Source organism: Watersipora subatra, chromosome 5 (assembly GCF_963576615.1).
Source record: "Watersipora subatra chromosome 5, tzWatSuba1.1, whole genome shotgun sequence".
In the NCBI taxonomy this organism is placed as follows: Eukaryota; Metazoa; Bryozoa; class Gymnolaemata; order Cheilostomatida; family Watersiporidae; genus Watersipora; species Watersipora subatra.
Window position 1 is genome coordinate 63,662,522 of NC_088712.1, and position 72,089 is coordinate 63,734,610.

The 72,089-nt window shown below is 34.5% G+C and overlaps 2 protein-coding genes across 2 annotated transcripts; both read right to left on the reverse strand.

The window, feature by feature from the left end:
• Window positions 1-16,380: 16,380 nt before the first annotated feature.
• On the reverse strand, window positions 16,381-17,541 carry LOC137397581 (4-galactosyl-N-acetylglucosaminide 3-alpha-L-fucosyltransferase 9-like). Its single transcript, XM_068083874.1, has one exon. It carries the CDS (start codon window positions 17,539-17,541, stop codon window positions 16,381-16,383), a length of 1,161 nt encoding a protein of 386 aa, XP_067939975.1.
• Window positions 17,542-24,814: 7,273 nt separating this feature from the next.
• On the reverse strand, window positions 24,815-48,057 carry LOC137397582 (CUB and sushi domain-containing protein 3-like). The gene is made up of 14 exons (XM_068083875.1): window positions 47,913-48,057; window positions 46,286-46,456; window positions 44,628-44,798; window positions 43,648-43,818; window positions 40,360-40,530; window positions 39,599-39,769; window positions 39,189-39,359; window positions 37,520-37,690; window positions 37,153-37,323; window positions 28,803-28,973; window positions 27,895-28,068; window positions 25,569-25,739; window positions 25,273-25,356; window positions 24,815-25,101 (listed from the first exon to the last, which is right to left on the reverse strand). Exons 1-14 carry the CDS (start codon window positions 48,055-48,057, stop codon window positions 24,815-24,817), a joined length of 2,400 nt encoding a protein of 799 aa, XP_067939976.1.
• Between the last annotated feature and the right edge of the window lie 24,032 nt (window positions 48,058-72,089).

Sequence of the window (72,089 nt, forward strand, 5' to 3'; positions counted from 1 at the left end):
AAACCAATGCAGCTGAGAAATATAATTTAAAGTAAACTTCAAAAAGTGTTTTTATGTTAAAACTATGATGGTAAGTTCAGAGTTATATGAGAATTAGCTAATGGCAACCCTTTCACTTGTTTTACATTTTTCTCTAATCAACGTTCTGCCTGTTAGTAAAATACTTGGGCTTAGATACTATGTCACATTCACACAGTCACTAATTCTGATTTAAATTTCACAAAACTACAAAAGCTACAACTATTGTTAGAGACATAACGATTAGCTGATAAGTTAAGCTGACTACAAACAATACACACAGTATAAAGCTTTACATAAGCTCCTTGCCTTATTCACACTTCTGTTTGTATATATATACAGATGAATTCATCATCAGACAGTTGTGAAGGTGTTCAAATTGTTTTGAGCAGAGTGAGTTATAGATGGATTTTAACTGGATAGCTGGTAAGTTGAATATGTTTGATTTACGGCTGCTAACTGCTAAAAATCTTTTGCTAAAACACAATGCCTAGCTTAATCGCTCTGTCTGTTCTCAAACACAATAGAGTTATTGTATGTGATTAGCATTAATCTTTATATTTCAGAAACTTTATTGCTGATGTGCAGTGATTGAATAGGAAGAGTATTGAAGAAAGGTGAGTTTGTTACCATTAGCTCTTATTCAGTTAATTACCTTCAACTTGGTAGGTTAGCACAGGTACAGCCAGTTTGTTTTTCTTCTGAGGCCTAGTTATAATATTTAATGAAGTTAATTTTGCAAATTTATCAAGCATTAATAAGACAATATAAACTTGATCTGATTGAAAATCTATACCTTGTTTTACTATTGAAAAATTTGTATTTCCACTTTAGATTTAATTCGTATCACCAAAGCCTACAGGGGCTAATTTTATTCTAAACAGTGTCCCAAGTTGATCTGGATTCGCATTGTTACGATTAGTTTTTAAACTTCATTTGAAATAATAGCTTACTCATAGCTGACTATATTATCAGTATTTGACAACTAAATGTACCCTTTTTCGATGTAGTTTTCAAATATGAAATGATGTTGAGATGGGTAGAGTATAACTGACCTCAACACTTGATAGTTGTTTGTGTTTGTAGAAGCTGAAGACATGGTGTAATGTGATGCTTGAGAGACCCATCTAAATATCCTCGACGGAAAGGTCAAGAACAACTAATCTGTCTTACTATTTCTATGGTACTATAATGATAATTTTTTGCTTCCGGTTTTATATTTACACTCATTTCTTGTATCACATTATACAGTATCCTCAGCTAAGTCAGAGTCAATAAAACAGCAGAAGTTTAACAATTGCTTGAGTCGCTCACTTTAACTATTTTAGAGTAGTCAGCAGCAATGTTGTTTTTGATCAATGTCAAGTTAGCCATGTGAAATAACAAATGGTAAACTTGTTTACCTTTTTGGTTGTTTACAAGCCAATCTTTGTGGGTTTTTGTAGAAATTTACATATGATCTTTAAAAGTCTTTTTGTAACAACTGCAGTTAGTAGCACAACTTGTACTGGTTGTGGGAAACTTGAGGTTTACGCTACTTATATATATGAGACTGCATAGGTCCAAACTCCATTGTACTATGCATGCAATGTATAAAAGGTCCCTAAGCAAAAACCTGTAAAAAAGTTTTTCCAAACTATCCAGATGACTAAGTAGCCTTAACAACCAACTTATATGAGAAGTTGAGTCAAGGCTATATGTCAAACATTAGTAGATTCTATCAATAATTTACACATTTAACTCCATCATGTATCCTTAGGTTTGTGTCGGTACACATGCGCGTGTGTGTACACGCACGAGTTTGTGTGTACACGTATGTGTGCGTGTTTATGTGCATGTATATGTGCATGTGTATGCATGTGTATATGTATGTGTGGAAGTGCATGAGTATGTGTATATGTTTGTGTATATGTATATGTATGTTTATATGTATGTATATATGTATGTGTATATGTATATCTATGTATATGTGTATCTATATGTATATGTTTATCTATATGTATATGTATATGCAAGTGTATGTTTATATGTATATGTATTCGTATATGTATATGTATATCTACATGTATGTATATGTATGTGTATATGTACACATAGGTGTATGTACACATAAGTGTATGGCAGTATAGGCTAGAGTAGTGACCCATTTAAGTAATAAACCCAGTCATTATAACATTTGCTTGAAGTATAATCGTCCTGAGAATTATTTCATTTGTAAGAATTGGTACTTGGAAACAAAAAAATTGTGATATCAATGTTAAAATTTCTTAAAACTTATTTGATATTAGTTTTTCTTTTGAACCATATAAATACCCTGGCGTATTTTCATGAAAGGATGATACACTGTTGATGCTCATAGCGTGGGCACCTCATGCCATGCACACACTACTTTAGCCTGTCTTGACAAACTGTTGCTTTTTGCTGAGTTGTCCCCCGTCGAGTGGGCGAGCAACAACAGCTTGTCACAAGACTTACTGCACCTGATGCATCAGCTGCACTTGTAGGGAGTTGTTCTCTTCCGTTTATGCGGCTTGGTTGCGATGTTATGTCGATCGCTCCATTGGTAATCAATTAATCATAACGGAATTCGCGCAAAAATTTATGTAGAAAAGTTAAGATAAGAACGTTCAACTAGCGACCCGTCGCTGCACTAAACTTTAGTAGAATTTGAGAACTTAGGTAACAACAGCGTCTAAACATCTCGTTATGTGTGCGCTCAGTCAGTTTTATTTCTATTTTTGTATCAGTCAGTTTTATTTGTTCTTATTGATTTTATTTTCAGTTTATTTTATTCTCAAGTTCTACTAAAGTTTGTCACAAAGACTGGTCTTTTGTTAAGCGTTATAATCTTATTTTTTCAACGTAAATTTTTGCGTGAAATCTGTTATGATTACCAATGGAGCGACCGACATAACATCGCAGCCAAGCCGCGTAGACGGAGGAGAACAACTCCTTATATGTGCAGCTGATGCATCAGGTGCAGTACGTCTTGTGACAAGCTGTTGTTGTTCGCCCGCTCGACGGGAGACAACTCCGCAAAAAACCAACAGTTTGTTTAGACAGGCTAACACTACTGCTGCTTATGGGAATGGTAAAGTTATAATAAGCAATCATACGAACATAAAGATCTTAGCATTAGTTGCTGCTAAAATTAAACTTACACTTTGTTGTAGATTTTATTGAATATGGCTGTATTAAATACACCCAGATATTTCTATCATTTGCAATTGTTTTAATATTTGAGGTGATCTAATTGCCAAAAATTTTTAAATTAAAGTTGATAAAGCTTCATCAAATTTAAAATTCGCAGAAGAAAAGTAGGTGTAATATGACGTCTCTAGGTGTTATCGCTGCAACAGTTGATATCAGCTGTTGCATTTAAGTTGAAGTGTTATGCGTCTCTATTCTTCCAATTGCCTTACAATTATAGGATTCATAACTCATTTTAATTGGTCTGAGCATTTTTATCGTGATCAAGTTTTATCGATTTCTCTTGAAACATCCTGGCAATCGTATCACCTCAAACATCAAAACCCATTTGCAAATAATAGAAAAATACTAATAATACTGACATTGAGCCACATGTTGTTAGAATAATAGTTGCCTCAGATTTTCAGAAGTTTCTTAAGTTTCCATATAGCTACATCAAAGTTTTGGGCAGTAACAAAAATCTTCAAACAGTGCTAAAACCTTCACTGGAATAATAAGGAACAGGGCAAAAGTTGCTCATGAACAAATCTCCGTAATTCTTTTGGCAGTTAAGCTTCCTCAGCTGGTTATCGATAAAAAATAATGAATAAATAATGTTGTTTATTACTTTGCAAATATATTATCACTATCCTTAACAGTTGTTAATCTAGCAAAATTTTTGTGAGTGACTTGCTTGTGATAGAGAACAAATAACCAAGATCAGATACTTTTTCTGGCAACCAATTTGCGCTACACTGCGCTTTTCATAAACAACAGTTTTATATTCCCGAGCCAGTAGATATTTCTGGATACTATCATACCTTTTTAATTTGTAGCACTAGACATCTGATATTTGATGCAAATCAATTCATGGCTGTTCGTGAAAAATCTTTGTTGTAATTATTTATGCAAGTCATCTGAACTGTTGAGAGAGTGTGACAGCCATTGAACTTTTTGCTAATTTATTGGTTCTGTCACAGCTGAAAATACTGCATAATGTGATGCAAGAAATGAGTGTAAATATAGAACATAACAATAGTATTGCATAGGAAGGTTGGCATAGTAGGAATTAAGGCGGATTAGTCTTTCGTGACTTTTCTGCCAAGGTTCATTAATGGAGGTCTTTCAGGCAGCACAGTACGCTAGCTCTTCAGCTCTTGCATCTGCAACAGCAAGCACTTTTAAATTGGAAACCATGCATCAAGTCATTTTAGTTTCAAAACATCTTATTTAAACCTATATTGAAAAGGCTACCAAAGAGATATTCATGAAATACCATGGCAGAACTATCAACTAAAATAGTATTTCAACTGTGAACCATCAACAACGTTAGGTTGGTTAACAGTACAGATGCAGTATGTTATGATTGGCTTCACCAACAGCAAAGCAACAGAAAAAAAGGCATTCGTAGTTCTATATCATTGTTACCATAAGAATTAGTACTAGTTAATCACGTAGGCTTGTTATTTCTTCAGGGATTCGCAATCTATTCCAAGCCAGCCCTTATGCATTTTACTAGTTAGGATACGGAAGAGGGCAATATTGTCTCAACACGTTTTCTAGTCATGATCACATTTATCACAAGTTCATGAACATGTAGATACCTATTTTCTTTACTAGAAGGGTGGGGCTACAATGTGAGTAAAAATCTATAAAACCAATAATAAGTACCCCCTGGTAAACTTTTTCATGAAAAAAAGCCTCAAGGGCTTCAAACCCAACTATATAGTAAGATTCTATTTTGAATTGTAAACCAGTTTTGCATTTGTAAAAAGATATGTAATGCAATGAATGGCATTAACAGATTTTTTGACTTCAGACTTTACTGATTTTTTATTCACAAAATACACTTTATGCAGTTTACATTAACAAGTTAAATGCCTAATGTCTATATGATTACCAGAATTTATGAATGCTAATCATCAGACATTCAAGTTGTAATTAATAAGCCAGTCATTTTATGGGTTTCAAGTTATAAAACTTTTATATAGACACCACTTTTTACTTTGCATTTGAATTGTTTAAACAGATGAAGAATGTCATCTCAAAGTATATTTTTATGAACATCTACTTATTTTAAGAACTTGCTAGTAAGCAATAAAAATAATATGTGCCTGATGAACCAGCCTTATCAACTCACTCGTATCTCAATATTCTCTCTCTTCATTCATTCTTTCCCTTCTCAGCAACAGAGCTCCTAAATGATCAAGCAAAAACCATTTGTCTGTAGTTTAAAGAACAACCAGCACCTGTAGTTACAAGTGACTAACCATCTTCAAGTGACTAACTGCCATTTACCAGTTAAAAAAACTACAGATACTAAACTTACCAGCATTCCAGTTAGATTCCATCCATAACTCACTCTGCTCAGAATAATTTGAGCGCTTTTTCATCTTTCTAAAGTTGACCTTATCGGTATATATATAAACAGAAACGATTAAAGCTATAAGCTGATCTAAAGCCTTTCACTGTTTGTATTGTTTGTAGTCGGTTTTACTCTGTAGCCTCTTTCTATTTTATATTTAGCCAACAGCTTTTGTTATTGACCCAAAAACATAACTAGCAGTATAACCTAATTAGTACAAATAGTATCATGCTTAATTTGGTCCACTAACAGAGCTTTAATAACAGAGAATTTTATGGCAAATGAAAGATCAGCCATTTTCAAGTTTCCTCTTAACTGTAAACTCTCAAAGAGGATAACATAAAAATACTTTGAATGAGCTGTTTTTGGAAACTTGTAAACCCTTGAAGTGTCTTTATGTAACTCTTAAATAAATGGCTGTTTTGTTTATTGTATTTGCAGTACTTTATTGTCATGAATACTGTTAAGAAGTGCGCATTAGAAAATATATTATTTTTATAGGAAATTTTCACTACACTATTACGGCACCAAAATCTAAAATGCTTATTGATCTAAACATCCATCTTTAGCATCATTGCCGACGTGATGTGAAATACCAGTTTTTCCTATATCATCAATTGACTTTAGCTTGCATTCAACCAACATATGAGCTGTTTTCACTTCATCGCTTCAAATTTAGATTTACTCGCTTCAACTGATTTAATGTGAAAATCCTGTACCTTTGACTACATAAATTAAAGAGTCTGAATTAAAAAAGAAGAAATAATAAATTTCATTGTTATAACATGCCAGGCATTATTAATGTGACTGGTAGCATTGTGAGCTACAGAACTTACCTTCTTCTTAAAAGTATTTAGTAAGTTTTTTAGTGACAGCATAGTAACACACTCTCATATGAGTCTGTAATTATACTATGGAAATAGCCGTGTCACTCTCATTCTGTCATGTTTTAGTGTCACTGTTTGAAAGCAAAGTATTTGTGCGATTTATCATCTTTGTGCCATGGAAATGGCTTTAGCAACCAATGGCATCCTTTTTTGTGACCATAGAGCTTTCCTGATCGTAACGTGCACAAGAATAAACATATCTATAAAGACGGGGTATTTATATCTTAGAGGGCAGATCTTAGCAAGTTCACCAGGTTCAAGAGAATAGCTGTGTACATGAGAGTTTGAAATCAAAAACAGGCCCCGCCCTCAGCACATGATTAGATAAGGCTACACATATAATGGCTTTGCATACAGAAACGAGGAATAGTTATGGATAATTATTATAGGTTATTTGTATCAGTCTACATTAATATACTGTATGCACACGCTAAGAGACGTATTATTTGAGCATTGCGCCCACGCGTTATGATACCCTTGTTATAAAATATTTTTCGCCTATTTCTAGAAAACAGGATGATTTTTTTTTTACTGAACCGAGTTTTTTTCTGCGACACAATATCAACAATAATTTTTCTCAAAATTAAAACTGCGATTTGTGTACTGATTATATACGTCATTAAAAGATAGGCGTTGCAAGTTTAGCGTTATCCGTTGTGGTAAACACTGATTTGCAAACAGATGAATGGTAAAATTTCAGTTAAAGTTTTGAAGTTTATTAAAATACATATTAAAACTTCCTTAAAGTATGTTATTAGTAAGCTAAATTCATTTGAGTTAGATTTAGCGTTTATGTTGCACGTCTGTCTTGAAGGTAAGAACTCTCCATGTAGTACATTGTTATTTTATATTATCCTGCAGATCATAATCACAGAATGCACTGAAGTCATTGTAGGTAACTATAGTTATTAAGGTTAAACGATAGTCTTGCTGCTAATTTTTAAGGAGGATGATTTTGATAATTTTTACCAGGAGGTGATTGCATTAGATAATTACAGTGGGTTTTGAAACTCTCTATACATGTCAATAACCTACGATATTTTTGCATTATGATGCTAACACTGGAACGAACTAAAATCACATGATTGTATACCAAATATTTTTTTTATTGTAACCATGGCACAACAAACTATATTTAGCAATTACTCGTTAACTATTTTACGATTAAACACCTTTAAACTTTTATTTTTTTTCTAATTTATTTTGACATACACTTTTTCATGATTTGAAATTTAAAACTTGCAGGGGTTTAAAAAAGTTTGAAACTCTTCACAGTTGTTTTATTTTATTAATTCATTTGGACTGCACAAAACACTTTTCTTGTGATATGAAGTTGGAAGGTTAGATTGATGGTTGTATACGGTATGTTGAAGTGCAAAAAAATACTTGTCTCGCAATTTGAACTTTAAAGGTTAAATTGGTGGTAACCAATAAAAGTAATAAAAAACAAGGTATGTGTAAAGAATATCATTAATATTAGTGCGCTGGAGTCTAGTGCACATGTATGTACACAGTTATTCTTTGATGTAGAAAGTTAGTTAGGTAGTGCAGATGGTAGGGAGATTCCTTGAAATCCAATTACTCATGTTCAATTGATGTATGGTGCAATTTTTTTTCTAATGCTCTTAGTTTGACTTCAAAAAGGTTAATGGATGGACACAGCTCTTTTTTATTGTAAAAATGATTTTTGAGTCAATATTTTTAAATCCCTTGCATTTAAAAAGTTCATCTTTTTGTTTAAAAGTTCTTAGTTAAAATAAACAGTTAAAAATATTTGCGCAGACCGCAGATGAAAACTGATATTAGATTATTGGATAGTGTAGAGACAGTTTTATCGAAAGTAAAGAGAACCAAGTGCACCTAAAGTATAATTATGTGAGTTGTCATTTATATAGAACTCAACCATTGGTAGTCATTGTAAAAGACTATCATTAAACCACCAAGTATCGTGATTAAAGTACCGTGTTGCACCAGTTACACAACATGGTTAACTCATTGAAGCAAATATATGAAAAAAACATAGAGTTATCACAATGCTAATTAGAGTTTGTGTTTTGAGCAAAGTATTTTACATTGATCATTTAACTTTGGTCAGGCTTTGTAACCGGCAAGGATTGAGATTTTGGGTAATATTTGAATTAGTAGTGCTATTAGTAGACACTTAGAAGTTGGCGTTGAAAGTTTTCAAAAAGCTATAAAATGTTTTTATTTTAAAATTTCGACCGGTTTTGTGCAATAATTTTTAATCATTTAGTAATAGCATACTAAAAAGTAACACAGTAATATTAAACTAGTAACATAAATTGATTTACATGGAATATCAGATTTCTAGTGCTAGGAATTAAGATAGTAAATACAGTTAGGATGAGGTTACATCAGACAAAATATTTTAAACAAACAAAGTCCGGCAATGTTGCTATTTGGTAGATAGCGTAATTGTGTAGAAACTTAAGGAACAGAATTCATAAATTGTATAAAGTAAGAAAAAGGTCATTCGTATTCAACATTTTCAAAGTCTAAATTACTCTTCATAGTTCATATATCACTCCAGCTGTCCATGTTCATAAGGTGAAAGTGAGTTATAATTATATCGTAGAGTGAACTGACGGTATCCTTTATTCTCCACAAGACAGTCAATCAAGAACACTGAGTGTTAAACTCCAATGATGTGTATATGTTAAAATTAATAAATATACATCAGCATACATGTAAGATAGGCAATAAACATATGCAAACATGCAGAGGGGGTGCACATAACACTATACTTAAATCATAGTTTCCTGCTCATTTTATATATTTTTCTTATTTAGACTCTACCCCACTTTTTTCTTTGTTTTACGCTCGATCTTTTAGTATGGCCTCCTCAGTCGTTTGGGCATCCTCAGCAATGACCAAGCCTTCTCTTGTGACCAGAAGGCTTGACTCTGTAACTGTGGGAATCAGGAGGTCAATCGCCAAGGCTGTGGTCACGCGCTTTGTCGTAACAATATTTAGGCATTGTTGATGAAGGTAATGGTTGCTAATACACCACATTAGCTATAAAAAAACATGCTTAGGCAGTTTTTAGCTCTGTAGGCCATGGTAAGAATTTTACTCATTCATGTTGCATGAAGCTTCAAGAACAATTTATAAGCGTTGTTGAATATTAAGTAACAAAAATAAAAAATTAACTATCCTCAACGCACATAAGTTTGTATAAGTGAGTCTCAAAAACTCCATAATCACATTATTTTAAATTGTCAATAATGACAAAAGCTATGCGTATGTATGTGCAATGTTTCGTGCTATGGAACATTTATTACCTTTATCTATAGCAGCTGTCATTATGTACATTATGTAGATTGACTAACTGCGACAGTCCCTTTTTGTGATTTTCCAAGCAAAGACTTGAATTTTTAACTTTTTGAAGGCAAAGCTACACCAAGTTTTGCTTTTTACATTCAGGTGCTTTCAGTTTTGTCAATAACCTACAAGGGGCTTGAACGAATGAATGAATGAATGAATGAAAGTATGTTAAAATCTCAGCTACAAAATGACTGTTAACACAACTTTCTGGTCAACAGTGAGAGTATTAGTGCAGGATACAGACAATGCATTTTGTATTAGACACAATAAAAAATATAGTGGCGGTAACTTGTTGTTGATCAATAAAATTGAAAGAATATAGGGAATCTGCAACAAAGAGTAACTATCTGAACTCCAGATATGACCATGTTTTAGTTATTCTAGTCTTTTGTGAATTGAAACACAACACATCTTTTGCTTACACTATATCATAGAGTTTCCATCTATGGCATAGTGTTAGTTATATCACTAAAGCTCAAGATAGCTCTGAGAATAAGAAGATTCATTGTTTCAGGTCAGAGGGCTCAATTAAGACTGGACCTGAATGTCTCAGTGTAATCCTGGCATTACCAATCAAAAAGACATTCAACTATTCCACGCGAATGAGCAGTTGCTAAAGAATGAAGAGGACTGATACATTAGTCATGTATCATTTGATTTTCAACATTAAACATTTTATCACTTACCAGTTATCACCATGTTACTTTGTGTTATATGTCTTGTATCATATTTCTTGTCTTATAATTTTCTGTTAGTTGTTATTTTATCGTTTGTGACCCGTTAAATTATTTTGTGTTAAAAAATATTGTCGGATGCTATGTTATTGTTTGTTATTGGTTAAATTAAAATTGACTTCACAATTTACAACTTACACTAAGAAGGGATTTATGGAGCTAAACACAGCTGAACCATCAAAAATATATCCTTACGTTAAAAACTTTGACACTGAATTAGTTTGCTAGTAATAAGACGGCTTTGCACCTAAATTTGTTGAATTTTTTTGGCAAGTTTTTTTGATGAGCTTTGTAATCAGCGAGGTATTTAAGCATTCAAGCTTTCTTCAAGATCTTCAAGCATCTCTCGCAGTCACAAGGTTACTGTCAATCTACTTAAAGCTAGTATAAGTTCTGACGAAGGAGCACAAACTTAGGATGTCAGGTTGGCACTGAGTTTCTCTTGCTACTATCTATCATGATTTTCTGCATACTGCAGGTTTAAGGCTAGCTGCTGTATTACACACAGCTAATGGCATCACTAACAGCAAAATATAATTCTTAACATGCAAGAAAAGGTTATCAATTAGTATTAGAAAAATTACTGAAAAAACAGCCCTGTATTATTGCAAATAAAAACCCAGATAACACTCAAGTCTTTTAGTTACTAGCTTGACTAGAAGTTTGTAATTTTTTGCTCAGAAAGAAGACAATCCCTAGTGCTTTTCCTATGTAAATATCAAAATCTTTTACTCAGTTAACTAGTAAATACTAACCAATTTTTACTGTATTAGTATACCATTTTTTCTCCCCTTGCTGTCAAGAACTATGCAAAAGTGTCAGCTTTTACTGCTTGGAACAAAATTTAGTAAATGTTAAAACATTATTCTTGGACTACTCTTATCCTACTGTTAACTGTTAACTCTTATCCTACTGTTAACTACTCTTATCCTACTGTTAACTGTTAACTCTTATCCTACTGTTAACTGTTAACTCTTATTCTACTGTTAACTGTTAACTCTTATCCTACTGTTAACTGTTAACTGTTAACTCTTATTCTACTGTTAACGATGGTAGCACTTAACTTAAAACAATAATGTTCATTAATTGGTTAGCAGCTGACATTCTTGCAAGAACTTGTAATGTATTTTATGAAACTGGTTGAAACTTCAATAATTTTTTTTTGACTGAAAAATAATTCAAGCCAATGAAACCTTTACACATCTTATCATAACTATGATTTTGTTATAAATTAAATCACCGCAGGTGTAATTCAATAATTTTTATGCTTTATATTAGTTATAAGGTTTGTTGGAAACATTTTTGAGCAAATAAATATATTACCACACTTTAAAAAGTAAGAGATAAATGTATATATATATATATATATATATATAATAGATAAGTGGTCAGGCCTACTGCTAACAGCACTCTACGCTCTAAAAAGTGCGGAGTGTTATAACTAACTAGAGTGTGGAATAGGTTAATTTTACTTATCTTTATTCCAGATTGATGTTTTATTCTGGGATATATATATATATATATGTATATATATATATATAATTTGTTTCCTCACCCCGGATACCCGTATGGGTGGTAAATTCTGCTCTAACTCGGGTCTCCTACCAGAGACCTGGGAGTTTGAGCACTCGCCTCAAGATCATAGCTGTTCCCAATAGCGCACTTTTCTGCAACTCACCTGAGTTGATTGTTGTTGGTACATGTATTTGGGCAAGCCACATTTTATGCGCCGGTGTTATTGCTCCCAGTGCCCCAATGACTACTGGGATTACAGTTGTTCTTACATTCCAGTATTTTTCAATTTCTTCTCCAAGAGGGAGATATTTCTCTACCTTTTCTTTTTCTTTGCTGGCTATATCGTAGTTATTGGGTACTGCAATATCTATTATAGTAGCTCTCTTGTTCTCCTTGTCTACCACCACTATATCTGGTTGGTTTGCTAGGACATGCTTGTCAGTCCTGATGTAGAAGTACCTGAGGATCTTAGCGCGGTCATTTTCATTGACCTTACCAGGAGCTTCCCGCCAGTGTTGTGGTTTATTAAGGCCATACTCATCACATAGACTTCTATACACAACACCTGCGACATGATTATGCTGCTCAGTGTATGCGTTCCCTGCTAGCTGCTTGCATCCACTGATGATGTGTTGGATGGTCTCAGGTGCATCTTTGCACAGTCTGCATCTAGGATCGTCTCTAGTGTGATAGATTTTTGTTTGGAGTTGCCTTGTTGAGAGCACTTGCTCCTGGGCTGCCATGATTAGCGACTCTGTATTGGCCGTTAGGTTTCCTTTGTTCAGCCACATATATGTCTGGTGAAGATCGCCAACCTTAGATATTTGTTGGTGGTAAGCACCATGAAGAAGTTTCGTGTGCCAGTCAATTTCCTCACCATCAGGGCATAGGTCCATTGTAAGAGCAGCCGATTGAAATTCAGCTAGCAACTTATCTGAGATGGCCATGGAGGCTGCATATGCTTTGAATGCATATATATATGCATATATATATAAATATATATCTTATATCTATATTGTCAATATCTTATATCTATATATACATCTACATCTATATACATATATATATATATATACATATATATATATATATATATATATATATGCTTTAGACATATATATATATATATATATATATATATATATATATATATATATATATATATATATATATATATATATATATATATATATATATATATATATATATATATATATATATATATATATATATATATATGCTTTAGACATATATATATATATATATATGTACGACTAAAGCATTGGAGGGTAATCTTACGTTTTGTAATAGATAGTTGTAAATATATAATCAGACAACCCTGATCTGCTATGACAGCTGAAGTGTTCCATAGCTGATTAATCGGTGCGTGTCTGGGCTTTAAATCGGCTCGGAGTTGCTTCCACTCCAAGTCATGAAAACGTTAAAATTTGAACTCATCTGACGCCATTCAGCTTCCCCAAATTTGTGCGAAAGCATTTGCTATGAGAATTATTATTTAATAGGTCCAAGTTGATAGTACTTGGCTAAGGTCTACACAGTGGAAGTAAAAATAATTCAGCGCACCACCAGAAAGGTTTCTGCTACAAATGTGTTCTACTGCTAATCACTATACTGTTTCTGTTGACTTTATGTCTTCACATTAGCATTTACCTGTCAAGGTTGGGTCAGTCGTATGAGGATGGTGAAGTATTCAATTTTTTTAGATGTGGTGGTTAGCTGCAAACGAACTAAAATATCTGTTACCCAAAAACGTGCTTACAAGGAATGAGGAATAAATCATAAATATAGGAAAGATTTATAGTGCAACTACGAATTGTTGAAGCAGTAGAGTATAAATTTACCAGCAGCGGGCAACTCTGAACCCGTTCAAAACATGGGAATACAGTGAATAGGTGGCAAAACTATTGTTGACATTCAAACCATTTTTAAACTAGTAAAGGTGGTAACCATAAGTAAATAGAAAATAATTTGAAAATAATCATTTATTTAGTTTTGATGTAAACATTTCCATTTTAAGTGGACCACCTAGATTATTGTCTTATAACTGTTGAGACAGGCGCAGTAGAGCTTATATAGTAAAACATATCATCAAGAAAACAGCCAAAGATTTAATGAACATCTTACTCGTCATAGCTTTTCTTACTTCTTTACAAAATTAGAAGAAATAAGAATTGGCTTCTCATGTGCCGACAACTCTGAGTATAATATATCATGTTTCGACATTATTTTAAAAACTATTAAAAAGCCAAATTTTCTGCATAAAGCAGGAAAATTTGTGAGCAGAAATTAGCACAAATAGAAGTTACTACATGTATCAAATAATTTTAAATGGTTTATTTAAAAAAATTTGTTGAGTTGTTTTGATGACCCTTATAGGGCTATAACACTAAGTGCTGAAAAAATCTTTAGTAACTTGCATGGATTTTGTTGAATTGACAATTGTTGCACTTTCTTGGTTTAATATTTCATTCAATGATGCAGTATCAAAATAGTGATATTGTTTTTTGAAGATTATTTGGGTACATATATAAAATCTTAACAGCTATTAGACACCTTTTCCAGCTTAATCAGAGCTGTCATTTGTATTGCCAGCTGATCAGAAGGCTGATCAGGACAGCTCTGTTTGTATTTCAGTAATTTTAATTTTAGGCCACAGTTATGAGCTATTTAATTACTATACTAACTATCATTCTATAATTGGATTATATTAGGAAGAGTTCTTACTGCCAGCTGATCAAGCTTCATGGCAAAGAAGATAAACAGCTAGAAATGATGATATAATAGCCAGATTGTACCTTCATTCCTTCTCCTTGCGATCAACATTCTGTTAGTTTATATACCATGTAGGTGCAAAGCTTTATGAGCCTGCATCAACCTTATCAAAGTGATCTCCTTTTTATATCCAAAGGAAGCTCTAGTAACGACTGCATATTGAAAATTTTCTCACTCAGTTCAGAAACAAACAAAAATCAATAAAATGATTAGGCTTTAGGTAGTTTTGCTATAATGTAATTTCTTTGACTGACTCTCCTCTAATGACCACTTGAAAGTCTTAAGCATTGACAAGCTCAGTAGATCTGATTAGTTTTGTTCATCTACCGCTATGACACTACAACGCTGCAACACCGATCGACCCCTACCCGCTGACGGCTTTAGTTGTGTTTGCTTATTTCATCAATAGACAGCTTGCAAATCTTTATCTAATGTCTTAAGGCAAATACTATTGCTTTGTTCGATTCATCAGGCTTGTTAGCATGTGCATAATTGATCTCGGAATGCTTGTGAGACTGACAGGCAAGAAAACCATGGAGCGAAATGACGTAATAATAGAGCTAAATCAAAAACTTCTAGTGTCAGTATATTGCATATATGTTTGTGTTTGAAGAAAGTTACCACATTTTCATGAGCACGTATATGTACACATTGTCTAAGCAGTGCATTAATCTGAGATTAGCTGAACACTTCTATGAAAAGCACAAACATTTAACGACATCGGGTTGAAAGTTTGTTTCAACCATATAACGTTAAACGCAGCAAAAGAAATCACTGTGTTTCCATGAAGATATATTTACATTTTATGTAAGTATATAGTAAAACAATTTGAGATCAACTGAACACTTTTATAGAAGTAGATATTTATATTATTTAGAGTTTTTTGCCTTGTGCTGCTTTTGGTGCTATCCGTGCACATATTGAGGCAAAAGTAGCTATCATTAGCTTATCTTTTTAAACAAAATCCTACCAAACACTTTGCTTCAAAACAAGATTGTCTCTGAAATCATTTAAAACCGTCTTTACAAAAAGCGTTAATATTTAAAAAATCATATTCAGCCTTTCTTCTGATAGCTGCCAAAATCTTGCAAATTGATATAGCAAAATCCAGTATTTAGTCCGCAAAAGTTGTTAACTCACTTTCTGTGGGTTTCACTGAAATAAATCAGTCTACTACTATTCATAACTTTTAGCGAGGCTGGCTTCTCCTGTTCTATTGATAATATCTACTTACTTCAACATAGCAAGCAAACGCTAAAATGTACATGAATCTTTTGCAGTTATCAATACACATTGCCCAGGATTAATGTATCACAAAGTTAGAATGGAAAATCATAAATTTTTTATAACAAATACAGCGAAGCTTTTTTTTTCTACCTTTTATTTTCATGCAGATTTTAGAAATAAAATATATTAAAAGAATACAGTTCAAGCATTCTCAGTTGGTACAGACAAATTGGTATAAGATATTGACTCAGCACCATATTTGAGTTGTCACTGGCAGCTGGCAGCTGGCTAAACAAAGCCATATCCTCTAAAGGCGCAAGATATTCTCAACATGCTCTCCTGTCCGATTTCTACCCTTTGCATCCTGGTAGGTGTCACACTTTGTATCTTCGCTGAAGTGATCATAAACATTGACAGTTTTTGGCAGAGAAGTATAAACTTTTTCACAAAGATCACACATCCACTGCCTGTTTATTGTCATCAGTCTAGAATCGGCTAAATATTGATTCCTCCATTTATGATATTGGTTAAAAAGAGATGGATTTGAGGCAACACGTTTAAGATATTTCGCAAGTTCTTCTGCTGATAAAAATTCATCCGCATGAATAAAAGAATGCGGAGGAGCAAAGTGCTCATACTTGGCTCGACGCCCACGCACGACCGGTATCATTCCATAAAAAAGACTCTTCCAGAACTTTTCTGTAATATACTCTTCGCAATCAGAGTTTTCAAATGCTAAATAAAATTTGTATTGTTTCTGCTTTACATTTTTAAGGGGAACATATTTACCAGTCGAATTTGCAAATAAGCCAAGGCACCCACCAACAATATCAACTTCCAAGTATTTTTGTAACTCTCTCACATATACTTCTCGTCTGCTGCTGGTTACGCAGTTGCTGACCATCCAGAGGGCTAACTTATTTCTTCCAATGGCAAAGTTTCGGTAGGGACGTGGAGTTCGTTTAGACCAGTATTTTCCATAAGGGATTTGTACATCAGAAGATGAATGAAAGGTCACTGTAAGGTTAAATCGGTCATCTAACATCTTTAGTTGCTCAGGGTAAAAAAATGCTGGCGGCTCTCTGATCATAAGAATCCACTTCTGCTCTGAGCTATACCTTTGTGGCAGGTTTTGGTACACAAAATCTTTGTGATCAAGGTTGTTATACAAATGAAACAGAACAGCATCACTACGGTTGTACAAACTTTGGTTGGTGCTCCACGTACATGCGTACTTACATTGTGTCAGCGGATTGGGAAACTGTATTTTTTCTTGACTAGTTCTGTGAAAAGTTGTAATATCAAAGCGTTGTCCATATATAGTCGTATAGGCTAGTATGAGCTTTGTTTGAGCTGTATCTTCTGTTCCACGAAGCAAAAGTTCTCTGGAAGAGTTTGACTCCTTGGTGTAATGTTCCAAGCTGACTATTTTTAGTCCTTGACAAGTTTTTTTCTCTAACATGTGCATCACACATGATTGCAAACTGTTTTGAGTAAATACAGCGGAATAGAAACCGGAAAGCAGTAAAGTAGCTGCTATGCTTGCAAGGCAACATACATAGGCCTTTCGCATTGCAGCTATTTCTTAGAATGCACTCGGAGCAGTATTAACAATACTTCCCTGGCCTGAGTAAGCAGGTATGATGCAACGGCTGTAGCTATCTCTATTGAATAGTCACAATTCGTCAGATTAAGGTGTTTTCAACAAGTGGATGCGATCAATAATGATCGATAACGTGGATCCATTAAAAGCTTTGGCTTAGCACTTGCCACTGTTAGTGATGTTTTAGCATGAATTATCATTTTAATTGAAGTAAAAAACATGTTTAAAAAGGACAGATGTGATCAATTTCAGATGAATTCTCAACAACCCGTGTTGTATTGCCGATGCGTAAGAGAGGTAGACTTTTCCGCAAACGTTTTCAACCCGTAATAACATGTCAGAAAGCTTTTGAAGTTTTGTACATGGTATAAAAGAATGGGCTACCTGTGTTTACATTTTAGTAATTTTTCATTTAGGTCGCAATAAGGAACTATTTGAATTATTATGATAATCATTATTATATTATTATATTAGTATTATGTTACAACAAATCACTAGTGATGGCCGCTCTGCTAAAGTATTTAATCTATTCAAAAACCTGTACAGTTTTTTTGGTTCTCAATTGGTAAATAATAGATAAATAATAGACTTCTTTGCGCTGGATTGACTAAAGTTTTTTATAGCTTTAAACAGGTGCCAACAGTGTTTAACTAAGATCAATAATTATTTGCTACTAACTGACAACTACCAGGAGTAGACAACTACTAACAATAAACATTGGCCACCTCTGTAACAAGAAGCTGATTCTATGTCAGAAGGACTGTAGCCTACGCCTCCTTAGAATTGATAAAGCTACATTTCCACAAGTCATTCTACTGCTACAATTGTTACAGCAGGCATGCTAGCATGTATTTAAGTTGCAAATTTCAGTTATTCTTGCTGGTAACCAGCATGATCAATGAATACTGATACCGATATAGTCTCAGTGCTTTCCGGGACTAACCAAGTGTCTCCGAAACTTGTTAGTACATTATTTTGCTATACGTATGTATTGCAAACAAGCAAGTTTATTGAAGAGATTTATGAAAATACTTTAGATCAAAATATTTTTGTGTGCAGAGTAGTTAACTAAACTTAGAGTGCTAAAAATGAGGACATGAGTTTCCATAGGAGTTATCTCCTATTTCATTTTGTGAAATGTAAAGCTAGCTTACCAGCGCTAAAGCATCATACGCATCTTTCTATTCATAGCTAAAATGTAACCCCAACTACGCAGAAGCTGACTTTCAAGTACACATTTGCAGATTAGAGTTGTCTTCACTTGGCAGCTACAAGGAATATAGTAAAACAAGATTGGGGAAGCAGAAATAAATAGTTCAAACCAGCAAGTTTGTATATTTATAATGGATAGCCGACATCTGGTGGGGCGCTTATCAAAGTATGTAATCAAAATGGGAAAAAAACATTAGGTGAATTTTTAACGATGTTGGTGCTTTGTGCTTAGAGTTTTGTTTTTTCTGTAGCAATGTTTGCTAAACTGCCAAGTCAAGGAAAATGTTAGTACGCATTATAATAATTATGAATATATAGTTTATTCATCGACAAATATAAGTATTTCCATTTAACCAGCTAGTAACTGTTTTGCACTAAAGCTAAGGAAATCAAAATGACTTCAATTATATTTCAATATTTCAGACAGTAAAGGAGTCACAGAAAGTTTGTAAAGGAGTTGTGCTGTCAACTTTACTGGCTGCCCATGCAAGAATTACCCAGTGCTCTTTGAGTTTAATAGACAGTGGGATTATTGCGTGAGAACGGACCAAACAAATCCGTTCGAGGAAACTTTGTTTGGGCTATCCTTAATTTTTTGTGACGTCATTCTATTGTTGTCTGCCATCTTTATGGACAACTTTTATTGTTAAAAACACGAAGCTTCTGCAATTAATTATTGCAAACAATGCTTTTGTTTGCAAGTTTTTTATTTTAGTATCAAAACAACACCAAAAAATACTATTAATCAAGAGAATGATGTTCGTTTTCTACAAAGATGGCGGCTTTTTTGTTAATGAGCGCATGTGCAAACAGGGTGATGGCGTCAAAAAATACGATGGATTCGAAGACGAGTTATCCGAGTTTGACTGCATGTATTTTCAGTGCTTATAATTGCAGATTAAAGACCTCAGCAGTTCATAAGCAAGTGCTAACTATTAAGATTATTAATCATTGTCATTATTTGAAACTTGGACTAAATTAAGCAAGCCTCCTTCACTAGGAGGCTCCGCCTCTTTTTTTATAACCCGGGCTGAACCGGCCGAGGCTGTCATGAGTTGTGTCGAGCTGGCCCGAGTTTATTGCAAACTGAGTCGTGGTATACCATCCTTAACATGATTTTAAAACCCATTAGTCAATGATATATTTTAACCGCACACTAGAATATTTTAAAGCAATAAAGTATTATCAAACAACTCTTTATTAACACTCGAGCAGGTCTTGGAGTGCTTTTGAAAGCGATATAATCTAGGTGAGAGTTAGTTTCGCCCACCCAAACTTGTCCTTTTTCTAGTAAGTCAAAGTTTGGCTTAAACTTGCTAAATTTCTACCATTGATTGGTTAAAAATCAACTCACATAAGATTTTAGTAGACTTTATTAGAAAAAATTGGTGTCTTTCTATATTTTGCGATTATTTTTAATGTTTGAGGTGGTCTGACTGCCAAAATGTTCCATAAATAAAATCGACAAAAGATAATGATCAGGATTAAATGCCCTGCAGAAAAATATGTGTGAAATTAAATCATTAGTGGTTGTTGTTGCAGCGTTACGTGTCTTCATTCTGACGATCTCTCTGGAAATATATAGATGTCATAACCACACTTTTGATTAATCGGAGCCTTTCATATTTTGTCAATTTTAAATCTTGAAACATCCTGGTGGTCAACCCACCGCAAACATTTAAGATATATCCAAAATTAAACATGGTGGAAGAATGTCCATAATTTCTGGTGAAAGGAACTTCAGATTCAGTCTCAAGCTTTCAACATGAGAGAACATGCTTTGGAGCTTTCTCGATTGAGCAATCTAATCTTATGATTGCCTATACCAGTGTTTCAGATACAATCATTGTACCCAACCAGGACGTATGCCCAAGTTTAGGTAAATTGCTAAGCATTATTTTGTAATTTGACAAGAAGATCTAGATACTCGAAGGATCTGCAGAGCTTCTTCTACCAGACAGGAGCAGTGCATTTTATATGAGCTGCCCCCTAAATTATGAATTAACAATTCATTCATGAAAGTTTTTAAAAAAACCTTCAATCAACTTCATGCCTTGGTTTCAAACATCCACACATTCAACAGATTTATATCAATGATTACCTGGCCTCTGCCCCAGCCTAGTTATTCCACAAAGCTAGAAAGTTCAAGAAAGAACATAACTACAAGTTTGCTTGGACCGGCAACCTAAATATATATTTAAGAAAGACCAGTGATTCTCCCCTGAATCACATCAAATGTGAAGACGATCTTAAGCTTCTAGAATAAAGCATGTCCTGAACTTTTAGAACTTGCAGAACTCATTAGATAGCTCTCTGGATATTATAAATCACATGTGCAAACTACGTGATTGATCAATTTGATCCTATTATGTTAGACTCAATTTGCATATTTAATGCAAATGTACAAAGTCTACATAAGAAATTTCAGAAATTGGACTCTATGAATTTTTTACTCCCCAAACCCTTTGATGTTTTCTGTTTAACTGAAACTTTTATTTATGATAATGAAACAACTTACTTTTGCCTACCTCACTATTTTTCAGAGACTAGACCAGGCTGGAGAAGTTGCAGCCTACATACGCAGTGGCGTGGCTGACAACATTGATAGCCGCAAAATAAAATTTACAGACTCGGAAGCCTTACAGATAACTTTATACAGCGGTATGTTCACTCAACTTGAAACTGGCCTCACTCTCTTAATCATCTAACAATAATCATCTTCAAACAAATTAGAATTCTTAGATGACTGGATAAATTTCTTGAAAATGAAAGTAGAATAAAACAGATCATGCTAGAAGATATCAATTCGTGTAAACTCATCGTAAATTTACAGAAAACCTGCAGAACTGTAACTAGAGATCAATTCATGTTAAATTTTTTTTCTGTATAGTAAAAGAGCAACCAGTGTGAACACAACCTAATCAATCTCGGCTACTAAAATCTTTGTGAAATAAAACTTGACAATGGCAGCATGAAGTTTTGATGAAACTAACTCAAAATAATCATAGTATATTTTATTTATTCCCAAATTTGTAATCTTTTGTACTTAACTTAATATTTTGTAATTTTATTTTCTTTTTTGATACAGCATAAAACAACGAGCAAAAATAGTTTTGGTATATTTCATCATGAGTGTTGAAACAGATCCATGACTCTTGCTTTCTCGCCCTCACTTTTTCATTCTTGCTTTATCGCTGTCTCTCTCTTTTTCTTGCTTTCTTTTTTTCTCTCTCTCTTTCATTCTCCTGCTTGCTTTCTCTCCCGACGCATCACCTCAACTACGTTTATATAAAAGTTCTTCGTCATGTCAAGAAAAGTCGCTCTACCCTCAGACATTAGCAAAAACAGATGGTGGGTTTGTCAGCTAAGAAAACCAACAGACAGTAAAAACAGCAATTACACTAGGTCATTGCTATTATTAATCCACATAGTTCAAGTTTGTTTAACCTCTACTAGGTTAGTAATGTAAGTGTACTAAAATATGATGTGGTTTCTGGTTCTTTTTTATGGCTTGTAACGTGTGAAGTGAAAGTCATTTAGCTATAGACTATAGAATCATCACAGAAACGTGCCAAACGAACAGCCTTCAAGAAATGAGTAACTATTATTGTCTCCCTCCAAAACTGCAATTCTAGTTTAAAAATAAAACAAATGCTTTTAATATTCAAGCTCTATTGTTTTAACACTCAGTAAAATATTGTTGCCATCTTCAAGTGAGTACTCACTATAACACAAACTAAACTTATAGATTTACCTTTATGAGAAAAAAGGTAAATATTCTTTGTCTTTTATTTAAATACTAGCCGTGCTTCCCGGCGTTGCCAGTGTACTAAAATCAGCTTACAAACAATGAGAGGTAATGAGAGTTGCCTGCCACTTGCTATTGGCCTGGCGCATTGTCAATGGATAATTCGAGTAAGCTCATTAATAAGAGCTACCTCCCTCTATGATGTTAGGCCATTACTTTGCGTCGTAACCGAAAGCGGTAGCGTTTTGCTCCCATATAGCGACATCACCTGAATGCATCAAGCTTGTGTGGCTAAATTCAAAAGGTGTCGGACTGGTGAATGCAGAAGATCTGTAATGCAAAATATCAAACCTCCTGCGATACATATTTTTATTCCAAAATTTTAATAGCTATAACTAGAAAGGCACATTAACTTTGAAAAATATATATAAATACTTTATTATAATAATATAGTGGTATGCTTGTATTTTGGTTATGCATTCATTGACACTGCTTTATGACCATTTGCAACTCGTAACAGTGCACACCAAGTAAACCCTCAGCAGCCAACGTGTGAGAGATTGTTTTGAGCTGTTGGAGTTAATGCATTTACTAAGGCCTTTGACAACTGCTCAAAAGGTGAGGTGAAGAATAAGATTTTACCACATAGTAAGATCCTAGAAACTGAGATCCCACATAGTGAGCTTCTAGAAAGGTCTCACTGTTCCATAAATTGGTCAGAGGTGCACAGGTTCTAGGTCTATGCAGATTTACAAAATAGAAAAATCTTAGCGTTTTAATCTGGATCAAGTTTTATTGATTTCAACCTAGAAACATTCTTAGCTATCAGATCACCTCAAACATCAAAAACGATTGCAAATGATAAAAAATCTTGATAATTTGTGGAAAGTAAAGTTAAATTCATTTTAACTCTCAAATAAAATATTTTACGCGCTTTTTTCTATTTAAAGGTTTGAGGAGTGTACTAACTGTGATGGCCACAACTAGTTGTTTCTAAAGTTTCAATTATCTCTGGAATGCCACTATTTATCTGCTTAAGATATAAAACTGTTACTCATGAGTCAGAGGTCAGTTTCTAAATCAACGCAATTGCTGCTGCAAGTTCAATACTAAAATACTAGCAATAAACACTTGAAATTATATCAATAAATGAAGTCATGTAATACATATAAAAGTTTTGAAAGTGACAGAAATAAGAAAATAAGCTAACTGGCAGCAAATTTAAAAAATAACATTTTTAAGCTTTTGGTGCAGTCAACAGGCTGGTTTATTGAAAGAACCAACCAATCAAGTTGAACCTTTTATTTTTCATTCCAATAAGTACAAAAATTATAAACTTGTGGTTGTTTGTGACTAAAATCTCAACTTGGTCTTTATTGATTTTTTAATATTTAGAAAGAAAACAAAAGATCATTGGAAGGTATAAGACTGGTTTACACAAGTCAACTATAGCTGCCCCTTTTTATACAGTTTTGGAACATTGAAGCGCTCTGCTGCATCTTTTTTGAGATTATTTGTAAGTTCACTTTAGTCAGTATAAGTGAGTTAAACATCGCTCAACAAAAAGTGTTTTATAAACTCAGTGAGGTTTGGGCAGAGCTCTAATAAGTTAATCAAAATTTTGTTTTTCAACTCTGGTTGGCTATAACCAAATTAGTTGTGTACAAGACTTTGCACTGAAAGAATGTTTTGCTTTCCATGATATATATTACAGTTATCTGTCTGCAGTAATCATATTATTAACATGGTTAATTGCTTGTTAAGTCTATGGGCTCTAGATCAAAGAGAATCAAGTTTTACACCATTTGTTGTGAGTAATACTACTAATCAGGTCAAGAGTTAGTTGCATCTTTGTGACTGGAATAATACATGTACTTATATGCTCTTTTTACCTACGAACGCTTATGAAACACTGCTTGAGTTGCAACAGTCTAATCTGCTTGTAATAGATTGCTTTACAAAATTATGTTTTTGTACTCATATAATTTTGTGGTTAACAATTTTTTTCCATGTTTTATGCTACATTTTATTAGGATTAACAATAACGCTGTATTTCTATCACAAGAAATTGTGGTTGTTAATACAAGAAATATCAATTTTATTCAATTAAATTACTCCAATTCAAGTTATGAAATAAGATGCAGAAAGAAAGCGAAACTTTGTCAGGCTAACGTCGATTTAGATCGTCGATTTAGACCGTCGTGATTTTTTAGACTTTCGTGACTTTTTTGACCGTATTGATCGGCCATCAGACCCAATGCTTGTGCGACTTTTTGATCTTTTCTTTTTGTGAAGAACAACTTCTAGATTGCGAGGAACTTCTGCCTGTTTCTGCATTATGAGTGTTTGTTCTGTTTCTCTTAGAATTAGTCTTCTTCGTTCTCTCCGCCTGGCCGCAACCATCACACAGCAAAACAAAAACATAGACAACACAGCTGCCGCTATCAGAATAGCTGTCAAATAATCTAAAATTAAATAAAAACTTGAGTGATTCCAAAATATGATTGTATTGTTTAACAAATCATTAGTTAGAATGTTGCAAAATCTATGTTCTTACAAAGACTGACGCAAAGAAAAGATCATGACAGCACGAGACTTTCAAGTTGAGCTGAAAATATTTAAAGTCATTTACTCACTCTGACACGAAAGTGACAAGCCAATCCATGAAAGAGAGTAAGGACATTTTATGTTTTCCTTCTCTAGAGCTTCAGCTGTATCGTCTATAACAGTTGAAAAAATAATACTAGCTTACTTAGGCAATGTTTAACCATCTCAAAATTCCATTAGCTGTTATTATTGAAATCAAATTTTTATCAGCTCCAAAAACCAATTGTTTTTGGTTGATTGTGTCTATTATTTTCAATAAAAAAATTTTGTCTATTTGGTATTTAATAGAAGCTTTTAGAAAGGTCAGTTAAAAACAAATACCTACTTTTCTCACAGATGGGGACTTGTCCTACCCATTTTTCTTCTGGGCAGATTAAACTTCTGTTACCGGAAGCCAGAAAATAACTTGGATTACATTGTATAGTAACCCTAGCTCTGTCACCTATCCATATTCCATTTGAGACACGTGGTGGAAGATCAAGGCAGCTGTATTCACCTGTAATACAAGTAGCGCATAAGCGCCTGAATGTTTAAAATATAGATAAATCTTGAGCAGAGATTGATCTTGTCATCCTGTAAAGATTGTCTCTGCATGCATTGGCAAACAATGGTTTGCAGCTGCTACAATGCTAGAAAACAATTGCACCAAGTCAGTTATGCTGACATGTTCTTGGTCAATGCACTTTGATTTAGAGATATTTTTAAGCAAAGTTACTTTTGCTCGTTAAGTAAGAGCTGAGTCGAAAAAATGGACAATTTTTTGAAGGGAGGGTACAGAATGGAATAAAAGTAAAATGCATATCAAAAACTACACATAGAAAAACTGTTGTTTTATAAAAGATAATGCATATATTCATCATTCCAAGATGTTATTCGATTTACAACTAGCTTTGGATTTTCTTTTTTGCTTTTTTCTAGTAAAATCCTAATCAGTGACGGTAAGATTTCAATCTTTGTTCAAACCCTAAATAAATGAGTTTTCCTTCATTTTGAGGTTTTGATTAAGTGCCACAATTATCATTAAAAAAGTACACCCTTTCAATATAATTCTGCAATTTAATATCCCGATGTAATTAATCAATATAGTCTCTCAATATGATTCCTCGATATAATCTCTCAATATAATCTATCAGTGTAATTTATGAATATAGTCTCTCAATATGATCCCTCGATATAATCTCTCAATATAATCTATCAGTGTAACCTCCCAACACAGTATAAGTTTTCATAGAAATGTTTCCACATGATATTCTATAACAATAAATTTGTCAAATCTATGACTCATGTTTGCCTCATGTGTCACTCATACATACTTTAACCCTTCGCAACTTTAACTGAATGAAGTTACGTAGGTTTTCATATGTTAAATTTGTGTGTTTGTTCATATAAAATATTATTTCAATCAATATTAAATCTTTAGTAAGTTATTACTTGCATTACATCTATTATAGTAGCCCCAATTGTGTATATATATATATATATTATATATATATATATTGTATATATATATATATATATATATATACAATATATATATATATTATATAACAACTAAGTTGCGAGGCAACTTAGTTGTTTCGTGTATCCCTTGCCTAAGCTCTGAGCTGCACTGATGAGGCTTTAATAGCCGAAACAGTACTGTCTGTAGCATGAGTATATGCTCCCTTACTTCGGTTAGGTTGAGCACTCTGTGAGAGGTGCGGCACTACTAGCCTTTGTGCAAAGCTCATCAATTTTGTGATTTGAGCACTCTGGTGCCAGCACATTGACTTTCTTAAAGTCTGCGAGGCAACTTAGTTGTTTCGTGGCAGGAAGTCAACTCTCATTGGTAATGGGATTTGTGTCCCTTGCCTAAGCTCTGAGCTGCACTGATGAGGCTTCAATAGCCGAAACAGTACTGTCTGTAGCATGTATATATATATATATATATATATATATATATATATATATATATATATATATATATATATATAAATTGTTTCCTCACCCCGGATACCCCGTATGGGTGGTAAATTCTACTCTAACTCGGATCTTCTACCAGAGACCTGGGAGTTTGAGCACTCGCTTCAAGATCTTAGCTGTTCCCAATAGCGCACTTTTCTGCAACTCACCTTAGTTGATTGTTGTTGGTATTTGGGCAAGCCACATTTTATGCGCCGGTGTTAATGCGCCCAGTGCCCCAATGACTACCGGGATTACAGTTGTTCTTACATTCCAGCATTTTTCAATTTCTTCTCCAAGAGGGAGATATTTCTCTACCTTTTCTTTTTCTTTGCTGGCTATATTGTAGTCATTGGGTACTGCTATATCTATTATAGTAGCCCCAATTGTGTATATATATATATATATATATATATATATATATATATATATATATATATATATATATATATATATATATATATATAGAGAGAGAGAGAGAGAGGTAATGCAAATAATAACTTACTAAAGATATATATATATGTATATATAAATGTTTTTTTAGATATATATCTACAGTAAATATATAGTATAGTATATATCTACAGTATCTCTGTAAAAACTGCATAAACCTAATATTTGTCACACTGTACAAGGATCAAATGACATTAGTGACATACACTTGAAATGCATGTCAGGAGTTACTACCAGAAGTTATACACAATACTTACTTATGTTGCAAGAAGGTATTTCACCCATCCAAGAGTTGTTATGACACTCAAGTGTGTTGTCTCCTCTCGTAAACACGTATCCATTTTCACAGACCAGTACTACCGATAAATTATTACCAATCCATTTACCATTTGACACTTGAGGAGGAGGTCTGGAACACGCAACTTGTGTTTCTAGAAATGACAAAGATTATATAGCTCTCAGTGACAAAAAAAAGAAGCGCAAATTCAAACATCGATGAGCTTTGGGTGATCTTTGACTTCTTGCACGCTACTGAGCTCGCTACTTTACAGTTATGAAAAGTACTTTAAAAAACTTTATTCTTGACAATATTGTTAGAGTCATTTTAAAAATTTCCGTTTAAACTTTTTACAGTTAGTCGTATTTGGTTTTGAAGCCAAAAAAGTTTATGTCAGCATATAAATTACATAAATTGCACATTCTTTGTAATTTTTAAGAAACATTAAAAAAAATAAACTTACAGTTTTACCTTTTCCACACTCTGGTTGAATGCCTCTCCATTCACCCACTCTACATGCCATAGTTTTGTCACCACTCATGCGTCTATAGCCAGTATCACAAACAAGTACCACTAATTCCAGACCACCGGTCCAGCGTCCATGATCAGGGTTTGGTGGAAATGTGGTACATTTTACTATTGAAACACCATTTTTGTATTACAAATAACAATAACAATAATGGTTGTAGCTTATAAAAAGAACAAAACTTGAACTTTACTCAAAGCAAGCATTAAATTAATACAATACTTAATTAGATCTGTAAAAACGATTGTGTTGGTAATCTAAGGTTACTTTTGTTTAACAGCTCAATGGTAAGAGACGTTTATATGTATATTATAAGTCAGTGAAATACAATAAACAAGTGTACCTAATGCTCAAATACTCACTGGCTGCACATACAGGAATCTTTCCATTCCATTGATGATTTTCACAAATCAGAGTTTTATCTCCACTCTCCAGTTCATACCCTTGTATGCAACGAATAGTGACTGATATATTATTTCCTTCCCACACCCCTTTCTTGACTTGTGGTGGTGGACTGGCACATCCTGTAATTCCTGTACAAAACAAGAAACCTGAAACTGTGAGTGGTGCTTTCTTGTCTTAAATTATATTTAATAACTTTTCAGATTAAAAGTCTTAAACAAAATTGATGGTCTTTGCATGTGTCTGTTACTTTGTGTGCTGATGTCAGATTCCGGGTGTTTTTTGAAGTTGGATAAAACGCGTTACCTTTGTGACAAACAGGAACAGTTCCTTCCCATGACCCATGAGGACAGTTCAAGACTTCATCTCCGCTAATTATTATGTAGTTGAGGTCACATCTGTATGTTACAGTAACATTGTTTCCATGCCAATTTCCATTTGGTATAGAAGGAGGAGAATCAGCACAACCAAAACTTTCTAAATGAATTATATGACACTTTTTTCTCAATTTCACTAGAACACAGCATTATCGTAGCACTAACTCAACAATATAAATAAACTAGCTGTGCTACCCGGCGTTGCCTGGGCACTGAAAATCAGCTTATAAACAATGAGAGGTAATGAGAGTTGCCTGCCACTTGCTATTAGACTGGCACTTTACCAATGGATAATTTGATCAACCTTACTAATAAGAGCTAGGTTTCTCATGACATTACGCTATAACTTTGCGTTGTGACCAAAAGCAGCGTATTTATTCCCATTTACCGACATATATAGCCTAATGAATTCATCAAGCTCGTGTGGCTGAATTGTTAAGGCCTCGGACAGGTGAAGAGGAGGGTGTGAGACCAAATATTCTGCGACACAGATTGTTCATTCCGAAAGTTTAATAGTTATAGCAAGAACGACACACATACAACCAACTCTGAGAAACATTTATATAGACTAGCTGAATGTTCCGGTTACAATGGTAATAAAAGAATTACTTAATGAATTTGGGTAACTTATCTGGAAAGCTAGACCTTTGATAAAATCTTTACTGAAACAATACCAGTTTTAGGTAAGCTTAACTATAGTTAAGAGTAGCAGTCAACAGAGGTAGTTATTAACTCCAAGCAAGTGTTTTAAATTTAGTACCCAAAGCAATTTAATGACTATTTGCCCAATAAATCCACTGTAGCTCAATGGTTAAGCTCTTCACCTTTAGATATAAAAATCCCAAGATGAAGTGCAATGTGGAATTTTTATTGCTACATTTTAAATGCTATAACTGGACACAGGGTTTCACAAAAAGGCAGAATTACGAACACTGAAATTTGTTTTATATATTTTAAGTATATACCTACTAGATGAATGTGCAGGGTTAATAAAAACAGCTTATAAGCAGTGACAAGTAAGGTAGCGGCCATTTGACTAAATTTCTTTACCCAACGAATTTGAGTAACTTTTAGAATTACTCAAATTTTAAAACTAATATGAATAATTTGAAATTACTCAATTTAAAATTTGAATAAATTTAGAAATTATTTATTCAGTCTAGTTTAAATCTTTACTATAATAAAAGCCCTGAAACCAGCTCCAAGTTGTTACATAATGTGTCATGATCTCTCATGCAGTAAATCTTTAAGCTATTTAGTAACCAATAGTATTGTTGCCAACACTTTAAGCATGCATATTTTTACTGGTGTAATAAATATGATCACAATTATTCCATTTTATAGCAATTTAGTTGCTTGGCTTAAGGTATAAATTATCTGTCTGCGGACCTGGAGGTTTTGTATACAAATTCAGTGAGACACAGATTTATTATTCCTAAAGCTTTACTGCTTGAAACCATAACTGTCATGTACAACTTTTATCATATTTTCTAGGTAAATCAGCCATGCTGATTCCGATTTTGTACTTAAAACAAAGATTGGTTCACTAACCTTCAAAGTCATTTAAGCTTTTTTAAAGCGTTTCAATATCCATTTCGAAAACAACACAATCGGCATTACAAGCTCGGCCCATAAATATGTGACGAAACCTAGCTTTTTCGGAACAGAAATTAGGAATGTTTAGTCGGATTTAGAATAATAGGGATGGTGTCTTAAAACCCATTATTATCTAAATCCAGCCTGTAAAATAATCTCAGTCTTTTATGAAAGGTATATAAACTATTTAAAATTGCTCGTAGCTTGTTACATGATGTTTAAATAGGCTGAACGCTGAGAAAAATGAGCTCAAAAAGCGCAGTTTTATCACAAACTAGCGTTGTTATCGGGCTTCTTTAAATATGCAATGTCAAATAGCTTATCTACCTTTCAGAAAAGACTGAGATTATTTTAAGGCTGAATTTAAATATTAATGAATTTTAAAACACCTCTATCTATTATTTTAAATCGGTCTAAACATCCCTACGTAACTTTTGTTCCTAAAAAGCTAGTTTACGTCACGTATTTGTTGACGTGTTGTCACGTGTTGTTTTCGAGCTCGATATTAAAACGCTGTAAAAAGCCTTCATTGCTCTGCCAGTTAGTGGACTAATCTTTATTTTGAGTACAAAATCGGAATCATTGTGTCTGATTTATTTAGTACTAGCTGCATTACCCGTCTACAGGAATAGATTCACGCGCAGCATAAGGTTTATTGAGAGTTGTCTTTCATACTGTAAAACAACTCCAAATATGCAGTTACATCTCCCTCTCTCCATCTCTCCCTCTTTCCCTTCTCTCCCTCTCCCTCTCTCCCCTCTCTCTCCCTCTCTCTTTCTCTCCCTCTCTCTCTCTCCCCTTCTCCTCCTTGCTCTCCCTCTCTCTCTCCTTCTCTCCCTCTTTCCCCTCTCTCCCTCTCTCCGTCTCTCCCCTCTCTCTCCCTCCCTCCCTCTTCTCCCTCTCTCCCTCTCTCCGTCTCTCCCCTCTCTCTCCCTCTCTCTCTCCCCTCTCTCTCTCTCCCCCCCTCTCTTCCTCGCTCTCCCTCTCCCTCTCCTTCTCTCCCTCTCTCTCTCCTTCTCTTCCTCTTTCCCCTTTCTCCCTCTCTCCGTCTCTCTCCCTCTCTTCCCTCTCTCTCCCTCCCTCTTCTCCCTCTTTCTCTCCCTCTCTCTCTCCCTCTCTCTCTCCCTCCCCCTCTCCTCCTCGCTCTCCCTCTTTCTCTCCTTCTCTCCCTCTCTCCATCTCTCCCTCCCTCTCTCTCTCTCCCTCCCTCTTTCCCCTCTCCCTCTCTCTCCCCCTCTCCCTCTTTCTCTCCCTCTCTCCCCTCTCCTCCTCGCTCTCCCCTTTTCTCCCTCTCCTCCTCTCTCTCTCCTCCTCTACTCCTCGCTCTCCCTCTCTCTCTTTCTTTCCCTCTCTCTCTCCCTTAGTTCAACGCAACACACGCGGATAGACAACATTTTTGTTTTTTCTGTCGGGCGTATGAAGAAACAGTTTTCGGCGTGTGCCTACTTTTGAGCAGGCGACGTATAGTTGGTCATGGCTGATGCAGGGTGACAGTAAGTCGATAGCAGCTGCTCTCTTTCTTTTCACAATAGCGCATCACAACGCTCGGAGTACTCGTGAAAGTTCTGTAATAGTAAGTTACAGTAGGCCTACTCGTAGCTGAGAAAAAATTAGTAACTCGGCTGCTGAAGGAAATGAACATGACCCACTATCACGAACAGCGGGAAATCCAACGTTATTAAGTAGTGGAGATGTGGCAATTCATAGACAATACAACATTGTATAAGAAACACTTACCTTTTTAATGTGGAAATTTAGTAGGTGAGAAATGCGTTTTTCCAGTGGCTCCAAGAAAGAAACGTTTACGTGACTTTCTCGGTACACGTTGACAGTAAATATTAATTGCATGTAAATAACTACTCGTTAATTTATTTTATTTATTGAATAGTACATTTGTATAGCTGTATAGACACCTTTGTATAGGCCGCAGAACTCAGGAAAGGTGGTTTTAAACACGGCAGAAAATCTGCCGTTTAAAAAGCGTGCTAACCGGGGATTTCGGTTAATGCGCTCGAGTGGTGAAAGAAAAACAACAGAATCGCCACACCTTTATATAAGCCGCTTAGCTCAAATCGTCAGAGAAAAGTAGCGGCTAATAGTCCATATTACGAAATTACGATATTACGATAATTAGTACTCATATTAATTTGGTTGGCTTCGTTCGACCGAATGGAAAAAGAAAGACCGCTCTATAATTTATTTACCGTTACTACACATATTACCTAATTCAGTTTGCTTCGTACGACCGAAATTCGTACGACGATAAAAGGAAAGACCGCTCTATAAGGCGGACAATCAATCAGATACACAGACAACGATTGCCGTTTATATAGTAGATAGAGAACAGCGTTTTTCTAGTGGTTGCAAGAAACAAATGTTCACATGACCTTCCCGGTACACGTTGGCAGTACATATTAATTAGATGTAATTTACTACTCATTAATTTATTTATAGAGTAGTAAATTTTATTTAATTCACTACTAATATTTACTACTAATTTAATTTTACTACTTACTCATACCTATTAAGTAAGTTTGCTTCGTACGATCAAATCGAAAAAAAAGACCGCCATATAATTTATTTATACCGCTCATATTTGGGAGTTATCGGTGACTCAATATATTGAGAAGACAACTCATACTATTAGCTTATCAGTATTTATCGTCCATCCTACGATGAATAGCAGGTTACGTATTATAATAGAGGCGTGTACTAACCGGAGATTCCCGTTAATGCGCCCTAGCGGCGAAAAAAACCACAGAATAGACACGCCCTTATATAAAAGTAGCGGCTAATAGTCGAAAAAGTACGGTACTCTATAAAGCGAACAGACAGATAGACAGACAGATAGACAGACAGATAGACAACGATTGCCGTTTATATAGTAGATATACGATAACAGTTGTATGTGACAGTTATGGTTTAACTGGACATATGGAAAACAAACAACAAACACTGGACTTTGCATATATCTACATATTTAAATGTAAGAATTTGTCTTTTTTAGGTTAAACCCTGTGTCCAGTTATAGCACTTAAAATTTAGCGGTGAAAAATCCGCACAGCACTGGATTTGGTCTAGAAACTTCTAGATGGAGAGATGGCAAACTTAACTATTAAGATGCTTAACCAGAATAAAATGAATTCATTGGGCAAACAGTTAATATATTGTTTAGGATACTCACCTTAAAGCACTTGCTTTAGGTTAATAGCACTGTTGACCATAGTGTGTAACGATTGTTAAGCTGGTTCAAAATGCTTGTATAGCTTAGTAAAGATTTTAGCAAAGAACTACTTTTCCAGGTAAGTTACTCAAAGTCATTGAGTAATTATTCTATTACCCGTGTAAATCTTTAAGTTTTTATGTCCTTCTGCATGTCCAGTAATAATGTAGCTATTAAAATTTTGGAATGAAAAAACCGTAACGCAGAAGATTTGATCTCAGAACCTCCCGTTCACCAGTTCAATTCTTTCTCGATTAAGCTATGCAAGCTTGATGATTTTGTTGGGCGATATATATATATATATATCGCCCAACAAAGCTGGTTACTTTTGTGACGAGCTTATATTGTGACGCTTATATTGCTTATATTATATATTGTGATGAGCTTTGCACGATATATATATCATGCAAAGCTCATCACTTTTGTGATTCGAGCACTCTGGTGCCAGCACATTGACTTTCTTAAAGTCTGTGAGGCAACCTAGTTGTTTCATGGCAGGAAGTCAACTCTCATTGGTAATGGGATTTGTGTCCCTTGCTAAAGCTCTGAGCTGCACTGATGAGGCTTCAATAGTCGAAACAGTACTGTCTGTAGCATGAGTATATGCTCCCTCATTTTGGTTTGGTTGAGCACTCTGTGAGAGATGGCAAAGGGCAATTTTATTGCTATCACTGCTTATAAGCTGATTTTTAATATCAGTGCAAAGCCGGGTATCCCTTTAGTGTACATATATAATGTTTCTTGTATACATACAATATATACAACATATACATATATACAACATATACAACATATACATATATACAGTATATACAACATATACATATATACAATATATACAACATATACATATATACAACATATACAACAGATGTACGGAGTTGATTCTACAGGCTTTTATTTTTTGTTGATTCAACTGCAACAAGATCGGCATGCAACCTCTAAACCTAAAATGTAGCCTACCTTTATGGCATATGAGAACATTTCCAATCCAATTATTATTTAGGCAATTAAGAGTTGTATCTCCTCCAGCAATCTCATATCCAGAATTGCATGAGTAGGTTACAGTCTCATTATTGCCTTTCCAAGCTCCATTCACAATTGAGGGAGGCAACTCGGCACAGCCAAAACTCTCTGACACAAACATATGCATTTACTCTGATGAACTGTTGATTCGCTGATAACTTTCTATGCTATTAGCTCTCAAGTAATCTTTGTCAAATGGTTTGTAGCTGTTTGTTAAAAGTTTAATAGATATTTTATGTTGTAATTATAGGAAGCACACAACCTGTAGGTAGTGGAGCCTGACTCCTCTTCCACTAGCAGACTAAAACATACCTAATCTAATGATAACTTACCTTTAGCTTTGATAAATCCAGCATCTTACTTATCAACTTTAGACATGTGCATATAATAACACAGTTGTACAGTCTAACATTTTATTGTTAGATAGATTAATGGACTTTTACAGTTTCAACAAAGCAAACAATGAGAAAAGAGATGCTAATCAGTATAACTGTATATCTATAACATCAGAAAAGTACTTTCTTCTATATTATTATTGTATATCTATAACATCAGAAAAGTACTATTATTCTTTATCGTTATTATTGTATATCTATAACATCAGAAAAGTAATGTCTTCTATATTATTATTGTATATCTATAACATCAGAAAAGTACTGTCTTCTATATTATTATTGTATATCTATAACATCAGAAAAGTACTGTCTTCTATATTATTATTGTATATCTATAACATCAGAAAAGTACTGTCTTCTATATTATTATTGTATATCTATAACATCAGAAAAGTACTGTCTTTTATATTGTTATTGTATATCTATAACATCAGAAAAGTAATGTCTTCTATATTATTATTGTATATCTATAACATCAGAAAAGTACTGTCTTCTATATTATTATTGTATATCTAAAACATCAGAAAAGTACTGTCTTTTATATTATTATTGTATATCTATAACATCAGAAAAGTACTGTCTTCTATATTATTATTGTATATCTATAACATCAGAAAAGTACTGTCTTCTATATTATTATTGTATATCTATAACATCAGAAAAGTACTGTCTTCTATATTATTATTGTATATCTATAACATCAGAAAAGTACTGTCTTCTATATTATTATTGTATATCTATAACATCAGAAAAGTACTGTCTTCTATATTATTATTGTATATCTATAACATCAGAAAAGTACTGCCTTCTATATTATTATTGTATATCTATAACATCAGAAAAGTTATGTCTTTTATATTATTATTGTATATCTATAACATCAGAAAAGTACTGTCTTCTATATTATTATTGTATATCTGTGACATCAGAAAAGTACTGTCTTCTATATTATTATTGTATATCTATAACATCAGAAAAGTAATGTCTTCTATATTATTATTGTATATCTATAACATCAGAAAAGTACTGTCTTCTATATTATTATTGTATATCTATAACATCAGAAAAGTAATGTCTTCTATATTATTATTGTATATCTATAACATCAGAAAAGTACTGTCTTCTATATTATTATTGTATATCTATAACATCAGAAAAGTACTGTCTTCTATATTATTATTGTATATCTATAACATCAGAAAAGTACTGTCTTCTATATTATTATTGTATATCTATAACATCAGAAAAGTACTGTCTTCTATATTATTATTGTATATCTATAACATCAGAAAAGTACTGTCTTCTATATTATTATTGTATATCTATAACATCAGAAAAGTACTGTCTTCTATATTATTATTGTATATCTATAACATCAGAAAAGTACTGTCTTCTATATTATTATTGTATATCTATAACATCAGAAAAGTACTGTCTTCTATATTATTATTGTATATCTATAACATCAGAAAAGTACTGTCTTCTATATTATTTTTCAACAGTTTTATGAACCAATCTGTTTGTTTCCATAACACTCAATGTAAATGTTGCAATAAATCATGTACATTTAGCCAAGCTTTAAAATCTGAGATTCTGTCTGAGAAATATTTTGCATTAGCTGAGATAAGGAGAAAAAATACTTTGACTAGCAAAAGCAAGCAATAGGATATAGGAAGTTTGTATCTTGGCTTACTTTTAGTGCAAACAGGCAGAGCTCCTTGCCAAGTGCCACCAGGGCAACTTAATGTATGATCTCCACTTTTCAACTCATACCCGTCATTACATATGACTGTAGCAGTCACGTTGTTTCCTGTCCATCTGCCATTGGCTACCGGAGATGGTATGTTGGTACAGCCAAAGCTAACTGTAAACAATATGAGTAATATACATTTGTTAAGTAATTTTACAATAATTTATGCAAGCAAACTAGAAATTCTGAGATGCTACATTTCCAAAATTAAACCAGGGATTATTCAATTTCACCCAATATTCATTTATAAATTGCTATGATTAGATTTCTATTTCACTATAGGATATAGGAACTATGTGTGTTAACTTACTTTTAGAGCAGATGGGAAGGGCTCCTACCCAAATACCATCAGGACAGTTTAGAACCTGGTCTCCACTTGTCCACACATATCCATCCTTACATATTACTGTAGCAGTCACATTGTTTCCTGTCCATCTGCCATCGGTTACTGGAGATGGCATGTTCGCACAGCCAAAACTAACTACAAGCATATTGGCCCACAAAAATTGACCGAAACAACTTTACAGAACGATGTAGTAGATATTGTGAGACATAACTTTTATATTCTATAATAGAAAGCAATTGTCCTTCCTTTAGCGCTCTATAGTGTCTCCCCTAGTCTGTAAATATTAGACTGTTTCAATTCCCAAAAGTTCTACCGTTTATGATAGAAAGGGCAGGTAACCATAAAATGGTTTCTGCGACTGGCTATGGCGCTATTTATTGAGGTTTCTTGTTATTAAGCTCAAACACATCTAGCAAAACTCCCAGAGACATTTTTCGTACAATAATGCTCTTAAAAACTTGCAAGAGGATTCCACTTTTAGCGAAAAACGCAGATATTACAGCCTAACAGATAGTTAGCTTAGATAGTCTAAACATGGACAATGATCATAAGTCCACTGACTATTCGTAAAGTTGTAACAAAACTGTTAACTGGAAAACAGCGCAAGTAATGAAAAGTTCACCTCATCTAATTTAAAGAATATCTAAACATGAACAGGAAGTTGATAATCAGCTGCAGTAGCTATATAGTTTTACCCAAATGCCAATATAATTTTAAAATGACTAAATGAAATGACAGCCGAAATTTTCTACAAAACAATATAAAAATTCAAAGAAGAATGATCTAACTTGTGACTTAGAACTGGTAAGACAAAAGTTAGTCATAAGTATTACATAAGTGAGGAATTTGCAGCTCCAGTTCAGATTGGCTAAGTTTTTTTCACCTCCTGCCTTTGGTCTGATTGTTTTCTAACTCAATTCCCTGACAACTTGTAGATGATTTTATCGATACATCTGTATGGGTTTTGTATTTAAGTAAGAGCAACACCGCAATAGTACTGCAAGTCGTACCTACTCTATAACTGACTGTCAGGGAGGAAATACTTTAACCAATTAGTCCTGCAAGTGCTAACAACCCTCTTACTAAATTTAGTTGAGGATAGTCCCATTAAATATTTTCTCTCATAACATTGTTTAGTTTTACTTGCCTAACTAGAACATTGTTCAAGAGAGGAGTTCATTTATTTTAGCTTTAATAACCAAAATTTATTCTGAGTGTTGCAATTATCATTGGTAAATAAACACGATTCGTTTCACCAGTACTTACACTCACCAAAATGCAAACAATGGGCAATAGGTATTTTGGTAAAATTATTTACAACATTTTGTGTTGAGTCAGTGTAGTTTGTAAACAGATTCAGCCAATATAATATGTCCTTTATTTTTCATACTTCTTTTGGCCAAAGGAGATCTTTACTTTATCAAACTAATAATTTAGTTAGCTCACAGAAGAAGAGCTATGCTGGGTTGTGAAACCTCACTTACATTCCCTCATGTTTTGTTTATAAAGCTAAACCTATATAATAAACATTACCAACTATCAACATCTTATATAAGTTATGACTTGATGTTGGAAGTCTGTACAACAGATCCATGGATTATCTCACTTAAACTGTAGGACATAGTTTACTCACTTTTGGAGCAGACAGGAAGGGCTCCTATCCATTTACCATCAGGACAGTTTAAAACCTGGTCTCCTCTAGTCAACTCATATCCATCATTACAAATTACTGTAGCAGTCACATTGTTTCCGGTCCATCTGCCATTGGTTACTGGTGATGGCATGCTGGCACAGCCAAAACTAACTGTATATAAGATGAGTCATATACATTTTATACGCAACCTTTACAAGAATTCATTCACAAGGAGGTTAAAAACTGAGATGCTGAATGTTATATTATTAAAATCACATGAAGGAACATGCAATGTTATGTAATATACATGTATACATTGTTGTAAACATATTTGTTTCTCACTATAGTTAAATTGTTTATCTTTAGTAGACGTATACTGAAAAATATAGTAAGCCTGAGTGTTATCTCACTTTTAGAGCAGGTGGGGACGGATCCTTTCCATGTACCATCAGGACAGTTTAGAGCCTGGTCTCCCCTAGTCAACTCATATCCATCATTACATATTACTGTAGCAGTCAAATTGTTTCCAGTCCACCTACCATTGGTCACTGGTGATGGCATGCTGGCACAGCCAAAACTAACTGAAAATAATCAACCAATAGAGAAATCCTAGATGTTTGATGCTAATAATTCTTATTTTGAGAATACTTTTTATATTTCAGCATTTAACCAGAGGCTGTGAAAAATGTGAAATCATTGATTAAACAAGGCATAGTTTTCAACACTTTAGTCAGTGCAATCTTTTTTTTAATTTGCGCTTTGAGGAGTCAGGTATTCACAGTGAGCCACATCGGCTGGTCGTGGAACACTCTTATAATAAACCGTTCAAATATGATGCATGATAGTACAGCATACGTTAGAAAAGCGAAAGATAATTTTATAAGACATAAAAACAGCTGATGAGCGTTTACGGGAACTTTGAAAGCTTTTGGCGAAATAATAAATCTTATTGGCTGTTTAGTTGTAATGTTGAAAATAGCTGGCAATAAGAGAAAAAGACAAAATTCCAAGTTTTTTTTAACAGTTAGTTTTATTTATGTGTTAGTTGAGCAAATCATATTTTCCTGGAATAATTCTCACGACGGTTCTTGTACCATTTTGCTAACGACTTTTGATAGAGAAGTCTAAAGAGCCCCATCATATGAGAGCTCGGAGTACCTAATTTTCTTACTTTTGGAACAGATAGGATGGGCTCCTACCCATATACCATCAGGACAATTAAGAGTGTTGTCTCCTCCCGTCAACTCAAACCCATCATTACAAATTACTGTAGCAGTTACATTGTTTCCTGTCCATCTGCCATTGGTTACTGGAGATGGCATGCTGGCGCAGCCAAAGCTAACTGCAGTATCAATAAGGAGTTGAAGCAAACTAACTTGTTTTTAAGTATAATGTTAGTCACCTGATAGAGATGTATTTATAGCTTCAAAGAAAAAGGAAGTCAAACATGACTGTGAAAGTCAATTGCAACACAGGTCTTGATTGTCATGAGAAATAATTAAGATCAAATACTAGAGCACCATTTTACTCATGATATACTATGTTTCCATGACACGGTTATTCTGCAAGTTTGTCATCATCTGGAAGATGGACACAATATAATTCGCAAGTCAACAGAGCTTTGTTACAAATTTTATTGAACGTTTCATGTTTGCAAGAAATGGAAATGAACTTTCGAATGGTGCATAACAAAATGTCCTGCAAGATATTTTATTATAAACACTTATAAGCACTTTCTAAATTTCCGTCATTCCTATTTGTATTTGAAGAGACAGGAGTGTACCATTAGGACCTTTAGCATAGAACTCCTCATATTTTTAAGCAATTGTTTGTATTATTATTATTCCGCATTAAACAAATGCTCATTGAAACATTTATCATATGGTAGCAAAAAGTGCACACAACTCCAATCCATGGATCCAAATCTGTTCATGGAAGCAGTTAAAATGTATTTAGTAAAAATGTAAAAACAGTTTTACTAATTAAGCATGGTTAAAAAAGTTATGGAGGTTAGCTGTGCAGTAGAATATAATTTCAAATTCTTTTCTTTACCAGAAATGAACAAATGTTGTTAGCTCAGACAAAGCAAACCTTTAAAAAGGTGACAGTTAGAACCGTCGAGCAAAACATTTTCTGCAAGATTCTCTAAAGTGAGCATCGGCTCGCTGACTACAAAAAAATCACTGTTTGACCTTGTATACTCTAAAAGGTGAATAAAGTGATCCAGGTTCTGTGGAAATACATTATGTTTTCCTGGTATGAATGATGCAGATGTTGAGTAATGCTTACGTTGAGTTACCGCGTAATCAGGATGTTAATGAACATTTACATGATGAGGATTAATGTGGCACTTTATTAAAGAAATCCTATTAAACCTATCTAAGGAATATTCAAATAGTTACTTTAAATGCCGCTTTATCTGCTCAGTTAAAATTATGATACAGCTTTGTTCTATAAATTGACCACATAATTTAACATCGGAAGAGTGATTAATACATATTAATATATATATATATATATATATATATATATATATATATATATATATATATATATTATTATTATTATCTACATGTATATATATAAATCTCAGTGCTTGTCTTTTTTCCATTTTTTGCAACCCCGAGTCCAGTTATAACAGCTAAAATCTAGCGATGAAATTTTTTTATGCCACTTGATATGATTTCAGGACCTCCAGATCTACAGGGAGAACTTAACCACTAGGCTATGCAGAATACAATAGTTTCATTATGCGTATAATCATTACATCGGTTAAGATACTCTTGCTGAAAGCACTTGCTTGGGGTTAATAACTAGCACTGCTGACTGTTACGCAACAACCATTGTTAAGCTGGTCCGCGAGTGTTGGTAGATGTAGATGGTGTTTGAGTTTGAACATCATAGATATTATGTCTGTTGAGCTTGTGCTTCTGTTGCGTTTGCAATCAAAACAGTTTCAGAATGTAATGGATCAATTACTCAGTATATGGTTATCTCTGATGCGGTATCCTACTGGTAATTTTTACATTTCAAGGAAAATAATTTATTGTGGTGGTTAACGCCAAACAACTGCCTCATGTTTCAAGTTTTCTAAGGCTTATAGGTAACAAAACAGAGTTTGCAACTACCTGTAGTCTACTTACTGATTATCAATCAACCAGAGTTGAGTGTTACTGCTAATTGGTAACTAGAAACACACTTACACTTGTATGTAGCTCATAAACATTGCCTTTTATGTTGTATTGTGTATAGCCAACCGCCTAGCCAAACTGTTGCCTAGCCACCAAAAGCTTAAAGTTAATAACATCAGAAGCCACATCAATCTTAGTTTTGACAAAACTACCCTCAGAACATCTGTCTGTGATAAAATTTAGAGTGAACCTACGCAAACCCTGTTTTAGATCTAAGTATATACCGTATCTTAATCACATTTTTACCAAGTAATATGATTTTTATGGTTTGTCATTTTTATTTTATTAATGATTTTTTCACTCAGCATCAGTTTTTTATGAGCATATATAAACATTTTATTTCTCTAACTGAAACAAAATACACACTTACAATAAAATACTAGCACTTCTGCTAGATATTAAAAAATTCATGCATTGACTAACTTTCTGCTTGCATTTTTATATGATCAACAAGAACGAGTAGCAAATCTATCTAGTTGCACTCTCCTGTGTTGTTGATTATTCTTATCATAAAGCTGCCATCTTAAAACTGGCTGACACCGTGAACGGCTGCTTTTAGTTTCATAGAGAGGATAACTTGAAGTCTTCACTGTTAGCATATAACACTAAGGATCAGAATTTCAATCTCAAAAAGTGGTGTACAATCTTGTGGTAAATCAATATTAGTACGCTTTAGCTAATATCTAATATTGATAGTCTAATAGCGTTAAAGATAGTGTTGTTCATTTCCCTGCTTAAAATACCAACCAAATCTTTACAGTCAAACAGGGTTTTTATTGGCCAACTGAATGATGATCTAATACAACTGCTAAGCTGCTAGTAGTGTGAGGCTGACAACCATTAATATTTTACCTCTTAAAGTGCTGCTCACAGTAATTTTGAAAGATTTTATCAGAAAATATAGATGTTTTTTCTACATTTTGCAAACTCTTTTTGCTGTTTCAAGTAATCTTACTGTCAAAAAGTTTCAAGATTAAAAACAAAAAAACTTGATCGGAGTTGGATGCTCAGAAAAGAAAGATTTCTCAAAAATGACATCAATAGTTATCAATAGACATCAATCACTTTCTATTTGTCCCTCTCATTATGGGATCAACTATTGCACTATTGACATATATTACACTTTGTATTTGCTCATAGTAATTGTTAGAATAAAACTTCAAATATAGTCTCATGCATGAGTGCATGAACTCAATATGAGTTTTATGTAGTGCTAACTACCATGTAATATAAGTTTTGTATAGCATAGTAATTGACATGTTTCTTACTTTTAGAGCAGACAGGACGGGCTCCTACCCATATACCACCGGAACAGTTTAGAGTATTGTCTCCACTCGTCAACTCATACTCATTGTTGCAGATAACTGTAGCAGTCACATTGTTTCCTGTCCATCTGCCATTTGTTACAGGTGATGGCATGTTGGTACAGCCAAAACTAACTACAAGAATAAATCAGCAGAGCTCGGTGCTGCCAGAAGACAACAGATAAAAACTTGAAACAAATAATTCTCAGTTTGAAAAGTACTTATCTTTATTATTTATGGCTATTTAGAGTTGCTCGCTGACTATCTAAACAAGTTAATGTTTACTAGGGTTCGTGCTAGGCTATATCAATCAGGTCAGATGGTTCACAATTGAAGTATGCATAATGGGCTCAGTCTTATTTATAGCGCTGCAGGAATGAATTGCCTAAGAATGAGTATTTAAAAAAGGTCTTAAAAACAGCTCATGAACTCTCACAGGGAGTGGTTCTCCATTCCTCAAACCCATTAAATATTATCAAACTATTAGCTATTTAAATGCAAACAAAACTTTAAACTCACTAGCAAGCAAAAAATAGAAAATGATAAATAAATCAAAACAGCATAAATAATATATAAAATACTATAATATAATATAATAGTTGTATTATATTTTATTTTGTACTAATATAATATATTATATATTAATATAACATAATATATTATATATTAATAATATATAATATGATTATAATATATTAATAAAATATATTAATACATTAAATTAATATAGTAAAATATAACATAATAATGTAATATAAAAATGTAATATAAATATTGTCGTGTAAAAATTTTATAAATTGCTGCACAACAATATATTTATATTTTGCAAAAAGCAAAATTGGAATTCATTTGATAAAGTTTAAAGTAAATTTCATTCAGCTCTGATAAAGGTCAACAGGAGCAGAGCATGAAAAACCACGTGAAGCCTTAGTTGGTTTCCTTACTTTTAGAGCAGACAGGACGAGCTCCAATCCAAGCGCCACCAGGGCAATTTAGAGTGTTGTCTCCACTTGTCAATTCATACCCATTGTTGCATACGACTGTCGCAGTCACATTGTTTCCTGTCCACCTGCCATTAGTTACTGGAGATGGCATGTTGGCACAGCCAAAGCTGACTGTAATAAAAATAAGAAAATTTAGAAAAAATCAAAGCTGAATGGCTGCAATGTTTTGGTTAAAACACTTTTTAATAGCAGAATTTCACTTTAAAGAGAGAAAGTTTAATGCAATTTTATGCTTCCATGAATTACAAAAAATTATATTTGCTTTTAACACACTCTTTAACATACTTTAGTTTGGTTGATCTCATTAAGATAATTATTGTATATATTATAATTATTATTAATTAATTATAATATATATGTATAAGTCGATAAGTATATTAAAACAAAAAAATAGTATTATTTTAGATATTACTCATGTATAAGTTGACCTCATTACTCTCAAATATTTTGGAACAATTATGTCGAGTCTGAATTGATTTTTACAATTTGAAATAAAACAATACATTTAAAATTTTAAGTTCTTTACTCAATATGATGGCAATCTTTGACATGTTTTAAACGAGGTTTGGGATGACCTACTAATGTTAGTGGTTGTGCAATGACTGCATGTTAAAACATAAGTTAATTTGTGCCTGTTATCAGTCTAATGCTTGCTAGTCCGTGGCCAGTAAACTAACAAAAATAAATAATGATGAAGTAAGGTGCACTGAAAGGGAGTTGTTCTCTTCCGTCTATGCGGCTTGGCTGCAATGTTATGTCGGTCGCTCCATTGGTAATCATAACGGATTTAGCCCAAAAATTTATGTAGAAAAAATAAGATAACGGCGTTTAACCAGAGACCAGTCTCTGCGGTAAACTTTAGTAAAACCTAAGACTAAAATTAATTTAAAATAAAATCAATAAATACAAATAAAATTGACTGATACAAAAATACAAATAAAACTGACTGAGCACACAAATAACAACATGTTTAGTTGTTGTTGTTGCCTAAATTCTTAAGTTCTACTAACGTTTACAGCAGAGACTGGTCTCTGGTTAAACGTTTTTATCTTATTCCCTTCTACATGAATTTTTGGGCTAAATCCGTTATGATTACCAATGAAGCGACCGACATAACATTGCAATCAAGCCGCATAGATGGAAGAGAACAACTCCCTTTTAGTTCAGCTGATGCATCAGGTGCAGTGCGTATTGTGACAAGCTGTTGTTTTGCTCGCTTCGCTCGCCAGTGGGCAACTCCGCAAAAACAACACTTTGTCAAGACAGGCTAATGGCATATCTAATAGCGGAGTTTTCTGTTAGTTTCTTCAATCTATTCAAACTGGCAGCATCAGGTCCACAAACATCACTCATGTATTACATGTATTACAAGCTCCACAAATATCACTCAAAGATTTTACCTTAAAGTTGTCTCCCCGAAACTCAACTTGTAAATGAGTATATACTATAATCTTTACTATAATAAAAGTTTGTTCATCTGTTCCAAGCACCGGTTTGAGGTTATAAAAATAGATTGCATCCTAAGAGATTGAAACCTGTGGTATATGACATGGTAGTTTTTTTATAACTTTTAGGTACATGAAGTAGATATTTCTTACTTTTAGAGCAGACAGGACGGGCTCCTACCCATATACCACTAGGACAGTTTAGAGTATTGTCCCCACTTGTCAACTCATACTCATTGTTGCAGATAACTGTAGCGGTTACATTGGTTCCTGTCCATCTGCCATTGGCTACTGAAGATGGCATGCTGGCACAGCCAAAACTAACTGTAATAGAAAACAAACAATCAAAAATTACAAGCAAAGAAGATTCTGTTGTCTAAGGTCTTTCAAGAGAACAAAACTATTATTCAAGAGCTCAATCACCCTTATGAACCTTGTTTAATCTGAAGATGGCAGTAGTAAAGTGTATTAGATGAATGTTGGCCTCTATATTGAAGCTAACAGAAGGATATTATTACATGTATACTGTAGGTGACTTTAGGATGTTGTACTGCAAGTGACAGGATAATATTATACTGTAAGTAACAGGAGGATATTATACTGTAAGTGATTTGCATTTTTGAAATTCAATATCTTCTGGATATTATTATGTCTATTGCCAGTGTGTCATTTCACATTTTCTGTCACAAACCAAGTTTGTATCCATTTTTTTACACAATCATTTTGAGCTTTAAAAGGTGGCGGATTAGCTCAGTTACTTTGAGTGATAGTTTATTACGCTGAATGTTATTAGTTTAATCACCATATCAGCGAGCCGTCAATTCAGCTCATTAACCCTGTATACAGAATTTTGTGATTGTGAAAAAGTTTGCGCTTTTAAAAAATGGGCAGACAAATTTATAAAAAATTTTGTAGATTTTATTGAAAAATATTAATGTTTTTTATCATTTGCAATTGTTTTTAGTGTTTGAACTGATCTGACTGCCAGGATGTTTCAAGATTGAAATTGGCAAAACTTCATCACCATCAAAACGCTTATATCCTACAAAAAGTGTGGCTATGACATTTACAGATGCAAAAAAGCTGACAGAATAGACACGCTTAATGCTGCCAGTTGAACACACTAGCTAATATAAACTATAGCAATTATAGCAAATAATATCAATATTTCATTGTGTGTTTTTTTCTGAGCATTTTAATTCCGATAGGTCGTTTGCGTTTTAACCACAATTTTAATATTGAGACATCTTCAAACTATTAAAAACACCGACTAATATAACACAAAAATTTAAGGCTTTTACACCCAAAATCCACCTGATCAGCTCTGACAATTTAACATCGATTTGAAAGCCGCCATTTAATTATGATGAATCTGTGAATTTTTTTTAACAATTTTGAAAGGAAGCTGATTTTAGATAGTAGCTACAGTTGTAATTACTCTTATCATAAAGATTATGGTTGGAATATTTGAAGCACTTATTTCAACTCATTTCAATTCATTTCAGCTCATGTCGTTTCAACTCATTTCAAATCATTCCAGCTCATTTCAATTTATTTTAACTCAATATAAATCATTTTGACTCAATTCAACTCATTTCAAATCATTTCATTTCATTGTGACTCATTTCAAATCATTTCAACTCATTATGATGATACGGCTTTTTTTAATTATTTTTATAACTTATCCAGAGTTTTTAAGACATTAGTTCTACGAGTCTGGGTCATCGACTCCCACACACTCGCAGCAATACCTGTCTTGCCCTATCACGCTTTGCCCTACCCGATCCTTTCATCATGACCACATAGTGAAACTTGCCAAAGTCACAGCATATTAGGGCTTTACATACTTTTAGAGCAAGTTGGCTGCTGTCCTTGCCACACCCCTTGCACACATTTCCGTTTTTTATCTCCACCTGTATGCTCATAGCCTGTGTTACATTCTAGTCGCACTTCGGTGAAGTCACCAATCCATTTCCCATGGTTAGGCTTAGCAGGATATGAAGTACATACAACTATAAAATATGGACACTAGCTTTTTTCAAATGCTCCAAATAAATGCAATGGTTGTGAACAGTTTAATCAATAGTATTATGCCACTTTGAAGTACTCTGTATCTGTACATGAAAAACTCTTTAACGTGCTACTCTATATACTGATCATTTAGCATGTTGAATTTGCAAAATAATCAAGTTTTTATGCTTTGCCATAGTATGAAGCAGCAAAAAAGGTTTTGATTATTTGCTACAAAGATACAGTAGGTTTGCCAACAACTCTATTGCTGTTAGTTAGATCAACTATACTTTAGTAGAATCCTATATCAGAAAATACTTAACAGCAATAATATTTAGATGTGTTGATTTTGTTTGCGTTTGTCCATGATATCCATTTTATGCATTTAAATAAAGATACTAGCCATAAGCCCGGCATTGCCCGAGATTTTGTCCTTTTTCAATTATAGCCCAAAGCAAATTACTACACTGCTTTCATGACAAGAATTCATGAGCATATTCATTGGGTGTACACAAAGGTGTGTTCTTGAGTTTTGAATCAAACAGATTGCGACAAATTTATGTGGAACAAAAACGTTTTTAAATCATTTGAGCCCGCCATTGCTTAGAGCCTGCCTACTGTTTTACATTAAATAAGCCAAAGGGAATGTTTTGAGTCCTATAAGTCTGTTCTTAAGACTCCTTCCTTCCCGCAAGGCTTTTGTAACGTCATGGAACACGGCCCTTGTTATAGTAAATATTATGGTAAACATTATTAAATCTTTGATGCATTCAAAGTGAATGTTGACAGTTTGAACTCAGTGCTCAGCAATATTTTAGGGATCACTTTAATTACCACCTATTTTAGCTCTTTAGCGCAACGTTATCAATTAAGATTATAAGACAATCTGAGTTTCCTAAGTGCATAGATAATCGCAATATCTTCCATAAAACAATGAAGTCTTATAAGAAAAATGTCCATGAGAAAAATAATTGTTTCTTCTTTCTGTTCCATTTGTTTTAATCATCAGGAGTTTTCAGCTGGAAGTTATTCAATATGATAGCTCAGACTACATACAGAAAGGTCGACATATGTGTACATGCTCAAACATACAGTTGAAGACAGATGGCATATGTTCCATAAAGTCATACATTACATATTGCATAAGCAAAATTTGCAAGCGTTGATTTAGAGGCTTACTTTTTTTGCAAGAGAGAGGTGTTCCATGCCATTTCTCTTTGTACGTACAGTACAATGTGGTATCACCGCTTTCTCTTACATATCCACTGATACATCGATACTGTGCCGTACCTTTGTCTTTTGCCCAAGTTGCATGATTCACATAAGGTGGGTTGCTTGTACAGCTGAACCTGACTATAATCAGGTTATATTTTTAGATTTTTGGCTATAGATCGAAGCTAGGAAGATGGCGCTGAGTGAGTAACTTTTTATTATTTTGTACAAGTTTATTTGTATAGAAAACTCGATTTAGGTAAACTTTGCGTTGGCACATCTGTGTAAAAAACAGATAATTAGGTTAAATTGGTAACACCATTTGTTCATATTGAGAGCAATCATTGTTAACAATCAGATATTAGTGATAAGGACCACTTGTTGCTAAGGACTACTTGTTGCTAAGGACCACTTGTTGCTAAGGACCACTTGTTGCTAAGGACTACTTGTTGTTAAGGAATTAGAGTATATGAACTAAAAATAAAAATTTGTTCTAGGTCATGAGTTTTAAAAACATTTAAATTTTCAAACTTGAAAAGAGTTTTGAATATATACATATTTTAACTTTTTTAATAATTTATTTTAATCTTCAGAGAAATTTTTTTAATCGATAAATGTCTCAAAGCGTCCCTTTTTGTTACTACAGTAAACATACATAATTATTGGAATACAATACCTCTGCATACCTTAGCATCTGGAAGACACTCTATTAATCCTAGTGGAGAAAAAGATTCGTTTTGCCAATTTAAATTTCTGCAGGTAAATTTATACTCTAGACAATCAAAGCATCCAAAAAGCAGTTTTTGCAACAGCTTTACCCCGAATAAACCTGCTTAATCAAGTTATTCAGGAAACAATTTTTAAATATGTACCAAAGCATATTATGTTTTTAGTTCACTTTATTTTTAGTGGTCATATTATAGCTACTACTTAGCTCAATCCAATGGAAGAATATTTAACTTCATATGTCTATGATGGATTAATTAACTCTGCTTATGAGTTTCTTGTACTTAAGACTCTGTTGTGATAAAAACTAGTTATGCAAGATCGTGCGCTATTGATTTTAGTGTTTTGGTTTTGCTGTTACATTGATAAAATGAGTGCATGAAGCTGCATCTGTATGAACCAATAATCAATTAATAGTTTTTGCTCAAATTCTGTGCCAATCAAAGTGCTTACCCCGCAAGCACTTTGACACTACTTATAATTATTATGTGACAAAATATATTGATTGATCTTATTAGTTATATTAGCACATTCCACAAGTTGTGAGAAAGTGAAAGTGAGATAGTGAAAGTGAGACAGGGAAAGTGAGAAAGTGAGAAAGTGAAAGTGAGAAAGGGAAAGTGAGAAAGTGAAAGTGAGAAAGTGAATGTGAGAAAGGGAAAGTGAGAAAGTGAAAGTGAGATAATGAAAGTGAGAAAGTGAAAGTGAAAAAGTGAAAATGAATCTGGGCTAAGATTGCACTAATTACTTGTCATGACTACATAATTTTGGCAAATTGAAGAAGTTCTAATTGCAGCTTAGAAAATTTCCATGCACATTCTTATTTTACCAAAAACAAATTGGTTTTTAGTTTGTTTATTTCTTTATTATTGATCCATCAAGATTTGAGTGCAATCTGATCATTTATCAGCCAATGCACTCGATAGCTTTCTTTCAAAGTTAAATCAGCCACATTCCATATTTTCTTGATTATGCCGACACGCCAAGCTGCTATTAGTCTGGTTACAAGCTGTTTGGTTTAAGACTAACTGCTTGCTCATTATTATGATATGAACTCTTTCATTAAAACATTCAAGCAGTCTACTGGTCTATCTGTTCCAGAAACAGAGCAATAAAAATACAACTGCCCATAAGCAAACGAAATCCATCTGGGCCCCGATATTACATTGTTAGGAGACTATATATTAACAATTTCTAATAATATGCTTTGCTATTTTGAGTGTTCAGGCTGTGTGCCAACTCGCAAGCTTTGATAATTGGCCTATGTAGATGAACTTTTTCGCTTTTAGTTCCCGTCGAATGACCCATTTTCCTTGCTAGTACATATAGCAGAACACCGCGTCTTAAATAGAAAGTTTCTCACTAATCTGCATGTACACTAGATTTAAAAACTGGATGGTTTAAGTTAATGATTAGTACTTGTTACATATTAGCTGTGCAGTCACGCTTTCTTTTAGCTGTGCTATAATCGCATAATTGTCTAATAACCCATAGCTATGGGCTTACTAACTAAGTCAGTTCCTTTATGTGCATCTTACCTGTTAGCTGTGTTTTCTGTGATACAATACTTCTCGTGATAATACAATACAACAACTGGTGTCAGAAATGAACATTGTGGACCCACAGCCAGCATTTTTCTATTGTCTTGCTATGGATCCTAACATAAAAGCTTTGATCGACGCTATGCAGAAACAGCGACAACAGTTCCAGCAGCAAATCGCTGATCTACAGAAGCAGTTTATCTCCTTGTTTGAAGCAACCAAGAGTGATAGTGCTGCATCAATACCAGTAGCTGTCGCCATACCCAAGTTTGAAGCATACGACAGGGGTAAAGAAAAATGGAACCAGTACCTTCAACGTTTTAATCAGCACTTTAATGTGTATCGGGTGGTAGATGACAGTCAGAAACGAGCATGCTTACTATCTTGGGTAGGAGCTGAGACATACGACTTGTTGTCAAACTTATTTGGCGCAGAGGATTTTACAAGCAAGTCATTTACTGAGTTGTCGGAGAAACTTAATGAAAACTTTGCAGATACCATACATGTTCAGGCAGCAAGATTTGAATTTTCTCAATGTAAGATGAAAACTAGTCAGTCATATGTTGATTGTGCTGCAGAACTTCGTGGACTCGCACGGCACTGTGCTTTCACGTGCAAAAGCACAGGCCGTGGCACTAGTTATGTTGATGAACAAATTTGTGACATAATCATTAAAGAGACGCCACATGCTGATGTACGTCCCCAGTGTGTACTTGATGCTGATCCCTCTCTTAATGATGTTCTTAAGAAGGCTGCAGCATTCATCAAGACAACAGAGACCGATAAAATTCTCAAGGGGGAGACAACTTCTCCAGCTATTGAAGACACAGTACGCAAAATGTCAGGTCAGTACAAGCAAAGATCACGCCGAGGTCAACAAACCAATGAAAAGCAACAAGCTAATGCACGGAACACAGGTATGTTGAAGTCTTGCCCCAGCTGTTACATTAAACATGACAGAAAAAATTGTCCCTGCAGAGCATTTGTCTGCAAGAAATGTGAGGTCAAAGGTCACATTGAGGCTTTCTGTATGGCTAAGACAGCAGCACAAAGACAGACAGAACAGTCTTCTAGGACAGTTGAAAACTCTGTGTTAAGTGTGCTCACTGATGCAAATGAACCTTATCATTCAGTACATGCAGTTTCAGATAGTCTTTTCCAACGAGTCAATAGAAAGGTTTGGATCAAAACTGTTGTCAGTGGTCATGATGCAATGTTTCAATGGGACACAGGGGCTACTTGCTCTATAGTTGATTTGCAAGGCTACCAAAGTCTTAGATCACCCCTCCCCCTCTTACCTGTCAGTACCCATCTTAAAGCGTATGGGCAGAGTGAGTTGCAGATTAAAGGACCATGTTCAGTTAGTGTGAAGGTAAGAGACGTGGAAAAACAAAATTTCAAACTTCTTGTTGTAAACACAACACAAGGCTCAGACCTTTTTGGTCTAGATTGGAGTGACAAACTCGGTCTCTCGCAGCAGGGACTAGCTATATTGACACAGGGTAATTGTGATATTACCTGTACTGTCACAGGAAGTAACCCTATTGGATTAAGGGACAAAATCGCTGCACTCTCCTCTAAGTACTCTGATGTCTTTAAGGCAGGTCTTGGCCGATGTAAAAAACTAAAAGTACCAGTACGCTTAAAACCATGAAGCACACCAAGCTTTTCTAAACCTCGGGTAGTGACATTCTCTAGATGACAAGCTGTAAAAAAAGAGCTAGATCGATTAGTTAAAGCTGGTGTTCTGGAACATGTTGACTTTAGTGATTATGCTGCTCCAATAGTAGCAGTTTCCAAACCAAATGGAAGAGTGTGTATATGTGGTGATTTCAAGATGTTGAACCAACCAATATCAATTGGTCAACACCCATTACCAAGCCTTGAGGAGTTGCTAGAGAAGTTGAGAGGCGGGGTACACTTTTCCAAGATAGACCTAGCAGATGCCTACTTGCAACTAGAGTTAGATGATAATGCAAAGAAGTTGTGTGTCATCAACACTCAATGTGGTTTGTTTTGCTACAACAGAATGTGTTTTGGATTGGCATCAAGCCCTGCACAGTTTCAGCATGCATGGACTCAATGATTGCTGACTTACCTGGAGTTGCAGCATACTTGGATGATCTGATTGTCACTGGTAGCAGTGAGAGTGAGCATTGGTCTAATCTCGACAAACTCTTAGCTAGGCTACAGTAGTACGGGCTCCGCATACAGAGAGAGAAATTCGAGTTCTTTAAAAATGCTGTTGAATACCTAGGTCACATAAAAGACAAGAACGGCAAGACTCCCTTGACCTCTGCAATAGAAGCTATTGAACAGCTTCCACGACCACAGAACTTACAACAGCTACAGGCGTTTTTGGGCAAGATCCACTACTATGGCTCATACATTGCTGACCTGTCTAGCAAAGCAGCCCCCTCCCCCCTCCCTCTACAAGTTTCTTCGTGAAAATGTCGAGTTTGACTGGACTGATGAGTGTGACAAGGCCTTCTATGTTCTTAAAGGAAGTGTCATCAAGGCTACCAAACTTACCCCTTTTGACCAGAGCAAACCGCTGGTTCTAGCAACAGACGCATTTAACTATGGACTTGGGGCAGTACTCCTACAAAAGGAAAATGGAGCTGAACGACCACTAGCACATGCATCAAAGACATTGAGCGTGCACCAAAAGAATTAATCACAAATAGAGAAAGAAGCGCTTTCTATCATCTATGGAGTGACTAAGTTTCGACAGTATCTATATGGGAGACATTTTACGCTCATTACTGATCATAAACCCCTGGTTGCCAGCTGGTTGCCCTAGGTTAACAGCTCAGCGACTGCAGAGATGGGCCCTCACACTGATGGCTTATCAGTATGACATCAGGTACAAACCTACAGCACAGCACGGCAATGCAGATGGTTTGTCGAGGTTACCTATAGGGGTAGACCCGAAGTTTGACCATGATGAAGAGAAGGAGAGCGTTGAGGTCTCACACACTATACAAGAAGAGCTCGATCATGGTCCCCTTGACGATGAGGCTGGTAAACAAGAAACCATGAAAGACACCTCACCACAGATAGTGAAAGAGTGGATACTGAATGGCCTTTGGCCCAATAAGCTTATAGCTAGCTATGAAAATTTGCGGCCATATTGGAATATGAGGGAGTCTCTTTTTGTTCATGGGAAGGCTGTGCTTTTGCAACGTGATGACACTACCAGAGTTGTCATTCCACAGGCTCTGAAGAGTAAAGTGTTAAACTTGCTGCATACATCACACTGGGTGTAGAAAGAGTAAAACAGCTTGCTCGTTGATACGCATGGTGGCCTAGCATCAATGCAGACATAGAACAGCTAATCAAAGCTTGTGAACCTTGCCGAATCTGTGCTAATGACCCAGCCAAGACTTACCAAAGTTGGCCATTCACCCAACTACCATGGGAACAAATTCATTTGGATTATGCAGGACCTTTTAAAGGTCAGATGTGGTTGGTTTGTGTAGATGCACATTCCCGATATCCGTACGTTGCTATGCTAGATGTAGGAAAAACTACTTCTAAGGACACAATTGACATGCTACGACAGATCTTTGTACCTGAAGGTCTTCCTCAGACTATTGTTACGGATAACGGCCACAATTCGTGTCAAATGAGTTTGACCAGTTCTGCATCATACATGGCATTAAACATATAACATCACCCGCATTCCATCCTGCATCGAATGGAGAAGCGGAGAGATTGGTCCAGACTCTTAAGCAATCTGTAGAGAAGAATTGTGAAGGAGGGGAGAAAGTGAAGACTGCCCTACAACTGTTCTTAACTACTTACAGATGTTTGCCTCATCCCTCTTTGAACTGGAAATCACCTGCTAAGTACTACATGGACGACAGCCGAGAAATACTCTGACCTTGCTGAAACCAATTCAGAACAAAAAAACTCTTTCACCAGGTCAAGCATCTTCTACATCATCACGGTATGAAGTAGACTCTTCGGTTTATGCAAGGAACTATAGCTCTAGACCTAAGTGGATACCTGGAACGATAATTAACAAGCTGAGTAACATACTGTATGCTGTGCAAACAGAACGTGGTGTATGGAGACGACATGCCAATCAGCTACAAGCTAGACTTCAAGTTAATGATACATCGACCAATGACAATATCATCACAGCTTCAAATGATCTTAACATCCAACCTGCCCAATCTGTACCTGATGAGAGGCCAGTTCAAAGTCCCAGATATCCTACTCGTAATAGAAGACGACCGGATTACTTTGACAGTTCTAAGGTCTAGCAAGGTCATGACTAACCATAAACTCAGAATAGTGATGGAGATGTGTTACATATTAGCTGTGCAGTCACGCTTTCTTTTAGCTGTGCTATAATCGCATAATTGTCCAATAACCCATAGCTATGGGCTTGCTAACTAAGTCAGTTCCTTTATGTGCTTCTTACCTGTTCGCTGTGTTTTCTGTGATACAATACTTATCGTGATAATACAACACAACAGTACTAACCCCTTTACAGGTCTTAATTCATAAATAAATCCAAAAGCGTTCAAATTAACTCAAATTGAAATAAATTCAAAACAAGTAGATTATTGAAAAAGCCTAGAGTTGAGCTATAATCAAACTATTTATATTTGGGTTTGTTACACATCAACTAGTATGTAGTTTGGAACAATGCCTGTGTAGATCGACTCACCAGATAGTTTGTATATGGCTGTGGAGGCACCCACATAAATATGATTTCCTATCAAGGCTACACTGTGTGGATCCGGTATTTGACACTTGTCAACAGGTCCAGCTTTGAAAGTAAAGCCATCAGTTCGTCCATGCTCCAAGCAGATAGTCGAGACTCCATTGTGCTTAAGGTCAATGACTCGAAGCCTGCCACTGCTTGGATCTCCTGCCTGAAGATAGAGGTTGTCTCCTATCCCTATAATATTGCTTGCAGAGGCAAAGTACGAGTCTGCAAGTAGTCCATCCCTGTCTCGGTTGTCGTAGCGAGCTTGTGAGCTGGCCTCAAATAGAGTCTCTATAGGTACAACCCAAGTCTTGGTAACAATTAAAACCTTAATAAAATAGCTAGATTTAACCAGTATTCTATCGCTATTTACCGTATCAAATACGATTCCAGTCATATAGTGGAGATCATCGGTGCGCCGCACCAAAGTAAACACAAAGTCATAATCTCTCTGAATCCGTCTCACACAGTTCTGCTCTCTATCAATAATGTACAAATTGTCTACATACGGACTTTCTCTTCCCCAAGTCATGTCTGTAGGAAACTTGAATTTGGCTTCCAAAAGTTTAGCAGCGAGAAAATCTCGAACTTTGCAAACACCGGCATACACAGACACGACTTCTTGTACCAAATCTAGCAGACGTAAACAGTTGTTCTTGCTGTCTGATATAATAAGGTGTGTGTTATTAAAATACACAAATGAGACGATATAATCTTCAAATTTAGCTTCAGCTGCTTTTCCATTTTCATAACCAAGTTGGTTTGGGTGCCCAGCTATAGTTAAGACTTGATTACCATCTGAGGACTTGAGTGAACCTCTGTCACTGAATATGATAAATCCAGGTCTCACTCTGTCTTCCTCCATATAATATACCGCTGACAAGATTCCTTTGTTTAAGAACATCTGCATGTTTTCAAATTTAACTCTACAATATTAAAACCTTATATTTAACTTTAAAAACTTAGAAAATTTCAAATTCTTGATTGATAGTTTATTTAGGCTTTTATATAACTTTATAACTCAGATTTCTATAATCATTAAAGATTAACTTGCACAAAGCACTTGTAGATGTTACCAAAATTTATCGGTATGTTTTTCGCATTTTCAAGTTTTTTTGATGTTTGAGGTGATTTGACTGTCAGGATGTTTCAAGATTAAAATCGGCCAAACTTAATTGTAGTTAAAACGCTTATATCAAGCGACAGGGTGATTATGATGTTTATAGTTGCGAAGCGACTGAAGTAACAGAGGTAATATAATATCCAAGCAGTAGGCGATATCAACTATAGCAACGATAGCAATTTCTAAGTGTTTCAACTGCAATCAAGTTTTGACAATTTTAATGTTAAAACACTTTGCCAATCAGCTCACTTTAAACATCGAAAACAATCGCAGATAACAGAGAATTACCAATACTTTGTGAAAAAATCTACTAAAATTTGATGTAAGTTAGTATTTAAAATAAACAATACGAACTTAAAAAAAAAAGCTTAATATTAGAAGATCACTGGCTTGAGTACTTAAAGTAAGTTTTTTTGTTTTTTATTTTGTATTTCCCAACAGCAAGATAACTAAAATCAGTAAAAGTTTTTTTTTTCCAGCAGATAAAATTTAGGGATTTATGATTTATTCATCCACACATTTTAGCGCTAACTCTTCACATTAACCGTTTATTAACTTGCATACAATTTCTTAGAATAAGCATATTTGAACTTCTAAAGAAAATCAACTACCAAGCACTAGGCTGTTACAGTCGACATGATGTTTAGTAGATTGTTGTCAATCAATGTTCTGGAAAATGCGAGACAGCAATCACTTGACTCTTAAGAATGCTCAGGTTATTGGAAATGATCATTGTTGGACTCAAGTGTATCCTCAAAGCAAACCTGCCACTCTAAAAGCTAGAATCATAATGCATGTTTTTATTCAGGTTTGAATTGATTTAGAAGACAAAAAGTTTAACGTTCAATAGTCATGGTTTCATTGTCTTCTCTTTGAAATTATATATTTTTAATTAGGCATTGGAAAGCTTGAGGAATTACTGATAGTTCAATGCTTAGTCTTAATATTATTAATTATTTAATTATTTAGTATCCTTAAACTTTTATTGTTTAAAGCTGCTCATTAATATCCTTTTGTACAATATTTCTATTCAAAACCATTTAAGTTTCCTTAGTTAACTATATCAAATAACTTTGCTGAGATTAATTACATGTAACCTTCTGTTCTGTTTTTATGTGTGCATTACTCGAGTTATGTAAAAACCTCACATACCCAGACATTTAGAGAAGCAAAGGAATGGCTATGAGCAGCCTTGAACTTTGATAGCCTGTTGATCAGCGTTCACTAAACCATAAACATGCTCCTTTGCAAAGATACATAATACAATGAAACAGTAGTTGAGCTCACTAATGTTCAGATGCTTTAAAGTTGTTTTAACCTCTTGCTAAAGCTAACATGATGGTCATCAGGGTAAATTATAATCCCACAATGTATTTTTACAGCCCGATTCTAATACTTGTATTACATTTCTTGCAGTTTACAGCGTGTTGAGATACTTGAACGAAAAGAAATCAATTATTCTAATATTGAAAAGCTAAAGGCTATATTTTTATCATTCATTAAAGCTTTTGGATACTTATGCTTTTCTAGCTATAAAGCTAACAAACTGCTATATAAATGAAATCATATTCTGTACCCATCAGTCTGATCTCAAGTTACAAATAAACTACTACCGTTATTCAAACATACAAAATCGGAAGGATTCAGCATGTCAAACCTTTGAAATAGCCTCATTATAAACTTCTAGGTATTGAGAAACGTAACACAGCCCAAATTTGAAAGTCAGCAAACACTTTTGGCAGCTTTCTTTTTGCAAATGTAATGAGAATGCTCTAAGAATACAAATGGTGGTTGATGAAAGAGGTGTTACAGAGGAGAAAGTCTAAACAGTTTTTACGAGTTAAAATGTGGCTGACAATTCCATGTTAGTCAGGCGTGTCTTCACAATACCACACATAGTATCTGGTAGATGAGAAGTGTTAGTTGTTTTTATGTAGCTAGATATCTCCTAATTATTAATTATATCTTAATTATTAACAAACTAAACTACATAATTATTTAAACCGGTTTTTCACTTTTGGAGCTTATTTAAATAGCTAAAGAGAATAACTGCTATTAATTAAAATAGAATATTTAAAATGTAATAATATAGTGAAAGAGAAAGTATTTATTTCGTATAAAACAGAGCAAACTACCGACTCACCCGGCATGCTTCACCTCTGATCTAAAAACTGATGGGTATCGAACAGAATCATCTGCTATGTCAAGGTAAGGATTGGATGTAGGAGCCCAAACTAGAGAAATATTCCGCCACGCAATCAGTATAAAGTATAAAAGATTCCAAATGTTACTCATTACGCGTGTACACCGTTTTGATTTCTACTCGTCCCTGACTAGTTGGAATAAATCCTCATTTTAAAGCCACGTTCATCACTTTTACATAACTTACAGTTTCATGAATTTGCAACAAAGTCATAAGCTTACTTAAATGCATAAGTGAAATATTTTCTATGCTGTTAGCTTCTCTGAGGTATTTACAGAGGTAGTTAAAGAATTTCTTGACTAGCATCATAAAATAGAAGGTAACAATCCTATTTAGCTATAAATAGGTAAAGCATGGGCTGAATTACACTTCACGCAGGGTTTGTTTTGGATTAAAAAGCTATGATCGGAATTAGTGTCCGGGGGTCGTTTTCATTATACTTGTGAAACAAAAGCTGTAAGTTTGGTTATTATTAATCCTGCAAAACCACAGTAGATAAAATACATTATAAGATATTAGAGATGTGCAGCATTCAAGATAAGCATAATTGATACCAAATTGGCTTAAGAGAGAATCTGTCAGCTATATCCTCTATGGCAGCTATTATTAGCAATATTTTAGTTTTATAATAAATGACTAAAGGGCTTTAACACGCATGGCTAACTTGAAGTAAAATCTTTAATTTTTTACTTAAATATTTTATAGAAATAAAATCAAGGCATACAAGTTCCTTTGATTTAACTAGTCAGAGATGGACCTTGATTAATGAATTTAATATAATATTTACTTGATAGTAATCAATAGTGTACTATACTAGCCAAAAGCTGATAAATAATAAGTTTTATAATGGTTGCATTTTATATAATTATAAAATAGATTAGAGACACTTTTTTCCAACAGCAAGGAAACTGCTGGTGTTAATCACTGGTGACGGCTGCAACATATTTTGTAATTACAATAAAACCTCTAATTGAACTCCACCCTTATTTGAACGCCACTTCAATTTGACCGCAACTAGGAGAAAATGGTTGAAAAATAGAGCGCCACTTTCTATTGTAATGCCACTTCCGTCTGACCACTACTTTGACAATCTCTTATCTTTATGAATCTATAATATCAAGTAATCAGTAAAAAGGTGTCTATTAAATCATATCAATACTGAATCGTTTACATCAATAACAATAGATTATCTTGTTGTCCAACTCCAAAGATTTTTTTTCGTCAAATCTTTGAACGCAACACAAATAATTAATAACTGTCTCAGGCTAATAATAATTTTTTTGCTTAACGCGGTCTTGATACTTCGAAGTACATTTATATGAAAACGGTTTATGATGGTAGATGAGCGACCAGTTTTGGACCAAAGTTTACATTTAGCTTTACATTTTACTTTTACCTCGTAGCACTTGTGCTAAATACAACGAGTAAAATTTTTGCTCTGCCAAAAATTGTTTGTTTTTGTTTCATGAGTTCAAATGATGTCAATTGCCATTTTTAAAATACTTACAGCATGCTCCACAAGCGCATAGTGCAAATATTTGAAAAACAAATGTTTTATAAATTTAGAGGGGCTAAATTCTAAAAAAAATCTGCATCTATTATTGTTGGGATATTAAAAAGAGATTTATTACATGAATGTAAAGAACAGAAAGTTGCTAGCATTTTATTTATAATTAATTTTTATTGAAAATTTTCAATGTCTATTATCAATATTAAAATGCACATAAATACAAAGAGCAGAATGTAACAGCAGATTATCATGGCATCGTTTTAAATGTACAATAATGCACATGTCTGACCACATGTCAAAACTTGTTTTAATATTTGTAATTAACAATAGAAGATTCTGTACGTCCTCATTATTTGAGTGAAATGGTCAAAGAACAAGTAACTCTAATATATATGTAAGATTCATCTCCAAATAACTTACAGAAATTTATGGAGCTCTAGAATATTAGTTAACATGCAGAAGTTGGGTAGTTTGTGACCAGCAAATTCTATAACTGGTTCTTTGAAACAAACAGTTCAACAGATTTTAAAGACTTGTTCATCTTATTTTTGACTACTGAATGCCGGTGTTGTACGAATATTAAAAAACAACTTATAATCAGTGGCAAATAATGTAGATGCCATTGGCTAATTTGAGTAAGCTAGAATACGCATTATTATACTTACTAAAAAGAGTCGTAAGAGCAAGCTTTAGTGACATTGCGCATAGCTCAAAGTCCCTATGCGTATTTTAAACTAGATAATGAATATCTATCCGCCTATTGATTCCATTGTATTCCTTGTAAGTTGATGAGCTAGATCGTTGCCATGTGAGTGGCAGGTTTTAAGATCAAATCCTCTGCTAAACAGATTTTTCATTGCTAGAATTTAATTGCTATAACTGGACCCAGGGTTTCACAAAAATACGAAAATAGATATAGATATATAGATAAGATAATTAGCCTGTGTGTACCAAGGAAACCAAATATCACCAATTTTAAAAACTGTAAAACTATTTAGGCATAGTTTGCAGAGTGTCAAGCTGATTTGTTCAAGATGACATGTATGATAAATTGTTGCAAGATCAAAATAATTTTAGAGTCAAAACTAGTGAGATGAGATTTGGCAGACTCTTGTAATTAGTCAAGTTTGAGTATTGTAGCCAACAATACATAAATCAGCTTCAACTCTGTTAGACAAAAATTGTTACAATATTTCACCATAAGGATGCTTGCACCAATACGAAAACTTTGTCGGAATTTTCTTCATTATATCTATGCCATTATATCTCACTTTTTCATGGTGTGTGATTGCATGAGTAGTGCCTGTGTATGCGTGTGTGTATTTGTCTGTCCGTGATTGCGTGTGTTTGTGTGCGCGCGTGTGTGCGCGCGTGTGTGCGCGCGTGTGTGCGCGCGTGTGCGTGCGCAGGTGTGTGCGCATGTGTGTGAGTGCGTGTGTGAGTGTGTGCGTGTGTACGTGCGTGTGTGTGTGCGCGCGCGTGCGTGCGCGCGTGTGTGTGCACGCGTGTGTGCGCATGCTTGCGCGTGCGTGTGTGCGTGTATGCGTGTATTTATGTGTTTGCGTGCATGTATGCATTTGCGTGTATGTATGTGTGTGCGTGTGTATGTGTGTATGTGTGTGCATGCATGTTCAGTTGTTTATGTGTATGTGTGCGCGTAGATAAGCATGAGTGAACGCTTGTGCCTGTGCCTGCGTCTATGTGCATGCTTGAGCCACAAGTGCGTGTATATATGTGTATACATGTGCATACGTGTGCTGTCTCATGCACACATGATTTTGTGTTCAGACGCGCGTGTGCGTGGGTTTGAGTAGAGAAGTGGGTTAAGGTTTATAGTTTCTTTATCAAAAGTCATAAGTTCGTTGCAACTTATGAAAAATAGTAGCTTCGTAAAAATAGTAGCTTTCAATTAACTATTAAAATGTAAATTTTTATGTTTACTACTTTGCAGAGTGCAAGCTTTTAATTGAAAGCCATCAAACTTTTGAATCCGGATTTGAAATAGTTAAGTTTTGCAAAACTTTTAAAAGTATAATTAGAAAAGTATGCAAAAAATTATCAGCTACAGACAACTTTAAAATAGCTAACAAAAATAAAAATTAGTAAGAGTTATCTTCTCAATCTATAATTCCCCATTTGATAGATAAAAAAACTCACGCAGACATGTCAACTAGTTTTGAAATTAGTGATAAATTTATATGAGTTATAACTGAAAAACAAACAGTGTGCGTGTGCGTAGCTGAATGTGCACATGCTCGCAAGTGTCCATGGATGTCGTACGCTTTCACCTCTTTTGCCAAATTTATCTACACCGCACATGTATGCGCTCTGTGCCTTCCCCTCAGTCGCTAAAATTTTTAGTTTCAGAACTCCATCTGGTTCCTCTAAACCAGCCTCTTAAACACCCACTCGTGGCCTGTCTGATTGAAATTGAACTAAACTCCATGCATCGTCAGGTTTTGTGCTAGTGTAAGATAAGGTTAAGAGGTGGAAGACCAAAAGCATCATAACATAACATAATCATAACATCACATAGCATAACATAACATAGCATCACATAACATAGCATCTTAGGATTAGTAGGTAAAGCTAAAAGTGTTTTCTAGGTTTAATATACTGCTAGCTCGTGTTCCTAAGTTATTGTGAGTGGTTGAAGGTACTAACAATTAAGAGCTGATACGGAAATCAACCCAGTTTAGAAATTCCTAGAATGAATTGTTACCAGCAACAATGGAGCCATGACTGCTTTTTGATGCAAATACACTTGTTAGTTCTTTGCTGACTTGCCTCAGCAGCAACATGTTAATATGACAGCAGAAAGTTTTTTGGTAAGTTTTGTTTATAAATATTTATAGGTATCTGAAATTTAATATTAAGTGATTGCTATTGCAGCTACATGTTAGTTTAAAGAGGCGTCTAGTTGATTCATTATGGATAAATGAGCTGAATTCAGAAAAAAAACAGCTACTCTTTCACTGATCTATTTATACTTTTTTATACATAGATTATCTATTTGTAAATAGATAGTTTTAATTTGTAATCGGTGACATTATAGATAAAATAATCTACATATTCATTTAGGTAAATTCAGTTTAGAGGCTTAAAATAAGCAAACAAAGTTTCTATGTTAAGCATCCAAAGTTGCAATTTTTTTAAACTAAAAATGTTTTTATTAAATTATTACAATGCTAAGCTTTAAAATAGCAGTTAATAGCTGTTTTACTTTGTAACGCACAACATGGTCAACAATGAAACGTTTTTATTTATGTAACAAGTAGTTTTAAATCTTTATTGTTAAGAAACTCGCCATCTCAAAATAATATTAAAGCATTTTCTCAATATTTCAGATGTGGAATAATGTTAATCTTTAAAAATTTTGATCTTTTGCAAAATGTTTTATTTTATGTTTTTATGTTCTTAACCTATTTATCATACAAGAAACTGCTAAGAACTGAAAGCGATGAGCAATATAATAGAATATATTCTTACTATTATTTTATTAATACTATTATTATTATAATTATTCTTATTATTATTTAACAATCTTCTATCTAATATCTGTTATCTTAGCATTAAAAGTTATTTTAGACAATATTTGTCAAACTATTTATTTGCTTTTAATGGCTAACTCTCGCCCTTTTTTCTTTTCTTATGTTTTGTTATTGTTATATGATATAATTTAAAAAACATTTTTATTTGAAATGAAATTATTGCCAATAAAGAAATATAAATATATATTATAGATACTATTGCTATTATTTATATACACTTTCTTGTGACATTTAGCTAGGAGTTCAGCAAAGTTTTATAAAACTTAAGGAGGTTTTATTAATTCAGTGGAAAGTTCTAATCAAGGCTGAAAAAGACTATTTTATGTTAATGTTTGAGTTTTTTTATTCTGTTGGCAAATTTAATTACAAATCTTTAAAAACATTTTGCAAACCTGCGAAATATAATAAAAAGTCAGAGAAAATAAACTGGTATAAGCTGTCCTCCTATTTGGATGGTATAACAGTCGATGTTCCGAACTTTGACTCACGCCTACACCGACTGGAGGAGGTGTTCCAAAGACTGAAGAGAACCAGACTCAGACTTAAGCCAGCCAAGTGCTAGATGTTCCAGTTTACAGATGTGCTATGTGGGCCATGTGGTCAGCGCTAAACGGTTGGTTACTGACCCTGAGAAAAACAGGGTGGTCAATAATGGCCAACCCCCATGATGCACAAAAAGCTGAAAAGCTTTTTGGGCATAGTAGGAGACTACCTTCAGTACATTTTGAGCTTTGCTGCCCCAGCACGGCCTTTGCACTGGTTGACAAAAAAAGACAAGAAGTGGACATAGGACGACGAAGAGTACACAGGCCTTTGAGAAACTGAAGAGACACAGTTCCTCGGTACCTCTACTTGGTTATTCCAATTCAAGCCAGCCATAAATTCTGGACACAAATGCAAGCGGATTTCAAGTGAGAGCAGTCTTATGCCAAGTACAAAACAACACCGAGAAAGTTATTGCATATTTCATTAAGCACTTCTGGCTTTATCTCTTTGAATGACAGTTTCTACTTTGCACCGACTATGCTTCAGTCCTCTAGCTATGTAAAGAAAAGAGATTTCAAATTAAGCGGCCAGACAGTTACCACGACCGTTACCAGACAGTTACCCTCTAAGCAATATGCTGGAGGAGACTCAATATGGGTACCAGTTCAGGAGTGGCACCAAGATAAACCACCTCTTCTACATGGATGACATCAAGCTGTACGCTAACAAAGAAAGGGACATTGATTCGCTAATACACCTCCCTCAGGTATATATATATCAGCTCCATGCATGGTCAGCGGTTTACGAGTTGCTATATCTGTTTCTTTGGCTTCCTCAGTCCACTTTATTATGCCTGCTGGATATCTTATTACTGGCAGTGCGTAGGTATTTATTGCCATGATTTGGTTCTTGGCATTGAGCTGGCTCCGTAAGACCTGCCGAAGGCGTTTCTTGTATTCGGAAATGGCTTTGTGACGTACCTCGGCTTCGTGGTTGATGTTGCTTTGCATAATCCCCAAGTACTTGTACCCTTCTTCTATATCTTTGATGGTACCATTTAACATTCTTAGGCCATCTGTGAGCATAGAATGGCCTTTCTTAAGAATTAGCCTTCCACATTTCTCAATACCGAAGGTCATTCCGATGTCCTTGCTGTATACCTGAAAATCTGATACTATTAGATTGTATCTTGATAGGAAAGATGGCGGTAGGGGACTCAAAAGTGTACAGCAGACAGTGAAAGAGGAGGAGCAAAGCATCAAAGCATATGCAGCCTCCATGGCCATCTCAGATAAGTTGCTAGCTGAATTTCAATCGGCTGCTCTCACAACGGACCTATGCCCTGATGATGAGGAAATTGACTGGCATACGAAACCTCTTCATGGTGCTTACCACCAACAAATATCTAAAGTTGGCGATCTTCACCAGACATATATGTGGCTGAACAAAGGAAACCTAACGGCCAATACAGAGTCGCTAATCATGGCAGCCCAGGAGCAAGTGCTCCCAACAAGGCAACTCCAAACGAAAATCTATCACACTAGAGACGATCCTAGATGCAGACTGTGCAAAGATGCACCTGAGACCATCCAACACATCATCAGTGGATGCAGACAGCTAGCAGGGAACGCATACACTGAGCGGCATAATCATGTCGCAGGTATTGTGTATAGAAGTCTATGTGATGAGTATGGCTTTAATAAACCACAACACTGGTGGGAAGCTCCTGGTAAGGTCAATGAAAATGACCGCGCTAAAATCCTCTGGGACTTCTACATCCAAACTGACAAGCATGTCCTAGCAAACCAACCAGATATAGTGGTGGTAGACAAGGAGAACAAGAGGGCTACTATAATAGATATAGCAGTACCCAATGACTACAATATAGCCAGCAAAGAAAAAGAAAAGGTAGAAAAATATCTCCCTCTTGGAGAAGAAATTGAAAAATGCTGGAATGTAAGAACAACCGTAATCCCAGTAGTGATTGGGGCACTGGGCGCAATAACACCGGCGCATAAAATGTGGCTTGCCCAAATACCAACAACAATCAACTCAGGTGAGTTGCAGAAAAGTGCGCTATTGGGAACAGCTAAGATCTTGAGACGAGTGCTCAAACTCCCAGGTCTCTGGTAGGAGACCCGAGTTAGAGCAGAATTTACCACCCATACGGGGTATCCGGGGTGAGGAAACAATTTTTATATATTAGATACATTGTAATCTACATCTTGCTGTTAATTTTAGGTTTCATTGATTATTATTTCGACATTGTCAGCGTATGTCTGCTCTCAGACAGCTGACCCTTTCAAGGACGTTGTGGACCCTACCGATTTGCTTACTGTTTACCACAGAAGTAGTATAAGCCATGCAGGGTATGTACAGTAAATATTTTCTGATGTGTATGCACGGTCGAATGAGCTATGCAGATATACACATTAGGAGAACCTGAACAGATCATATTAACAGCAGTAGAATAAACCATTTGGTTAATGTATGGTCAAGAAAGTTGTGCTTGCTTTATTTGGTGAAAGAATATAATAAGTAAAAGTAAAATAAGTCACGTATGGCATGGCATATTCAGTAAAATAAATTATATATGGAATATACAGTAAGAAAAGCCACAAAAGGATGTAAGTAATGCAAGGTATAACAGTAAATTAGGCAGGATGTATACAGTAAATTAAAAGCCATAAATATTTGCAATTCTGAATTTTATCCAATGCCTAAGTATCTCTGTAGCAAAATGTGAAACTAAACAGTAGTAAATGATATATCTCAAACTAGTAACCATTTAAAATAAAAACTAAAGTTTAATAAATTGGTTTAGTGGTATTTGTAAGCTAATATCAAAGAACCGCTTTACAGGCTAACTTGTTCACAATAAAAAGCTTTCTTCTTGCTTATTGTTACTGTCTACCGAGCAAACAACTTGTATTTAGTCATCTGCATTTGCTAAGACTATTCTCATGACCGAAAATTTCACCATTCTGATGTTCTCTCCAACGCTTAAAAGATTTGCTTTTGAAACCATGTCACTGTTTTCTTTGCAATAGTCTACATGAAGAAGCCATTTTAACAGTATCTGATCTGGTTATGAAAAGTTGAGAAATTTAAAACAAGAGAAAACCACCATTTAGTTATAAATTTGAATCCTGAAGTTGATAAGCAAATATATCAAATAGATCGTTAAACTGTTGGAATCTGTGGTTTACATTTAAATTTTAATGATAAAACCTACCATAAATGTCACTTGTTTATTGTAAGCTGGTTTTATCTTTCAGGCTTAGATTTGGTCAGATGGAAATGTTCCTTGACCACTCTATTCTGGAGAAGGTTTACCACATTATAGAGTATCGAGGAAGACCAGGCTATATTATATTTACAGACAAGTCTTCATTAAAAGCTAGCGATGGTCAAAGAGTTGAAACTCTTTGTGGAAACACAAATCAGGCTGGATACAGAAACGGTCAATGTCAAACAGCCTTGTTTGAGCGATACCTTCTCTCTTTTCTTTATTTAAATGATACTCATTTGGTTATCGCAGATACTTATAACTTTTGTCTTCGTCTACTTGATATGGAAAAGAAAATACTTACCGTGTATGCAGGTGTGTGCACAGCCAAATTGTTTCATCCGAACTATCGATTACAAGCAAAGTTCAGGCTTCCAACATACTTAGCAATGAGTACTCGTACACCGATCAAAGCTCTTTTTATACTAGACAGAGAATCGGCAGCGGTGAGATATCTAAAGTTTGAAGATGAGTTTGTCTACACGATGATTAGATCAGAAGACGAACTTCATGCAATGTCTGGAATGGAGATAGATACAGTCTATGACAACATGATGTTAGTCAAATCTAGTTACTATATAAAAAGGCTCAACATTAGCACTTACGGTGTTAAGATTCAAACACTGTTTTCAGCCACACAAAGAGCTAGACAAAACCACATTCTAGACAGAGACGGACCACTCGCCGAAGCGTATTTTTCAGGGGATTGCGATATCACAGCCATAGCTAATAATGTTTATATACAAACAGGCCACGAGACAAGTGAAAGGTTAAGGGTTATTGATTTGGAAAAGAAAGGAGTGTCATCAATATGTACGGAACTTGATCAGCTTGAATTCAAGGGAGGGTCAGTCAGCGAATGCTCTGTGCCATGGTCTTACGGTGTCACCTTGATTGGTACTAAGATATATGTAGGAGCCTCAACTTACATCGCGCGACTCTCTCGTAAGTTACACTAATTTATATATAGTCCCTTGTCATTCAATGCAAGACAGTCATAAGCCTTCTTATCGCTGTGCCATCTGCAACAGTCTAAAATAGATACCTGTGCCACAGCCGTAGTACCAGACTATTTACTAACTTCAGTTCTTAACTCTACTATCGAGAAAACCTACTACCATTTGTTATTTATTTGAAAGTCTGTTAACAGACATGTAAGCTTTTAGTTAACAATAAATATACACAAAATTTTAATAAAATTTATCAGAAAGTAGTGGTATTTTTCAATTATTTGTGATTTTTTTGGATTTTTGACGTGTTCTGACTGCCAGGATGTTTTAAGATTAACATTGACAAAACCTGATTGCTCTTAAAACGCCCAGTGGATAAACAGGTGCGGAATGACATCACTCGTTGCTATCAGTGCTATAATTGATATCGGTTATTGAGCTCAAGTTCCAACTCTATGCACCTCCATTTTGTCTGTCTCTTTGCAACTATAAACATCGTAATAACTTTTTTTTATCTTTAATCTTTAGCACTTTAATTGGAATCCAGTTTTGTTCAACTGAATCTTGAAACATCCTGGCATTTAGACAATCTCAAAAATCAAAAACAACACACATGCTAGAAAAATATCCTTGCATTTGCTTAAAATCTACTAAAACTTATGGGAAATTAATCTGTAAAATTATATTTGCATTTTAGTCCAGAAGGAATGCAGAGAAGACCCTCCTCGCGCTAGCTTCACTAAAATAACTGTTGACGGTGGCTGGAGAGCTATCTATCAGTGTGATGATGGTTACAGGGTAGATGGTGGAGATCGTATACTATATTGCAATTACATGAAAGGATGGGTTGGATCAGTACTTCGATGTGTCAAGGGTGAGCTAATTTATAGTTGCCTTCATTAAAAATTAGCCTTTAGTCAGTATAGATTCAGCAAGGTTTTCGATGTGTATTGAGTTGATTGGTGTGCTATGGGCTAGAATGCACTAGAATAGCCGTACCTTTTAGCCAATGGATGTACTATGAAGAAGTGGTTACGCTGTTAGGGTAATTACTGTAAATGTGATGTTTCAAGAAAATATTCTCATATTCTATGTCATAGGTCAATAGGTCAATAAGTTTGCATGGTAAGGTGATTGTGAGTTGAGATTTAAATTTAACACTTAACTTGTAAAATATGAAACGTTGATAATCCCATAAGGAACCTTTATGCATTGTAGATAATTATTTAAATGTTCAAAATAGCAAGCACCTATTTTATGCTAATTATTTTTTTCTTTTGCGCAATTTTTGGCTTTTAATTGAATTTATTCTAAAAAAATTATATTTTAATAATAAGTAAAATTTGTCTGCCTTTAAAATATTAAAGATTAGCTACATGAGACTACAAATTACTTGAGAGAACAAAAACTTAAGCCGCCATCTTGTTTGGTATCAATTTTGTCATTTCCTCAACACATCTTGACGCTGAAATAATTGTGACCCATTTCTTGTCTGCTTTAGCAAAGTTGTGATGGATTTGTTGAGATTTATGCTAGAAGAAGTGTGATACAACTTTAAATACCTCTGTTATCAATATTAGTTAATAATATATATTATATATGATATAATATACTATATAATATATATATTAATAATTACATAGTTATTAATATTAGTTGATGTTAATATTGATGTAGTAATGTAATAGTAATAATTTTAACAGTGCTTTGTAGATGGTTGTAAAAGTTTTCCTGCAGAGCCTGCAAATGGTGCATGGAAAGGTTCCTTATCCAAAGTAGATCTCATTTGTAACCCAAACTATGCCCACAAAAGCGGAGATAAAACTCTTTACTGTAAAAGTGGCAGCTGGAGTGGAGTCATCCCCACTTGCGCTAAAGGTATATCTAACCAGTAATTTGTGACATTTCTGTTGCAGTTGTTAACTATTGGGTTGATGCATGATTATACAACTTCTTTTGAATGTCTTTAGTTGAGTGTCTGAAATACCCTGATGCTCCTTTAAATGGTCGTTGGGAGGGCAACTTGGTGAAAGTGCAATTGGTTTGCAAACCTAGTCATACCCACGTCTCTGGAGATAATGTACTGCAATGTGTAGCAGGCAAATGGGTAGGAATTATGCCAGCATGCATGGAAGGTAATTAACCCATTACACTACGCTCATTCTTAACAAAAATTTTAGGAATAATACACCCATCATTTTTTACAAAAATACTTCTCGTGTCTATTGAAATATCTTCAATTATCTCACTGATAATATTGTTTCTGCAAGGTTATTTTTCCTGCAAAGAAAACTTCTAATGTAAGTGGTAGTTCTACCTAATATCTATATATTTCTCAAAGTATGTTCGTGAGTCGTATGTCGTATATCGGTCTGTCATTCTGGCTATAGCTATTATTAGAATAGCTGAAGCTGGACAACAATGCAAACGCAAAGTCATGGCTTACAGCCAGTAGAAGCTTAGCTTATTAAGCAGTTTACTGTAATTTTCTATTGGCAATGTGCCTGGCTAGTAGCTTGAAAGTTACAGTTGTTTGACAAAGTTTTAAAACCCTTACAGTTGTTTTTACCTTTCTCTTAATTTATTTCAACTACACAAAACACTTCTCTCGTGATATGTAGTTTGAAAGTTAA

Coding starts and splice junctions, on each gene's coding strand:
- LOC137397581 (XM_068083874.1), bottom strand. CDS start 17,541: ATGCACATGTTAGAGAAAAAAACTTGTCAAGGACTAAAAATAGTCAGC.
- LOC137397582 (XM_068083875.1), bottom strand. CDS start 48,057: ATGAGCATACAGGTGGAGATAAAAAACGGAAATGTGTGCAAGGGGTGT. Junction 44,799..46,285: donor CCGTCCTGTCTGCTCTAAAA/GTAAGAAATATC, acceptor TTTTTATTACAG/TCAGCTTTGGCTGTGCCAAC. Junction 28,069..28,802: donor GATTCCTGTATGTGCAGCCA/GTGAGTATTTGA, acceptor TGTCATTTCTAG/AAACACAAGTTGCGTGTTCC.